General features: G+C 33.7%; 1 protein-coding gene across 2 annotated transcripts; it reads right to left on the reverse strand.

Moving 5' to 3' along the window:
- Positions 1-286: 286 nt before the first annotated feature.
- Positions 287-54,244, reverse strand: LOC119071253 (KH domain-containing, RNA-binding, signal transduction-associated protein 2). Of its 2 annotated transcripts, XM_037176097.1 has the most exons (8): positions 53,529-54,244; positions 39,457-39,509; positions 30,756-30,856; positions 26,260-26,523; positions 2,360-2,513; positions 2,054-2,302; positions 1,666-1,816; positions 287-420 (listed from the first exon to the last, which is right to left on the reverse strand). In XM_037176097.1, the coding sequence occupies exons 2-8, from the start codon at positions 39,506-39,508 to the stop codon at positions 378-380; spliced, it is 1,014 nt and encodes a 337-aa protein (XP_037031992.1). In that variant the 5' UTR covers position 39,509; positions 53,529-54,244; the 3' UTR covers positions 287-377. The 2 variants fall into 2 exon arrangements, with proteins under 2 accessions (XP_037031992.1, XP_037031991.1); XM_037176096.1 differs by having other exon boundaries at positions 2,054-2,513.
- Between the last annotated feature and the right edge of the window lie 13,849 nt (positions 54,245-68,093).

Raw genomic sequence — 68,093 nt, forward strand, 5'->3', positions numbered from 1 at the left:
CCATTGCATCGTTTAACTTAATAAGAAATGAAATTTTCATTTTAAATTGTTCATCTTGTTTTTGGTATAAGTTGTGCACAGTTTATAGAATGAAATTTTTGTTGTTTTGTTGTTTATCTATTTTTATACTTTAAAATTTCCATTTTGAAAATTTATTTTGCTATTACTTGTTTAATTGATAAATATTTTTTTTCGCTAAAAACACATCTCTGACAACCATTTTATTTGTTAATTTCATTTCGTAATTTTATAATCTTTTATTAAACGAATTATTTTTCACTTTTTGTTTTTATTTTTTTATTTTTTAAATAATATTATTGTTATAATTAGTTACCTATTTTCTTTTTACAAATTATGCCTTCCTTGGAATAGTGGGGTTATTGTAATATCAACGGTGACGTAATCATTTGATGAAGTGGTCTGCTTAATAAAAGAGACAAAAAAGAACAACAAGTTAATAAGCGTCAATGTTTTTACGGGAGAATTTTTATTGACACATCCTGCATGTCAGTCTCTCATAACGCTCTGAGTCAAATTTTTACACTACCCTCGGCTGCTAGAAATCTTGTGTTTTGGTGTATTCCGAGAATACGAAAATTTGAAAATAGGTGAGAACTCGATGTAGAGTGTTTACAGAGAAACTAAAAATTTAAAATACGCACACAGGCGTTGCCTTGAAAAGTCGTACTACTCTCCGCTGAAAATTTTGACAAAATTAGGAAATTAAAAGAAACTCAAATTGAAACTAATTTCTATTGTTCACAATTCTGTTAACACTTTGCCGGTTACTGTGACTTGTCGACTTTAGGCACCCTGGAAATCCGTAAAGGAGTCGAGGAATACCTCCAAATAAATTTCTAAAAATCAAAAATTAAATTTTAGATTTTTTAAATTTTATTTGGAGGTAACCCTCGCCTCCTTTACTACTTTCCAGGGTGTCTAAAGTTCAAGCATGCGCATTATTCTGCAATGTGTTAAGAATGTATGGAAGATATTCGGTCAAATTGCCACTTTTTGACACAATTTTTTTTTGTTATAATTTTCTTCCTAAAATTTTTCTGGTAAGATTTTTGTTAATAAAACTTTCACGTACTTTCCTCATCAGCTGCCATTTGTGACGCATATCTTTTTGCGTGTCGAATCTGTAAGCGTCACCTACACCTACACCGATATCAGTTCTTTTGTAAGTGGATAACAGGACTTGCGTCACACCTCTACTGTAAGTGGTTTTGGGCGATCTCGCATACGGAGATCTTTTGAATGTACAACTTGATCATATAATGTAGGACTAGCATAATGTAGGATGCATATAGTGATTGAAATACATCGCTCGCCGGGTATAGTGAAGTTAAAGTCGGAGTATTACAAAAAAAAGTATGAGCTCGAGATTCCTACCCTAGAATATGAATCTGGTTCGGCGAACGATTCTTCGATATGATTGAGCTTTTTTAACCCTTAAAAGTAAGAGTCGCAAAATAAATGTTTTTCTCAACAGTGTGGCATAGGTTTCGATCCTCGGCCTTATAAGAGACTTATCAGGAAAATTTTTGCATACAACAGTCGTAAACAAAAATAAAGAGAGAAGGAAGAAGAAGAGACTGATAAGCAAACAACACTTCAGTCGATTATTTTCAATAAGAAAACTCTAAATTACAAATTACTCACTCGTCAATGCCACTCGCAACGCCAGTTCGTATGCCGTGTAATGCTTGCGCATTTTTTGCTCTTGCTAGCAGCGTCATTACGGTTCTCTTAGTTGGATTCATGCTTGACCGAGGTACGCCTAGTAAAGGCCTCTTCCTTGCTAAACTTCCCGCTACAGAAAAAAGAAAAACAAATTGCGAAATGTCTTCTATAAATAAGTTAGACCACTACAACCAAGCACTAGAAATAAATTTTCTTGTCGCATTAATATAAATTTAGTTTTAAATGTTGCTGTCCACCAAGAGTTCCAATTTTATTTATTTTATGCACAGGTAGAAGTAATCTTTTTCATTGAAATATTCGGTTCTATTCCTTGGTTGTAGATGCTGTAGTCAAAGTCAACACTAACCAATATTAACAGCCTTTATTCCTCTTAACGCCGGATGCAAAATACCTCCATTAGCATCCACATAAACTGTTTCCTTGTCGCCGTCACTTTGCATGGCTACAACTGTTGCTTGTGGACACGGAGCCATTCCACCACTTACATTCGATATGCCCGTTGTGGGTATCAAGCTATTTCCACTTCCCAACAAATTGGTGGCATGGCTCAAATCCATATGCATAGCACCACTACCATTTCCCTCACTATTATGTACTAAATGCGAATTATTGTTTAAATTTAAATCACTGCCACTCTCGTTGCACATCATACCACCTGAACATTCTGTGGCCGAATCGGTTTCAGATACGATACCATTTTCTGGCGTCGAGCTGTTACTGTTATTTGTGTCGAGATTTTGATTTTGTGTCGAGCTTAGTGCTTGCATTTCCCACATTTGTTCCTGTCGAATGTCATCGTGATAATCCTGCGAAAAAAAATGGTTTGTGATTTAATGATAATGTCGAAAAATTTGTGATTAAAATTTTACGAGCTGGTCTGACTAATACAATTCCAATAATTTCACTGAGAATTTCAATAATTTTATTGAGACCACTGTTGCCATTCAATTAGCGTAATGAGAGAAATATTCCCTAAGTTTCTGAATCTAAGAAAGTTTTACGTTTCAGCATCGTTTATGGTATAATTATGTCATTCATTTCACTTTTGCTACGGTTTGGAAAAGTAATAAAAAAAAGTTGCAAAAATCGGTTGCCTTGAATGTCTTAACAAAAAATGAACGTAATCAATCAGTATGATTGAAAAAAGGGTGCGCTATGCAGACTCATACATAGCGGATAAAACATATGGTGTTCATAGCCACTTTAAAGAATACTTCTATACAACCAATGATGCAAAAAATAATATTTATCTACCTCAAAGACGTAAAATGTCTACCTCCGTACGGCTCGAGTTCGATCTGTTTTCTTTTCGGTCGTAAATGGATAAACATTTGTAACAAATTTACCGCAAGGGTGCCTGCTGCTCATTCATAACATTGCAGAACCGAATTGAAAATTTTACGATCAAAAAGTTACTTTAGTTTCCACTATGAGGAAATTTATATCGTCTCGAATCGAATGAACGACAAACTTGCAGGGATGATGTTACCTGTTGCACATTACACAAATCAATTGTATTGTCTTAAAAATAGAAATATTGAAATTAATGTCATTTCGAAACTCAACGAAATTATCACATTATAACGGTCCTGTGTTTGTTGATTGTATTCTTCCCGAATAAGTCATAATTGATAACCTGCCGATGTTAAATCATTATCCCATGAAATGATCCATACAAAATTAATAAATAATAGCCTCAGACACAATATCCACAGCGTATACACATTTACGGTCATCAATTTAGGTCGTTGCGCTTCAATTAACTATAAAACCATGGAGTTGCTGATGCTATGTAATATATTTTCGGTTTTACTTACAACTCCTGCGACTACCTTACTTACTACCTACAACTATATATTCTTAAAGACCCTTTTTAAGCACGCAGTCACGTATAAAAGGTCTAAGTAAACGTACATTTGGAGTATAGCTTTTGCGTTCGTTTAATAAACGTAATCTATGTGTGGGCATATGCACATAATTATTTTTTCATTCTGAACGGTTATTTTCGACATATAATATTCCTACCTTTCCCCCCTCAATAAAAAGGAAAATCAGACAGTGTTTTCTTTGCGGTTTGAATGATGTTTTGATAAAATATTAGAAAAGGCAAAATCATTACGTAGATCGAATGTTTCTTTTTTGTACATTTTCCAGATAACATCTTTGGGTGGAAAAATATATGTGTCGTATAATTGACACGCTGGCTAGGCAAATATAATGGGCGTTGCGAAATTTGAATCCGATAATGTTGATTTGTTGGTACATGTTGTCACTTAGTGAATTTAAAAGGATATTATACGTAAATAAGCGTACATGGCAAAATTATGTGGTACTGAATCCAAAATATAAATTGTGCTGCTAAATGATCCTCGTCCAATCAGCCAAAAATCACATCGCATTACTGATTTGAATTGAATCAGTCTACCCATTTGGAAACACAACGATCAACAGATCATCGATCTAACCCTAGGTGCTGGGAACAAAGGATCTTTGATCTGTGTTTTGCTCTCACATATTGGTAAGCCCTCCTGAATTCCAATCTAATCTAACCCTGGAAAAGTGAGGAAATATTCTTAAAGAAACATTTTAGGCTAGACAGATAGACATCTGTTATTTATAACGAAGACAAAAGCAAACGATGAGCTCAGATTACTGCTACATAGAAAAATTTTGAATGTTAAAAATAACGAAGTACAAGATTTATTGGATATCATACACTAAACGGTACTGAAAACAAAAGAAGTAACAGATTGAACGAATATGCTATTGGCACCGGGTGCCAATAGTCTCTTTATAATACTGTGGCTAATGGCACCTGGTGCCAACAGTCTCTTTATTATACTGTGGCTAATGGCACCTGGTGCCAATAGTCTCTTTATTATACTGTGGCTAATGGCACCTGGTGCCAATAGTCTCTTTATTATACTAATGCTAATCGCACCCGGTGCCATTAGCCACATTATAATAAAGAGACTATTGGCACCTGGTGCCATTAGCCACAGTATTATAAAGAGACTATTGGCACCCGGAAAAATTTAAATCTGAATAAAAAATCCGAATATTTTGAAAACTAAACTTTACACAATACTAGGGAATCCATCTTTTTACAAAATGTAACGTAAGGGTAGTTTGTTCGATCTTAGGGAATTCGTCCTTTTACGAAATTTACCGTAAAGGCGGATCGTTCGATCCTGAGGAATTCATCCTTTTACGAAATGTAACGTAAAGGTAGTTTGTTCGATCTTAGGGAATTCGTCCTTTTACGAAATTTAACGTAAAGGTAGTTTGGTCGATCTTAGGGAACTCGTCCTTTTACGAAATTTGACGTAAGGGCGGATCGTTCGATCCTGAGGAATTCATCCTTTTACGAAATGTAACGTAAAGGTAGTTTGCTTGATCTTAGGGAATTCGTCCTTTTACGAAATTTAACGTAAAGGCGGATTGTTCGATCCTATGGAATAAATCCTTTTACGAAATGTAACGTGAAGGTAGTTTGGTCGATCTTAGGTCCTTTTACGAAATTTAACGTAGAGGCGGATTGTTCGATCCTAAGGAATTAATCCTTTTACGAAATGTAACGTAAAGACGGGTTGTTCGATACTAGGGAATTAATCCCTTTACGAAATATAACGCAAATGCGTTTTGTAGAATACTAGGGAATTCATCTTTCTACGAAATTTAACGTAAAGGCGATTTGTTCAATCCTGAGGAATTATAATCCAGAGGAATTATTCCTTTTACGAAATTTAACGTAAAGGTAGTTTCATCGATCTTAGGGAATTCATCGTATTGAGATATGTAATGTAAAGGCGGATTGTTCGATACCTTTACGTGGCGTTCGGACAAAATAACCTTTCGGACAAAATAACCCCGGACAAAATAACTACGAAACACATATTTTAAAAACAAATTGTGAATAACACCCGCTAGCAGAATATATGGCGTAGGGTCAGTGTACCAATCACCGGATATCTATGAGTAGTCGTATTATAAGAAAACAAAAATTTTAGAATCTTTTTATGTTACACACACGGAATTTTGAAAACCGACACATTTTCTGTTTCTGTGTTATATTTAAGTTTCTCATTTCTCCATATAAAAATACATGCAAAATTCACAAAAAACCAGTAAACCACGAAACAGAAAATGTGTCGGTTTTCAAAATTCCGTGAGTGTATTTACTCCCACCACTAGTGTACATAACTCTTTCACAGATCTATTATATATCTCCGACCATATTCGAGTATACTGAGTATGCTCGAGTATATTTTCGAGTACGTATCGACTACATTCGAGAACATCGACTATATTCGAAAACATCGCCTACTCGAGAACATCGACTATATTCGATGACATCGACTATATTTCGAGAACATCAACTATATTCTATGACATCGACTATATTCGAGGATGCCGGATATATTTGAGGACATCGACAATATTCTTGGACATCGATAATATTCGAATACATCGACTATTTGCGAGGACGTCGACTATATTCGAGGACATCCACTATATTATATGACATCGACTATAATCGAGTATATCGCCTATATTAGAGTATGTCTGGTATATATTCGAATATATCTCGACTTTATTCGAGTATATCTCGACTATATTAGAGTGTCTCTCGACTATATTCGAGTATATCTCGACTATATTCGATGACATCGACAATATTCTAGGACATTGACAATATTCGATGCCATCGACAATATTCGAAGACATCGACAATATTCGAGGACATCGGCAATATTCGAGGACATCGGCAATATTCGATGACATCGATAATATTCGATGCCATCAACAATATTCGATGACATCGGCAATATTCGATGACATCGATAATATTCGAGGACATCAACAATATTCGATGACATCGACAATATTTGATGACTATATTCTACGACAATATTCGATGACATCGACAATATTCGAAGACATCGACTATATTCGAAGACATAACAATATTCGAAGACACCGACAATATTCGATGACTATATTCTACGACATCGACAATATTCGAGGACATCAACAATATTCGATGACATCGACAATATTCGATGACTATATTCTACGACATCGACAATATTCGATGACATCGACAATATTCGAAGACATCGACTATATTCGAAGACATCAACAATATTCGAGGACACCGACAATATTCTAGGACATCGACAATATTCGATGACATTGATAATATTCTAGGACATCGACAATATTCGAGTATATCTTGACTATATTATAAGATATCTGGACTACATTCGAGTATGTCGAGTATTTCTCGACTTTTTACGAGTATATGGACTTTTCTCAAGTATATTGAGTATATCGAGCGAATTCAGATCGACTATAATTGTGACTACATTGTACTGGAATTCAGTCAGTACACATGAGTAGAAAATCTTAAGTGAGAATACGATCATGATTTTGACATAAGTGTCAGCGCCGCAGGCCGTGAAGAATTATGAAAAATAAAAAAGCGGGGTCGAGGGGCGGCAGCCCCCGCTGAGGGGAGTCAAGGGGGGAGTATCCCCCCTTGCAAGTCAACATAAACTTTGCGGGGGGATATTTTGTCCGGGAGTTATTTTGTCCGGGTTATTTTGTCCGGAGTTATTTTGTCCTAGAGCCCTTTACGTTACATTTCGTAAAAGGATGAATTCCTCAGGATCAAACAATCCGCCTTTACGTTAAATTTCGTAAAAGGACGAATTCCTTAAGATCGAACAAACTACCTTTACCTTACATTTTGTAAAACGATGAGTTCCTCGGGATCGAACAATAAGCCTTTACCTTACATTTTGTAAAAATATGAATTCCCTAGAATTGTGTACAAAACAAGTTTAATTTTCAAAATGTCCGGATTTTTTATTCAAATTTTAATTTTTCCGGGTGCCAATAGTCTTTTTATAATACTGTGGCTAATGGCACCGGGTGCCAATAGTCTCTTTATAATACTGTGGCTAATGGCACCGGGTGCCAATAGTCTCTTTATAATACTGTGGCTAATGGCACCGGGTGCGATTAGCATTAGTATAATAAAGAGACTATTGACACCCGATGCCATTAGCCACAGTATTATAAAAAGACTATTGGCAGCCGGTGCAATTAGCCACAGTATTATAAAGAGACTATTGGCACCCGGTGCCAATAGTATCTTCCCAGATTGAATATGGCGATACGCTTGTCATTTATAAAAATCTCTACTTTACGCAGTACTGTTCAAGTAAATAGGGGTATACCTTGGGTCAAACCATTATGGTTTGTTAAGTTCGTAAGTAAATCAATTTCGTAAACTTTTGACATTTAATGTACGGGCGAAATGTCAAAGTTTACTATTACTACAGTTACTTACTTACGAACTGTATGAACTGCATGATGGTTTACCCACAATAAACAAACCAATTGTGCCAGACACTCCTACTATATTAAGTTTAGGTGCATTGATTATTATTTCCTTTGTGTAGAAACCCATAGCTTAATGGATTCGTGACCGACGCATACAATGATACGATTTGTAAATTAGTGTTTTCGGCGAACATTTGGACAATAAAGTAGCAGATCCGCAACAATATGATCGCTTGATACTGTCTTGATACTAACTATCTATTTGCGAGGTAACTCTTTTTGAGCACGATACAATTACAAAACTCAATTTCAAATCTTGCTCTACATAAAAGAAATCGAGTGGTCCAGCTTAAGCATTCGTTTCTCAAAATCCTAATCTCTAAGTTTTATTCATATCGAATAATCATTTAAAATAGCAAAGGAGATCTTAACTCCATCCACAAGATAGAATTATTTCTCATCCACCCATTCCATCATTAAATGGTATTTTATATAAGACTCTCCACTCCGCCACCAAAGTCACAACAGTAACAAAAATGAAGAAACCTTTTTTCCCTTTAACTTTACGACCATTTTCGTTTGTAGTATATAAAGAGCGTTGTGTATACGTCTACCCTTCCATTTACTTTTTTTTTAAACAATTTTCGTACAACGCACCTCAGATATATTTCGTTTTTCCATTGTTCATTTTTATGCTTATATGTTTCTCTTATTCAGCAAATACTTCAATATTCCATATCTCTCGTCTGGGAATTTTTCTGAAGGACGTTTTTCAAAAAAAGGAGTGTGCTGATAATCATTTCAGATAGGGGTGATGGTATGAAATACATTAAATGCGACGTGGGAACATTTTTATTAAATTCATGAAAATTTCGTTTTCGCGTGGTGTTAAAGGTGTTAATTTTATTGTGGTGTATTCGCTGCGTGTACGCGTTACACTGAAATAAGACTTTACCTTCAATCTCAGACGACGAGAGAGGCAATCATTTCGTTGTTTTTATGTTCAAAAATAAAGGTTTTTCTTAAACTTAAAATTTTTGTTTAATGAGTTTGAATGGAGTTTTAAGAATAAAAAGAATATAAAATCATCGTAATTTATGCCCAGTAAAAACTCAATTTAGGCATTTTAAGTAAATTGAACAAAATTAAATTGATGACAATGGGCGAAGAGAAGAAAAAAAAAACATTTTATAATAGACACGAGGGTTGAAACGTGTACCTGATTTGAATGTTAATTAAAACATTTCAATTAAAATGTCCCAGCTTTTTATTTTGCTACCATAATATATAAATGATAAATATGTCGGTTTTAAAGCGTATTCAAATCGCCTCCATAATATAGAACATAGACTCGTCCTACGCGATAACAAAAACTGGTAGAAACTGAATGAAAATCAACTTGTTTTTATCTGGAGATCGCTGAAAACATGCACCTATACACTTTCGAGCCATCAGATATACTTTTTTCCGAAAAAGCGAAAAATACACTGACCCTTTGTTGGAGCAACAATGGTTAAACTTCTTTGCAACAAAATTATTTATTTGTTAGAAGCGAAAGCAATAAATAAAGCTCAACAAGTTGGTCTTTGTTCTTGTCTAGACAACAAATTTTAAACTCTGGGCATTTATTTGAAATGCATTAATGGCGTTTCTGATTTATTTGGTAATAATTCAAATTCCATGGACGAGCATACATTGTTCGTGTTGTCTACATTTATGTATTTACATTTAGCACATGCAACAATTTTCATTCATGCATGTGTTCCACAGACGAAACATTGCAGAAATTATTTTAGTAAATTTTAAAATGAACCAAAACATTTCGTGTTGCATAGTAGAGATAGAAGTAACTTTTACCACCGTTTTACACCGTTTGCATTCAGTCTGTTACATTAGGGTTCAAATAGTTACGTTCACAATAACTCACATTGTGTGAAGTTCTGTTTATAATTTTTAACAATCTGATCAAACCACAAGCATAACGTTACATAATTATTACATCAATCTCACCTTTTGTTTAAAGTATCACAAGTTGTTGATGCAAAATCTATTACTTCATTTGTTAACACGTTGTCGAAGTTTTTTTTTTGCAATTTTTAAAAGACTTTAAGATCCATTTGTGTGATAGAGACAATAGTATCCGACGTTCTAAAGATCGGAAATTTGATTTGTAATCAACATTTGTACTCTTAAACATTTCTCCTGAAATGTCCACGAATCCGAATCCGTGTTTCATGAAAAAAGTGTCAATTAAGTCTTTATATATTTTTACTATATTTATGAGAACACAAACCAGATCTTATTTTTGTCATCGTTTGCTGTATACGTATATCCAACTTGACCGCCATTAAAGTTACATAAACCGTACGTTGAAACATCAGAGTGCAACGTTAAATATTAGAAGTGAAATAGTGTTTCATAAAAAGTTCAAACTTTTCGTAAAACATATTTTTCGTACACGAATTGAATTTGAAATTAAATAGGAAATCATTACCAGCCAAATACTGTGGTTGACGTAGACTGTGTCCATTTAAAAAAAATCTAACATGAGAAAATTCTGCTTATAATAATACCAGTTGGTTTTTGCAGTGCTATTGTCATTTAAAAAGGGAATGTTATTCTCCAACCGTGACGATTCTACAGTAGTTTCCATAAAACCCCAATTAAGGAACACCACAAAAATGTCTTTACATTTTCCCTTTCATGCGTTTTTCATATGAAATCAAAATCAACGATTGAAGAGAAAAATGTCGTTGAACAGCTCCGAATTCTAGAGTACAACCGCACAGTCTACTGTCTTATACTCGAAACAATGATGTCGGTTTCCTAGTTCTGCATCATTTTTCAGATAGGGCTGACAATATTGAAAAATATTGTAGAAGAAGGTAGGTGAAATTGCCATGATCTCGCGACTGAAACCGACTAGAAACCGACTCACGCAATGATCGACGAATCACTAGTGACTGGTTTGCAAAATATTCGAGCTGATGGTAATTATTGCAAGGCATAAGGTGGGTTCACGTTCACCCTCTTTATATTTTAATTTTATGGATTAAAAGTGGTGATGATTAGGATGCTGAGGAGAAACTCAAAATCTCCCAAGTAAAAAGACGTTAACAGTGTGTGTTGCAGTTTTCTTTGTTTGTGCAAAAAAGCTTATTGCAAGACTATCTCATCGGTGGATTTACGCTCGAAAATCACTGGAATATTGAATTCTGTCCGAAACCTTACGCCAAGTTTATTTTAGAACTAAATTAAAATGGTTGTTACTTATGTCTTCATTGGTGACGGGTATTATCGCCCAGGGAACTACGCTCCTTTTCGTTGCATTTCGTAAAAGGATGAATTCCCTAACATGTAAACTGCAGTGCTTGTAGATGCCTCTAAGTTGATGCACAATTAGTTAGACTAAATGTGCATCCGTTTAAGATGATGCACAATTTGCTAAGATTGATTGTAGATGCCTCTAAGTAGATGCACAATTAGTTAGACTAAATGTGCATCCGTTTAAGATGATGCACAATTTGCTAGACTAATTGTAGATGCCTCTAAGTTGATGCACAATTAGTTAGACTAAATGTGCATCCGTTTAAGATGATACACAATTTGCTAGACTAATTGTAGATGACTCTATGTTGATGCACAATTAGTTAGACTAAATGTGCATCCGTTTAAGATGATGCACAATTTGCTAGACTAATTGTAGGTGCTTCTAAGTTGATGCACAATTAGTTAACCTAAATGTTTCATTCAATCGATTGTGCATCGTCTTAGGTGAATCGATTGAATCAAATGTGCATTCCCCTAAGACGATGCACAATCGATTAGGTCGAATGAGATTAACACAAGAAGGTGCACAATTGATTAGATCAGACGTAAATTCGCATTAAAGTTTACACACTGAGGAAGTTATCTTTCTCTACTATAGATAATGTTTTACAAAATTAATAGGAGTAAAAGATGTGTATATCGAAAATCTGACAGATCTTTTAACATAGTTGAAAAGTTACTGCTGACTCGGTAATACTTTGAACACAAATTTCTGGGCGATAATTCCTCAATTTCAGTTAGCTGGGTGATAATTCCAAGTTCACTGGGCGATAATTCCTCAATCTCAGATAGCTGGGTGATAATTCCAAATTCACTGGGCGATAATTCCTCAATTTCAAATAGCTGGGTGATAATTCTAAATTTACTGGGCCGTAATTCCTCACCTTTAACTAGCTGGGGAATAATTACCAGATAGCTGGGTGATAATTCCTGGACGATAATTCCCCGGGTGATAATTCCCATCGAGCTGGGTGATAGTTCCTGGGCGATAATTCCCCGGGTGATAATACCAATTAATTTTTGAAAAAATCTGTCTGGGCGATAATTCTGGTCGCCTCTTCATTGGATGTTGTACAATCCTTGTTTTTCTGGATTGCACAGGAGATAGAAAGAAGCCATAGGTAAAGCGAATTAGAGAAATCAAACTGAATGAGATAACATAAGACTGGAACTAATTATGTGACCAAATTAAATGTTTTTTATACGAATAAAAAGGAGAATGAAGAGACAGCAAGAAGTGTTCCATCTAAAAGTATATGCGATATTTGCTTCACTTACATGTCGATAAACGGATAAATGTATTAAAGAAATGTGCTAATGCTTTGGGTATAAATACGACTGACTATATCCAATATTTTTTTCGTTTTGTTTCACAAAATACAATAAATCTCTGTTTTTGTCCGCAAGCGACAAACTTGTTCAAACAAAAAATCAACATTCATTAGTGATTCGAAGGATTTATATTGGATACGTTCGAAATAGGCACAAACGCATTTCGTCAATCCTCAGCCGTACATTTTATTTGAAATAACGATATTGGCACACATGTATTGGTTTTTTCCGTCTCCGTAAACATTGTGTATGAGGGAAGTTGTATTCAAAATAATTGTTCATCCGAAAATTAGATGAAACTCTCCACAATTGCAGCGAACATAAATCTGATATTTCAATATTGCATTTTGAACAGTATTTGAAAATCAAATATGGAAAACCGAACTCGTCATGGAGATGAAGCCGTGTGCGTGTATAGTGTACAAGAGGAAAACAACTATTGAAAATATTGTGACAGCGTTTAACCGATGTTCGTTCGAACTGCTTTGCTTTCAATATAATTCAAAGGTGCGTAATGAATAACGGCTCGTCATTTTCGAGAATTCAAAATTTTAACTGTGAAAAGAAATTACATGACCAACAACAATCCATCGCTAGTTATGTTACCTCGACGTCGTATTTAATTAAGTATTATTTACGATTGCTCGATTTCAACAATGTTCAACATTATTACGCTGTAGTCGTCACATTTTATGGTAGTAATTCCGACAACGGAGTCCAATACAATTTTCGATGTTATTCGATGGAAATCTCATGTTTCAAACGTTAGATTTCATTTCATAATGTGTTCGTTACAACAAAGTGGAAAAGTCAAGATACTGTGAGAAAATTAAACCGAGATGACGTTGTGGTTAAAGTCACACAAGAACGTAATTTTTCATAATTTCAAGAACATGTGCAAAAGGTGTGCTGTAAACGAAATTATCAATAATCCGTTCGGATTTTTTTTGTAATACTTATGTGCCACATCACCGCGTGTGCAATAATATTTGGGATACCGGGAAATTTTTTGACTGAATCCACCAAAAGAAGACACCGTGAAGCGGGAAGCCAGGGGAAATTGAAATTAACGGGAAATTGAAATTGACGGGAAATCGAAATTGATGAGAATTCGAACTCACCGAAAAATCGAACTCACCGGGAAATCGAACTCTCTGAAAAATCGAACTCACCGGGAAATTGAAATTGACGGGAAATCGAATTGATGAGAAATCATACTGACCGAGAAATCGAACTCACCGGGAAATCAAAATTGCCTGGAAATCGCAAGTGATGGGAAATCATACTGACCAAGTAAACGAACTCGCCTGTAAATCGAACTCAACGGGAAATTGAAATTGATTGGAAATCATACTGACCGAGAAATCGAACTCACCGGGAAATCAAACTCACCGGGAAATCGCAATAGACTGGAAATCGAAAAAACCGGAAATCGAGAAAAAACGGGACGTCGAACTCACCGGAAAATTCGAAAAGACGGGAAATCGAAAAAAAAATCGATAAAAACGAGACATCGAAAAAGACAAAAAATCAAATTTTCCGGGAAATTGAAAAAAAAAAACTGGAAATCGATTGAAACGGGAAATCGATTCGAAATGGCTGAGAAGTCAGAAATGGAAAGTTTTAAAATTATAAAATCGCAAAATTTTCTCTCTCGCTCCGCTCGCGATCATTCTCTTTCTTCTAAAATTTCACAGGCGCTGAGCCGTGACAAATATTTCGCACAGAAGTCCGAAATAGAATGTACAAAGGAGCAAATTGACAATTGAACGAGACGCTGAACGTCATAAATATAGGGTTGTTGTAGTCAGAGAATAGAATATTTTCAAAGTATAAATCGCTAAAATTTTTCACTCGCTCCGCTCACGATCATTCAGTAACTTCTCAAATGTCGCGGGCCCAGACAGCTGGAATCATTAGGCAGACACTAGAATAGCTGAGAGTATAAAACGAAAAATATTACAAATCTTACATAAAAATAAAAAAAAAACATTTGGAATGCGAGACTTTGGCTTTCAACGTTTTATAACATAATTCATGTTTGTCACGACAGTACTAGATCAAACTTAATTGAAAAACAAAATAAATATTACATTCACCGGGAAATGAGAAAATTTTTAACGGGAAATTCGGGAAATCTGATTTTGGGTACCATGAAAAAAACATTATTTGCACATCACTGCAGAATCATAGATAGTTTGAATAAGATGGCTAATTCGTACCGTAAATTTCCTCGACCGGTTAAGGGAATGCTGTTAAGAAAAGTAATTCATTCAAAAGTGTTTTGAACAAAATCCAAACTTCTGACAGAATACAGACGAAAAATTATGTTCGTTTCGTAGAGTTTTTACTAACTTAGTCATAGAACCGGAAAGTTGTAACTTAAGTTTTCTCCCTTGATCAAATTTTCAATAAAATTTCGTGTTGCTCATTCTATAAAATTGCTTGTATCTTCCTTGCGTGCTTTCATTTTAATTAATTTTTGTAAATTATTTTCCCATTTAGCAGAGAATGTAACTAATAAAGGAGACTTTTATTAAAGTGGTATTTACTATCTCGTTACAATAACCTCGCAAAAAATACATCAAACGACACATATAGTTGACAAAAAACTTGTTGTTGGTTTGGAATTTGGAAATATAATTTAGCAATGAACGATTCATGCATGGATACAGCTTTACATGGATACAGTTTTACACGGATACAGCTTTAATCATTCTTATTAGCTAAGTTTCACTTCTATCACTTATTTTTTCAGCCAAAGCTCTGTATCGATGCATCGTTCTCAAAGCTTTAGCTCAACACGAAAAAGTCGTTTTATTGTTGAACTTTCTGCAACTAGAACTTTGCATTAAGCATGAAAATAAAACCCGGTAGTAAAAAACATCCTCGTTATTTGAATAATAAAATGAAGCATTAATTTCAACGTTCTCACAACAACGGCAATCAACAATAGATTTTAATTTCACAGTCAAACACACAGAAAGGAAAGTTGTTGTTTTTTTCTTCATAATTTGTAACGCTGAGTCTAAAGTTTAGGTAAGCATACACAAAGGACATTGTGTGAGTGCTAGATTGTGGGGTTTGCTCCTTATCACTATACACTTTTCCGAAACAATACAAAGTGATGAAGCTTCGTGCTCCATTTACGATGTATCTGGAGACACGTGTTTGATATTCTTTGTTGATTTATTGCATGTTACAAGACGACTATAAAAGCAGGAACAAGTGCAAGTTATTAGGGCTTCTTAGAAAGTTTTAACGTAAAGTGACTGTTATCGTAATGATGGTGCATTTCCTATTTCCTTCTGTAGCGTGTTTTTTCTGTGTGTAATAAACAAACATTTTGAAAGTACAACAATTTTCGAGTCGTTGGTACACATTAGTTGGTTGGTTGCATAATTCGTTTTGACACGACGTGCACTAGTTAGGTCTTTTATTTGAGCATAACTTTTAATGAAAAAAAAGGAAACAGAAACTGAAGCACGGACGATATAAGTTATAGCGCAAAACTATTACAAAAAAAAAATTGGTGAGATGTTTTGCTTTAACTAACAACTTAGGATGATCATTAATGTTGCGAATTTAGAATACTTGAACAAATTGCACCGAAAGTATGTTGGAAGTTGGCACGATAATAAGTGTCAGTCGAAAAATGTTTGAGAATAGCAAGGATTATTCTACACCAGTTAAATAACTGGTGCAATATCTGAATGTTGTATATTTATCTGACAGTAAAACGAAAATCTGAATACAAATGTTTGTGAAAAGTGTTCACACCGAGAACATGTTATCACACTTTCAACAAGACTTATACTGTTAAAGTTGAGAGTAGCATTTTGAATGGTGATTTAATGGTCTCAACGAAAGTTTTCAACCCTTTATTGAAGACAAAACTTATAATTGCTTGATAGTCCACTTCCATTTTCCATTTTCAAGCTCAACAAAGCTGAGTCCATAATATAGTTGCTTAAGCAACCAATGAACAAGTGCAATTTTCCCAAAATGTAAACATGCAATACAGGTGCCCACAAAACTTTATTTTAAATTGAGATGCTTGAGTGTTTAATGTTCAAATTTAGCGGAAAATTTATGAAAATACAATAAAACCATGGATTACTGTGAAGCTTTGGACCAGAAAACTTTTTTCGCCTTCGATTTGATTCATTCAACCAGAAACTATCTACACAATAAGCAATACAATCTCGGTCACTCTTATTCGAAAATTCACGTTGAAAAGAGCTGGAAACCGCGTTTGTGAATTTACAAGTATGAAGATCGAACAACCTACAATACAACAGCAATTCCGAGAAATACCGATTATGAATATTCATAACAAATTCCCTTTAGAAAATGGCAGAGTTTTATTAGTTTAACAAGCAAATTATTCACTGGAAATAATAACGAAAAGCTCTAAGGTAACAGTTGATTAATACTCACGGAAGAATGCTCAGGAACTCGACTTATGTAAAATTTGGTTTACCTTTGACCATTAATAAGGTCAATGAACAAACATTAACGTTGGCTTGTTGCAATGAAACGGAAAATTTTGAATCTTCGTTTTCAGATAACATTTCAAAGGATAATATAGTTCGTCAAGTTTTCATACTGATTCATCCAGGTAATCTTGTATTGTTGTATGGGTTTCTTATAAAGGCAACTTTTAAGCTTGCCTTTGTTTTATGAATAGATATAAATAAAACCATTGTGAAGTTTAAAAACGAACCCGACATTCCGCAGTATATCCCTTTTTACACAGTAAAATAATTAATTGTTCTTTTGACCATTTCAGTTTGTATATCAAATGGATAAAGTTTATATACCATTTGTTACGCAACGCAACACTAATAAAATGTCTTTTTCATCAACCCATTACAGCTCCGTCCAATAAGTTATAAGATACTTTATTTTCGCTGTATTTCGTACTTTGTTATATTTTATTGCAGCTGCAGTACAGCCATTAACATTAACTGTATTTGTAATTGTGCCATTAATTTTCTTTTTTATTTCATATTCACTCAATTTTAGACCATTAACGGAATTTCATAGTTACTTTTTTGTACACATCTGCACAAATACCTTCAGTTTGTGGTTATTATTGTGTCGTTTGAGATGCAATAATAATTTTATTATAAAAAGAATAAACGGATTGTAATTCGAATTATAAAACAGTATTGATATACCGAACAAGATTACAGTTGTAAGACGAAAAAAAAAGCTGGATGAAATGGCCACTGTGTACATTTAGAAACAGATTCGTGTTTCATCATAAAAAATCAAATTTTACAAAAACGATGTACACTAAAATGAGGGCTTGGTATTATGAAACAAGGCATTAGAAGCACAGACACAACACAAAAATTATGTCAAACAGTGGTCTCAGGCCTCTATTTTTTCATACGAAAAATATTCTTGCCACAGATTACTTGAATCGCTAAGCTGGGCCACTCAGCTTTCAAACGCCAACACTCACTCCACCTTTTGATCAAAGGAAGTATTACGTGGTATGTGAGAGGTAAGTGTAAAGCACAAAACAAATCCTATTAGGATTAGGATTTTGGGTAGGCCCGAGGGGTGACGCACTTCCATTTAATCCATTAAATCCATTAAATCCATTTAATCCAAAAATTTTTTTTTAGTTTTACCGAAATAATTAGGCTCAGTACCTGAAGAATTTGTAAAGTAATTGCGAAAAATAGATTTGCACGATCCCCAGCTATAGGAAATTTTTTTTTGTTAAAAATGGTATTAAATTTATTTAATCCATTTAATCCACTTTACACCAAAAACTCCTAAAAGTGGATTTTTTCGCTCTTTAACATTGTAGTATGAGTTGCAGTACGTGATTCGATCAAAATCAACAATTTTTAAGACTTTTACAGTATTTGGTAAAATGAACTTTTTTCCTATTTAATCCATTTAATCCAATTTTTATTCCATTTAATCCATTAAATCCATTTAATCCATTAAATCCATTTAATCCATTAAATCCATTTAATCCATTAAATCCATTAAATCCATTTAATCCATTAAATCCATTTAATACCATTTAATCCATTTAATCCATTTAATCTAGAAGTGAGACACCCCTAGGGTAGGCCAGTTCAAAGAAATAATTTATGCGAATACCACACTAATTTATTCTTCATCTGTTGCCGTCTGAGCAGTTGCAGAGCATGACAAAGATCGCAGGGGTGGAAAATTCTAAGGTATCAGCAGATTTCGGGTTAGCAACCTTTTTTTTAAGTCGAGAAACTGTTCTTATACTGTTTTTAGACCATTCTTAGCAAGCCCAACAATAATCACATAAAAATTCATGAAAACAAATTTGACGGAAAAAAGTCGCCATGTAAAAGGATCCAACTTTTCGATGAAAACTGAAACTAGCTGTTACAGAAAATCAAAAAACTTTTACTTGGTCAAAAGTTTGGAAACTGGATACGGCAATACAGAAGAAAAAAAAAAGTTTTGTGACAAATTTTTAAAAAATATTTAATTTTAACCTAAAATTTAAAACTTTATATCTAAGAAACGTCGGAAAAACTACGAGAAAAACGGAAAATTCTGCAAATGTTGGTTGCACTAAAAAAGCTTTGAACCTTCAGATTTCATTTTTTAAAGTCTCCAAATCGTTTTGGAATCCCCAAATGAATATTTATCCATGGTGAGAAATTCACGCTTTTATACCAAAATTCACGAAAATACATCTAGTGAACTTCATGAATCTTATAGAAAATTTGATAACCGCTCTTCAGTAATATATTAACGAGAACATCTGTTATCAGCAGCGACGATAAAAAAGCGATAATGTGTATGTGATGCGGTGTTTTATAGAAAACTTATGTTTTAAAAAAATGAAGTAAAAGAGTTGGAATCAATCTGACAGATTCGAAAAAGGTTGCCGACTGTGTAAGATCAATTCGGTATTTTCCACATTATTGCGCTCAGAATATATTGACATTATTCCCAAAAAATCCCGATCACAGAAATTTCCCATTCACAAAATAATTTTCGGTTACATGCAGTCAGAAAACATACATCATTGTTCTGGACCGACTCGTCTTATGTACTATCCAGACTGTCATTCAGACTGAAAACGTCCCAGGCGTCGGATTAATTAATTCCCAAGCAAGTCAGAACTATGTTGTTTCACAACGCTACATTAATATCAAATATATCCTAACCACAAAAATTAGACTTTTGCCTTTGGCACATGTTGAGATATTCTCAGAAGTCTGAATTTATTTTACTTTTCACCAATGTAATTCGAACATATTGTCATTCTTCGAACGAAAAGTTCTTAACTCTACTATTAGTGTTAAAAATCACATTCCATGGAATTAAACTTCTTCATGCAAAAGTTAATAATACTTTGGAACTGCAACGATACGCCTGTCAAATAAAATTTAAATAAAACTTCAAAATAAACACGAAACTACCATCATGAGACAAGCCATTTTTCCGAGTCTGTGAACATAGCAGAAAAATTTACTTCCTATTTTGAGGTCAATGTATAACTGAAAGATTAAAAGGAACTCCAAGAATTTGGATGAGGGACGGTCGTCTTCCTAACAATGCAAAATGCGTAACTATTCCAAAGATTCGCATTAGAACCGGAAATAAGTTACCTTCACTTGTGCTTTCGACTGTATTTAACATTTGATGATTGTGGGAATGAGTTTTACATTAAAATTGAAACACTTAACATTTAGTGGTAATATTGTTAAGACTGTTATAGTGCCGTAATGCTATCGCTAAGCTCATCATAAAGTTTTATTGATATTTCTTGTAACGTTTAACATCACCTTCCCTGATGCGGATCCTCAGCATGATTTTTATTTTATTCATTAAATTTCTTGTTGATTATTCGTATTATAGTATCATCTTACCGTATTATAACACTTGAAAAGCCCCGGTTCTACATAAAAACCAATTAACAAGAAATTCAATGAGAACATTATCTTAGATGTGAAACAATTGGTGTACAAACAAAAGCCTTTTAAAGCTTCGCTAATGTATAATTTCTATTAACACCTTTTTATTCAAATATATAGTCTCACCCCCTCTTTAAACGAAGATAATAGCACAAAATACGAAGCATAAATCTTTTTTGCAACATACTAGCACACACATTGCCAGGAGAGATGAATGTCTTCGGAAAACAGAAAGCTCTTTGTGAAAACAAACACCAAAGCACATGTTTTTGTAAATTTGTCTAAGCATAATAATCCATCACATCGAAATAGGCGTAATATAATAATAAATTTTTGAATCTGTGCTCCGAACCACATGGCTTATATGCCATCTTTTATCGATCCCCAAAATATTAATCGTATAACCTTTCGTCTCTTTGACATCGTCAAATACAGCTGAAGGCGATGCGACACACTATATTATAGTGAAGCAATGAAATTATTATGCACATCATTCAATTATAATTTAAAGAGGATTTTGGTTGCTGTTTGATGGTAAACGATGTATTAGATTTCACTTGGAACATTATTCCTTTATGTAAATATGGCTCAAGCGATCGTTTATAAGCGTATTTCAATAGGTTTAAATCATAACCAATAAAAGATTATGCATTTAATTAAATGAGATTGTGTTTGAATAAGATAAAAAGTATTGATGGTTCGACTTAGAAAGTTACACAGTTCCAATGAACAACTGATAGATGAAGTATTATATATGTATTACCTTCAACCAGGACTGTGTAAAATTGGAATTAGAAAATACCAAGTCGTTTTCATAATTTATCATTAAAAGCTTGATAAAATTTCTGTTGCGGCAATGGGAAATGGTTCGCTTATAGGGCTTCAGCATTTAAAGGTTTTCATTTTCTATTACTTATCAAATTAATAAAATTTAATCGATTGACTATTTACTGATATTAAATGGAACATTACCATTAAATGAGTCCACAAAATTGAGCATAAAATAAAGCTTTAAATCAGGGGGTATTTTCTAGAAAACGTTTTCTAAAAATTTCTACAATGTCAAGATTGTCAAACAATTTTTTGAAGTTTCTATAAATTTTCGTATTTAAAGAAATTTTTAGAATTAGTGAGAAAAGATTTTTAAAATTTCTACAAATCAACAAAATTCTGAAATTTCTGGAAAGTTCAGAGGATTTTATGAAAATGTCTTTAAAATAAACCCTGCTTGAAATACATAAAGCCACCTGAAAAAGATACGCAGCAAACGCGTACGTGAGAGATATTAAATGTTAAATGCAAAGCTGAATGTCATATTCCTATGATTTATATGTAAAAATTTAAATTGAGATTTGCCTGAACTTTGGTAATATCCGGATCTCTTTGTTAGACTCTGAGTGACTATCATATTCGCAATATTTATTTAATGAGTAAAAATTGACGACTACTTTTCGCGTGTTGTACCCGAATAAAATGCGAAAAATTCCAGACAGCGAGTGAAAATTTTCAGAAAACACCCCGTTTTCGGTCCACATGAAACATCACTATTTAATTATTTTGGATTCACATACGAAATGTGACATTTGTACATCATCACGCTGAAATTACTACATGCGCGTTTTTAAAACTTCAATTTATAGAATCGATAAGACAAACTTTCCCAAACGGCAGGCGCAACGCTATTGTAATAATCAAATTTGTTTAGTGCAACATTAATATTTAAGCATCGACTAATTTATATGCCAAAATCTTTTACTTCATTAGTTTGAACTATTTTTATTTTTGATGTCGGTTACGATAGCAGAGGACCAGACTAGAATTTGCATCTTTAATTACTGGCCGTTCTAGTAGATCTTTTCTTTATTATGTTTTGTGGTCGTCGAAGTTCTTTTACTTCAATGGTTTGAACATACATTTTGCTATATAAGAGCTACCAGCCAGAAAACTTTTATTTATTTTTGATGTTGTTTGCGATAATAAATGACCAGCCGTTTCTAGAATCTATAAATGATGAATTGTCTATTTGTTCAAAATGCTCTCAATTAATGGATCTATTCAATTTAAAGTCTATTTATATTTTTTTAAACAGAGAATAAGCGACGATAATTTGCATACTTAGAATCAACTTTTATTGCAATGCTGCAATGGAAAAATATCTTCATCCTAACCAATTTCCGAAAGCACCCATCAACTCGTTATTATAATTGTTAAAAGTTTTTCTTGTGTATGAAAGCGGAAATTGAAAATTAAATTTTAAAATGAAATTAAATTTGTATATTAGTTGGAGAAAGAACCAAAAGTAGCAATTTGATTTCCACAAGGGTGTTGAGTTTAACTTATCATAATTGCAAATTATTTTATTGCAATTTTCTACATTTTCGAATATTATTTCTTTAATTCGTTGTTTTTTAAATGCTTTCGAAAAACAGCCATATGACCATCTCTAGAGATCAAAGACGAAGATTGAAGTCAATTTTTCATTTTTTCTGTTGTAAGAACGGGAAGTATAAAATTAGGAATTGAAATCTTTGTACATTCGAAGGAAAAGACTGTGAAATTGTTCGTCTCTTCAAAAGTGGTCTTAAGACCAGGTAATCGCAAAATATGTTAACATCTTCACCTGGCCTTAACACAAGGTTTCTTAGAACTTTTTTGTTATGAAGTACGATAAGTCCGTTTTACCTCAAGTTCCATACTGTTTCAATGTGATATTTAGCTTCATAAGTTAAACTGTCCTCAACATCCCCAACAGAGCAGATAAGATTCGCTCGATTTAGTAGCCAGCATCAAAGAAAATTTCTTGGATTGTTAGCTACAGAGCCATATATACTTTCCATAATACATGAACTGAAATTTGTTATTCATTCCGAGTTTCATCTGATATAAGAGCTTTTCACTCAACGAAAAATGCTTGTCATGCTAACAACCTTTATATATATGTTTAACCTGTGTAACCTGGTCTCTGTGCGGAATATAAAGACACATCAAAGTTAAGGTTACACTCTTCCAATGACACTTTTTTTATGAAATATAAAACCTTTGATGCATAGACACAGAGTCTCAGCGAGCCGACACATAAGGCTGATTTGTTACGGTTTAGCCTCTTGAACATTTTTTTTATGTATCAAACAGTTTATTTATTATTCAAACATGACAAAATATTAAGCAAACAAAAACATAAATAAACTAATAAGAAAAGAAAAAAGTTGGAAAAAAGACACACTTACGAAAATGCGAAAACAAACGGAAATGAAAGGAAGCGAGGAAAAAAAAGGGGTGCTAAAAGATAATTGATGCGTCAAAGGGAACGTGTAGCAACCTATAATATGAATGTCACACTGTACATATATAAATTGTACATATTATATAAACGTCGTACATTATAGATGGTTTTTATACAGCGTAGCGACGTAACAACCAAAGGATATATTACCTGAGCTACATTTTCTCCCATAAACGTATTTAGAGGAAAAATAGCAGAAAGGGGTCTTCCATTTTCATTTATGAAATGTTATTTTCCGCAATTTAAAAATGCTTTTGAATTAATATAATTTTAATGAAAGTGATTTAGCATGATAGGTACGATAAGCATTACTTAGCACGAAAATCTATTCAAATGGTTGGGAAAAGGAACGCGGCACGAATGCCATCCGTGTACACATAATACATAGATATGCACAACCTTTTTGAATGTTTCAAGAGTGGAAAAAAATATGAAATATTTTCAAACGAATGAGAGAAAAAGAATGTTGAATGATACTTGGGGAAAAATTTTTTTCGTGCCTTCAAAATACATTCTCAGATTTTGCTACGAGTGGAGAAGGAACGACCTAAAAAATAAAAACCCAGCTAGAGCAAAACTAAGAATTTCGAAATGTTGTATCCAAAACGAACTTGTCATGGATAAAATATTTATTTCGAATATATCCTTGAATATAACCACTTATTCTGTATAAAATTGGAAAGCCCGTAACACCGAGCAAAGTAGTTCGTGTGATACATAAGAATTTTAAACAGACACGTTCAAGTTATCCGTACATGTATCACGTCGAAAATTAAATACAAGTGGGTCAAACTTAAGCTTAACGTTAAAATTTTGATACGAAGACGAACAGAGCAGAAAAAAAACAGACTCTACATCACATTTTATCGTTTCACAATGACTTTTCCTCTTTCTTACACCATTTGGATGGGGCGAATAGTTAGTGTCGGACAGATGTTTTATTAGAAAAGGTTTTGTGGTAAAGTTTTCAAAATCTATTCAAACTCTCAACACAATAACCCTTATATAGATAAATGAAGCCTGGGTATTTCTGAAAAATCATCTTGGTCATTCATGTATCCGATATTCGAAGCCAAAGGTCATCTTTGTGTAACACTTCCATATTATACATAACAATGCGTAATTAGTGTAAACAGATGTCTTCTATAATCGTGACTCATGAATATGACCATGCGGAAGACTCACTCCAAGTATTTAGATCTATCTGTAAGAGTGTAGAGCCGAGCGAATATTTTTAATTGGCTAAAGGCTCAGCTAGGACTTTAGATGACGTTGTAGAACTAAAGTGCCTGCAGCAAACAATTAGATATTTATCAGAGGAATCATGTTTAGATGGTGTTAGCTATCGGCTTCATGCAAAATTAAAAGTTATAGGTCGGCCGTTTTTTGAGAAAACGTGAAAAAATGGCTCAAGACGAGCTATAACTTTGAAAGTTTGTATGCAGCCCAATGTTGACACCTTTAAAAGATGGTTCATCTAATTGTTTACTGAACACAACGTCATCGAACCCCATGCCGAGGCTTTAGCCGATTAGAAAAAAAAATCGCTCGGCTGTTCACTCTGCCGTCTGCATCAAGTAACGTTGAACACTAAAGAATAATCTGCTTTATGGTATAATATAGATGCATAATTTGGAACAGCTCCAGTTTTCAAAGGACGCGTTCTCGATCGTTAATTATTAAAAATATTTTTACCACCATAATCTGTGTAGTTGCAACTTAATTGGCAACAAAGAGCTAAACAGTTTAGCAAAAAAATAAATTTTGATAGCGGAGAAGTGTAAAGAGTTCAAGTATGTAGCTTTTAGCATTAAATTAATTTTTAACAAAAAAATTTGGATAATTCTATGGGAAATTTTAACGTTGAAAAATCGTCGAAAACAGACGCTTTGATGAGAATTCTAATTACCTCATTGCTTTCTTATAAATTTTTAATATTTTTTATTTGTTTTTGTTGTTGGATTTTATACCATCTTTCGTTGCATGGTTATACAGTGTGCAGCACTTAAAGAAGAAGGAAAGGCAAAGTTTCTCAAATAATTAAAAAGTTTTTTTTTCTGGAATTTATTGTTGGATAAGATCTTTGCCAATATTGTTACCCGAAAGTTTTCGGTTTATTGCCCCTTTTATATCTCATAAGAAACTTTCCGTTTCAAACATTCAAAAATCAATTGATAAAATACCCAGTTTTTCAACAAAGAACTCTAAACATTTTGCATAGTTTGTCGTTGTCTACTTTGCTTACGAAACATTCCAGAAAATAAATAAAATAACAAATTTCCAGAAACATTTTTTTTTGTATAGAAATATTTGAACACTCACCGGTACTAGAAATCGTCGAACTTCGGCCAAACTATATGCAATCCGGGCATATGCCTCAGCTGGTGCGGCAAACGTTGATATTTCTACATGCAAATCTTCGAATAAATGTGTATAGCGTGGATCACCACTTAAACGTAATTCCTCTTCCTTTTTTCGGTCCTTCATTGAACCTCGTCCAAGCACAGCCATTTTGCACATTGTGTCTTCTTGTAATCGTTTCATTGAATTACCCTTTGGTCCCAAGAGTTTTCCGACGAAATTAAACTGAATTTTTGAATGGGGGGGAAAAAGGGAAAAAATCCATTATCTCTTGTGTCAATAAAGTAATTTTCGAAATAAATTGAAATCCGTTTATCAAAGAGGACTTGCTTTTTTTGTAAACTTAAATTTCTCAATTTCTTTTTTTTTGTTAATCAACAACAAACCTTTCACACATGAACTATCTAAAGCACTCATTTAGAGAATGTGTGGAGTGTACATGTCATGAAAGCATTTTTTTTTTGTACACACCTCGGGCGGAAAAACAAATGTTGTGCAGACAAAAGAAATCGGTATTTGTACAGCATCGAATTACTCACACGCTGTGTGTACAGTGGTACAGTACACTGTGCATACATTTGTTCAAATATTTGTTGACAAACATTACGGAGTTTCTTTATGTCGCTCTCAAAAACACTTAACGTGGTTTTAAGGAGATATAGATTCTTACAATCACTCTATGAAACCAATCCCTTACAATGTCCTAACCAACCATCTCAATAATGCTAAAACTTAATTGGGATAATGCATTCATAAGACTCTCTATGTATGCACTATGTTCCAAATATCATTAGTAAGTTTGCATGTACTACATGCATGTACACGTACTACAAATTGTGGAACATAATCGAAGTATATTTGAAATTGTTGACAATTATTTACATGGTTTAACCAAACTTATGTTGTAATCCAAACAGCAACATACACCAGTTCAGAGTGCTATGCATAAAAGTGACAAAATTTTACTTTGTACAAACTTGAAGCAGCCCCATTATCATATCGTGTTAACAAAGAGCTTCATTCGTAGTATGCCAGCGGATTTACAAGTAAATTTTAAAGCAAATTTATTGCTACATGATGCCGTTGTCATCCGGCGAGAAATCATATTTTAATAACTAAAAGGTTAGAGGTGTTTGAAGACATATGTTGCTCAGCTTTTTATGTATATGATTCTACTGAATCGAGCTTATTTTATACACACACATTTAGTATGGATGGAAGCTGTGGAAGCTGGTAAATGAGGTCTGTGTAGTTCTGCATTATTAAATACGTGCACTATAAAATAGCACGCACAGAACATTAGGGTAATGTTAGCAGAAGAGTCAAATTACTCAAAGCTAAGCTAAGCACTCAAACTCATTGAACATAAGTATCCGTAAACGAATGCGTCTTTCTTTCATATAAATTTAACACACAAGATTTTCCTGTCCCTATTTAACTACCTTATTTATAACCTACTTCATAATCCATGTTCTACATGATTTTATTCCTTCTTTATATCTTTTAATGCTCGACGAATCCTGTTATCTCAATGTCCCAGATGATTTTAGTATATGGACCAGTGAACGAAATGAAAGCAGAGGAAGAAAAAAACGTATCTTAAAATACGACTCTTGCCACTGCCACACACGAATCTATTCATAGCATCTTACTCAGCTTCGTATATATGTATATAGCCAGCTCAAAATGCTTACATATATCCATAAAGTTTAATGGCGTTTTCTCATTATTATGTTATGTTCTCATGCAAGGCATCCGTGGCCATAATAAGCACGTCATATAACATTTCAGTGCACACTTTGGGTAAATAAATCCAAACTAAACAAATCATCGAATGGAAATACCGTCTACTACACCAAGATCTACAATGGCGTACTGTTACCCGTCGTTTACTTAATTTTTTTTTTATATCTGATGATAGCGCTATAGGGTTTCAGAGTTCGCTATTGCCATCACTTATAAATATACAAACAAAATAAACATTTGAAGATATGAGTATACAATAGATGATTTTGTACGTGTGGCAGGCGTTGTTCATACTAGTCCATTGAGATTTCATGAAATCATTGTAAATATAAAGCGTTTTTTTGTTCTGTAACAAATACCCATCTCTTGTATGATATGAGGATCGAACGTAGAAAATTCTTTTCGGTCAAATAGAAGAAAAGGCAAACACCGAAAATAGATGGCTATGAGCACAAAAAAAGCAAACAATTTTTTTCCCCTCTTGATGAGTATAAATATGTGAACACATTAAATAACACGATTTAATGGGAAATTGGACTAAGGTATCAGTAGTTACATCAGTTACAATACTTTTTCGTAAATGCCAACTGAATAATTTCTTTATTCTTTTTACCACAACATAGCTATTAGCTCAATATACAAAGTAGGTTCATATTTTTAGATTCTAGAGAATTTTAGGAGGTGAATACTCAGAATCGGTTCGCGATTCTAGAACTTGAAATGATGATGTGCCGGACACTAAGAAAGTAAAGTTGAATATAAAGGTAAATAAAGGACTAAACATTATTACTAGGGTGTAGCGGTTTTTACGAAATGTCTTATTTCTTTTAAGGCTCAGCCGGAAATCCACTCAGCTGGTCCATCTGATCATTTTATGGAAGAATAAAAAAATTCAAACTTCAATTTTGTGCTGCCGCCAGATCGATTTTTGAATATTTCGTCGGTTTCGGTTCACGTCACATATATGGATTCTTTACGTTCGGATCAGTGCAACTGTGGTTTGTCGTCAACAATACAACTAAAGAGAGTCTCATATGAGTCGAATGTATCACTAACATTGTGCGAACGTCTTTAGATTAGTTAGAAACTAAAATCATTTTAGACGTAGAGTATAGTCTTATTAAAATAATTTAGATGCTGAGACTGTTGCATAGAAAAATCTACGAGTAGGTGAATTCCAAAATTCAAAAACTTTCTGTTTCAATGCCTAAATCTGTGTTATGAAACATGAAACAAATGCTCTCCAAAACTTTTGACCACCACGAGTTGTTTAATCATCGGAATTCGTAGGAAAAGTAAGAACCAATGAGAAGTTTGATGACATGAATGCCATGGACATAAAGAGACTAGAGGGTAGATTCAAATAAAAGAATTTAATGCTAATATAACACTTTATGAAGTTCAATAAATTAGAAAATGGGCTGTCCACTCAAAATATGTTTTCCATGCGAAACATGTTTTCCATGCGCAACATACTTTCCATGCTAAACATGTCTTCCTCTTCCATACGAAATAGGCTTTCCATATTAAACATGCCACATTACCTACCCTGAACCAAATTTTATCAAAAATTTTTGCACCTCTGATTTTTCTTCTTATTTCTCGTTTTTGGGTCATAACAAATAACTTTTGGTCGAGAGGGGTGGCGCAGCGGGCGCTTTTCGAAAAAATTGGGAAAACTTCAACGGAAGTCCATTATTTGGCCTTTCCTAGCACTGTTGTGGGCTATATGACTTATTATATAACTATAGTAAGTCATCTGATAATTGAAAGTGATCAAGAATACTCTCAACTAGTTATAAGAACTTAATGTGCCAGTAAATGTTACAGTTATGATGATATTCTTGAATGTATGTAAGTAGCGCTCCAAAAGTAGCCGTACGTAACAGCATTGTAGGACCAATCAGAGTTCAATATGACAACAGTTTCCTAATGTTAGTATCTTTTCGATGTCTTTGAGGTATATAAGAGCGATTCTCCATTTAAATTTTATATTTTTCGCTGAGAAAGTGTCTGTTTTGGTGGGTGAGGTTTCACGGAGGTCCTTATCCTTTGCTAAAATCTTTCTTTAGAGATGCACTATTGGACACAAAGACGCGTATAGAACATCACAAAATGCTTCAATATATTCGGACTGGCTAGAAGAATGTATGATAAAAAAGTGTCAATCAAATCTTCAAAAAATATAGGGGGTACTAGCTTACTATTTACAAATTTAGCGACGCATCGACGTTATTTTTTATTCTTTTATGTTCAAAACAAACGAGACATTGAAAACTTGTTATTCCTAGTTTTCATTGACAGATGCAGCAGTCGCGATTTTGAATAGAAAAAGTTCTAACTTCATTTGACACGTTTTCAATACCTCTTTTGTTTTGAGCATTATGTATTTGAGCATGTGGCATGAAATGTCAACCGACGCATTCCTTTGCATTAAAAAACAACGAATACACTCTCTTTAGTTTTATTGTTAGCAAAGCACTGTTGCCATTTTTATCTAACTCCTGATTAGAAAGCTGGTCAAACAGCTGAATCAAAATAGTGCACAAAATTGAAAGTCGGCCACTGTATGATCATATAATCATGAAATATTGAAGAAAATTTTGTAATTGGTGAGATGCTTGGAAGTGTTATAGTGGGTTTTAGAATGGATACCTGTACCCAATGCATCAAAATATAATAAATAATCATTAAATATATAACCATATAACCTTGGGATGATCACGAACAGGTACCGCAACTCGAACGGCCACTTTTATCGGTTTATCGCGTGTAATGTCCAGCATTTTACTTTTTTCCGACGAAATTGAACCTGCAAAAAGGGAAGAAAGAGTGTACAGATAAAAGTTAGTGTTATTACTTTGGATACAAATAATAAAAATGTACAGCTTTGTTTGTTCGCTCGTTTATATTACCACGAATTTATTCTCGTTTGATATGCGGCGTTTGTAGTGCCTATTAGAAGCAAAACGGTCGGATGGAAGCGATAAATATATATGTATATGTTCTGGTGGTGCTATTCAGACAGATAGCAGCAGAAACATTTTTGCTTCAATGTATAAGAGTGGATTTTGAATGGTGGATTATAGTGGCTTTATTCAAACATTGAAATGAATGTAAGGACGATATCATTGCTTGACATATTTTTACTGTAATTGAGATATAACAGTCGGTTACAGCACACAGTTTGTCATGATTTTGTAAACTATAAAAACTTTATGCTTTACATTTTTATCGACAAATTCTGATGGTGTTTGTTTTGGTACTCACAAAACCATATGACACTATGGAAGAGCAGATAAGCGTATGTTTGTTAAAAACTTTTTACCACATTTGAATTTGTCATATATGCGAAATATTTGCGAAATATGGTAATTTTGAAGAACACTAGCGAAACGTATCAATCCAACCGCAATCTAGATCTAACTCCATAATTATCTATCATGGAAGATTTTTAATGAATCCGTACCATATTAGTCATTCTTATTGAACCTAATTGACCTTACTAGTTTAACTAGTACTAGTTAAGGGTCTGATATCTTCTCGAAAATTTAGAGGCAAAAGCGATTACTTTAATGATTCAAGATTAACATTGTTAGCATCCTCTAGCACTAGCCACCTTTTGTTTTTACACAAATGTTTTCGATTCGAAATCCAGACCTTCGCTTACAGCAGTTTTATGATGATGCTTAATTCACCAGATAAAGGAGCATTCTAGTTGCGGAAACACTAACTCTGAGTTGCGTCTGAAGATCCCAACAAAAAAATGTCAGTCAAAAATAGGGAAACCCCATACAGCGCATAAACAACTTACAAACCAGTTTGTAAGTTTTCAATGTGTTGTTGTAGGGCAGCAGTAATGTGGAATTTTCAGATCAAAATATTACCATCCTTGTTGATTCTTGTTGATTCACGATTTGTGACTCACGTGACACAAATCTAAGGATGTTGGTAATATCCTCAGACCTTTAAAGCGTAATTCACTACAGTCATGACACTATAGTCCTTGAGAAAAATAATTTTCATTCCATCGCCTTTTCATTCTAAAAAGCTGAAAAACTTACAACGAACAACACCAGCAATGTCCAAGTCTCAGTACACTACAAAAACACGAAAATCACACTCGAAATCGTAATCGAATTGTGCGGGGCATGTAATCCCTAAAGTACCTAAAGTCATCGTTTCGTGACGAAAGTTTCGTCTAAGGTCATTTGTCATCGATTAAAATAAAGGATTTTGTATGAACTACTTTGCACCACTTTAAACAAATGATGTAACAGATTTACTAAATATGTTGCGTTTGTAATATCACAATTGTACAGGATAGTAGTGCTATTTAAATTGCTTAGATTTGTATGGAATATATTCAATTTATATATTGAATCGCCGCAACCATCATGCCCTCGTTTCGGATTTCATCAGACAGATATCCAACAAAATATATTGTAACAGTCTGAATAAAACATAACGATATGCTAATGATTTCAACTAGCAAAAATTATGTAAATTGTGGAAAAATAAAATATACAAATAATTTTCACGCTTTGCGATGACATACATCCAGCTCCCCGTAATCTTATTTTGGTGTTAAATAAACAAAGAAAAAAATTACACGAAATTTACGAGTATGCTGAAGCGATATAGCGCCGAAATGTATAATGCCGAGACTTGCTAAAAGAATTGTTTAGATTTTGAATGGTGTGTCTTTGGTTGAAAATTAAATTCCGAAAATGGGTTCGAAACCCGGTAATTTGGTTTTGTTTTTTGTCATTTTATTGTACGATTCATAGATATTTCTTATTACAACTGAATGCAGATGGGTTGAACATTATTATTTATTTTCCGTGCGTGCGGTGTGATTAAATTTATTTTCGCCTCTCCGTGAGCCATGAGAAAATCGAGTCTTCTTTACGGCTCTCTCTCTATTCATTCATTTTATCTCAAATTCATGTACCTTCCCGCGTAATTCACTTACTAGCTCGCATAATTCACTTCGTTACCCGCATAAACTCGTATAATTCAAAATCCAGTGAAATAGCGGCCCTCGGTTTTCTCCAGCCGCGAACATCGCTCTTGTTGTAATTTCCTGTTTTCTCCCCTCGGTGAACAAATAACTATTTTTATCTTAAATGTCGATTGAGAGACAAGATTATACAATTCTCTTCTTGTGTCGGGTATCTGTTTCTATTGCCGGAAACGTATATAAACTGGCATGAATAAAGAAAGTAAAAAATTCCCCGAAACATTTTCATTTTATATAAAAAAAATTCAATAAAATCGCTCGTGCAAAACACTTTTTGAAACAGTTAAATGTGATTTGTGTTTCTGAAATTGACATAAATAAGACAAAATATTTGGTGGATACATTACTATCGATTTCTGTCATAAAATTTAAAAGTTAACGTTTCGTGCAACTGGTTTATACTCAATGGCATACTGGGTAAGCATTATTTGATCACCGAAAGTATATATATTGTTTTACTGAGTTAATGGACGTTAACATTGTCTTCTTAGATGGCATTTCTAACTTTTTTTTTACTGTTTAGCCCCCAAACCTTGAAATTTTCTGAGTTTCGATTTTATTCAATTTCCTGCGATCTAATAGTTTTTGTCTACTTTTTACCTAGTATGAAGCTGAATTTCAGAATTTTAAATCATTCTTTCTTAGCGTAGTGCATCCCTAGTCGGTGTCAGAGCTAAAAATGTAGGCACCTGATGTATCTGATGCCAATGCTGTGATCATAATAAAGGGATTTTTTTTGGGAAAATGTTTTCCATATTTTGTTGAAATTTTCCAAATTTTCCGATATTAATAAATATTTTTGGGAAAATTTGGAAGAGGTTAGAATTTGAACTAATAATTCTAAAATATGAAATGAAATATGAATAATATTCATTGAATATCACGGTGTGCCTGAACCAAAAATCAAAAATTTTGCACCTCTGATTTCTCTTCGTATTTCCCTTTTTTGGGTCATAACAAACAACTTTTATTCGACGGGGGCAAAAAAAATTGTTTATTAAATTTGGTGCAGGCACACCGTGCCACAGGAAATGAAGAATTGACAAAAATAAAGAATTGTTCGCCTGGAAATACAAAAAGTGATCGCTAAAGCAATTGAAAAAATGTAGGAAAATAGACCCTGTCTTAACGGTTACAATTAGATCGCTAAACCACTTATTCTTAACGTTTTTGGAATTTATACAAAGATTTAACCGAAAAATTTCTATATAATCGCCAAATGATTTTCTTTTTACTTTCTAACATCGTTTTCAATTCAGTCATTATCGTTCTCTTTCTTATCTTTCAACAGAAAATACAGACCGGAAATGTACCTAAATCATACATAATAACTGCCTTCAAAGAAATGGTTGAAAATATTAGGGAAGTAAAAGTCTGGCCGCTGTAAAACGTTGAATGATTTCAAAACGTAGGTTCAGTTTGACTAGGTCCCACCTGTTGGGTGGGTCAGATCCCTTGACTGTTTGTCTGAGCTTCTCAATAGTATTTTTATTGGCAATGATTTATTGATTTATTGCAATGAAATGTAATTTTGTATTTTGAGGGCCAGAAAAGAAGAACTACTAGAACGGTCTAATAAATCTCTCATTGATAATTTAAATTGATATAAAATGCACCAGTAAAAAATGACGTATGTTTTGAATTGCGCTTTTACTTTTGGTTCTGTTTATTCGGTTTTGTTTACAAGGCAATATCAAAGACTCCCGATCGTTTTAGAAAGAAAAATACTTCTTTTGAGAACTACTTCCAGATGGTTAAACCGATACCACCCATTTTCGCAAGGTTATGAAAAAACAGGTTAAGACGCTTCTGAGTTGATCACACGCAGATGCTTTTTATTGAACAGACTCATTACAGATTGTTTGAATTGTCAACCTGAAAAAAACTTTTTTTTTCTATTGACATTTCCAACAAACTGTAATGAATGTGTTCAACAAAATGTATCTATTTGTCAAAATGACACATGTTTTCAATGAAACTTAAACTCGTGTGATTTGCGGCCAAACTTCACACTCGTTAATTTTGGCTCTATTTATTCGGTTTTGTTTACAAGGCAAAGTCGTATAACAAGAAAAATAATATTGAGATACAAAAATTCTGTTATCAACATCAGCTAGTTCGTTAGACCAACATAATCTGTCTTAGAACCTAACCTCAGGAATTACTTCCATTCTCCACAAAACATCTTTGTAAAAATCGGTTGAGAATTACTCCAGTTATCGTGTTAACAAAGAGCAGAAAAAGCTTCTTTCGAGAACTACTACTAGATGGTTGAACCGATATCACCCATTTTCGAACTTGACCTGAGGATTTCAATACTTCGTCGAATAAAAAAAAGTTTTTGAAAATCTGTTGAACTTTTCTCCAGTTATCGTGTTAAAAAGCAGAATCGGCTTCTTTCGAGAACTACCACCAGATGGTTGAACCGATACCACCCATTTTCGAACTTGACCTGAGGATTTCAATATTTCGTCGAATAAAAAAAAGTTTTTGAAAATCGGTTGAGATTTACTCATACTATCGTGTTAACAAAGGGTTACAAGGGTTAACAAAATTTTAACATTTAACGTTTTTTCATCACATTTCCATTTTTAATCATAGTGAACGTGTTACGTACGGTGTATTTTCTTTTGTAAAACCCATGACTTACAGTCAAGGAAATAATATATTTTTTAGAAATAATTGACAATTAATGGCCTGTCCCTAACAGTAAGTTGACCCTCAATTTTTGCTGCTGAAAAATCGATCGTTCAACTTAAAAATTTTGTATTTTGAAGAAAAAAATGTTATTAATATTTGTCTACTTGAAAAAGAAAACCAAGGAAAAATATCCACTTCTTCTTGTACAATGTGTATAAAATGTAAACGATGTGAATAATTTCGCATTAGCGACATGCATAACATTAGAATCTCATTTCCTGAATATCAACAGCTCTTCGTTCGTTCCTTTGTTTCGGTATTTAACCGTTTTTGTATGTAATCATTTATTAAATATGTTAATCTTGCTTCCTTCAGCCATTTATAAAAAAGTCAGATTAAAAACTCATCTGCTCATTTAATCCAAAATATTCTAAATAGAAAAAAAAGATTTTTTTTTTAAATAAAACAACAAAATGCCTTGTCTGCAAACACTGCCTGCACACTCCAAGTTCTTATAAATTTTAGGATTATTTTTAGATCCGGATGTTAAATTTATTCCAATATAAAATCGTTTATGCGAAAGGGTGTGGGCCTCACATTACATTTTTTTTAAACCCATCATACTTTGTTTTCGAAAGGATTTACTTTTTTTTTCGTTGTGTGAAGATTTAATGGTTTAATTTATAGTCAACGAAATTGAAGTACATCAATGTATACAGAAACACAAAGCACTTTTCGCATTTATTGGTGATTGCTATTGGTTTCCACATATAAATCTAAATTAGAAATTTAATGCTTTTCAAATACACAATCTGCAATGTATTGGGACATTCGAGTTATTTCGTCAATAAATTTTAGAATTTAGTACTCAAAGAGCCTATGACGAATGTATATTACAGCACCGAAAAGATTATGTGGTACATAATACTATGATTTGGGCTATGAACTCGGGGCTATCATTCACATTTACGCACCTACGTTTATTACTAACCTTTTAAGTGTCGTAACGCACTTATCGGGTTTACCACTCCGTTGAGAATTTCTACCAGTACGAATCGCTAGCGGAGTGCACAACGGAGTCAAATGATGACCTTCGTCTTTTTACATCGTATGTTTTGCAAGAGATTTGGCCATTCTGTGCGGAATAGTAAGTACCTTGTGTGTCAAGTTTTGAAATGTTGATGTTTTCAGTGCTAGTGATGAAATAGTTATTTTCGCAACAAGTGACGAAGAGTAGGACTTTCCTTTGCCTTTATTGCGAAAAACGTTGCAACTCGATGATAAATGCTTTTTTAGGTGTGTATTGTCACAGGGGTAGGGTAATCTCGCACACCACACAAATTCACCGAATCTCGCACAGTCATGACTTTTCGTTACATGTCGTAAAAGGACGCATACTATGATCGCGTGTGCGAGATTCCCCGACACCTTGTCACACTCGGCCTGCGGCCTCGCCACATGTGCCTAAATAGCTATATTGCTAACTACTTAGTAAATACTTAGTAGGATTGTTTTGCGCACTAGATGTGAGTGCGCAAAACCCCATTTACTAACGTGTAGCAACAAGATTTTATGTTAGTATTCATAATTTTCAAGCAAAGCACATCAACACAAAATCCTACTTCACATGATCGTAGTAGGATTCTGTCAATTGCGTGCGCATAAGTTTCTATATTGGTTATAGATCATTTTCATTATACGGTACTTGTCAACGTAACCCCACTAAATGTTTCGTCCAGTAGTCCTTAACCTCAATTAATTGACGTTGACTGCGTTCAATTTACATGAAAATCGTTCGTTCTATTCATTCGATATTTTTCGACATGTCTGAGGAGAGCTGGGATCGTGTCTGACGTTAACAAGGTCATGAAAATGATCTATATGCATAAGGCATATAACTAATATAGAAACTTATGCGCACGGAAATTTTCGTGTGTGAATTGACTGTCTTTGCTAACTAGATTCATGCTGAAAATTACGAATATTTTCAACTTACAGTAGATAAAAGCATTTATCACTCGTTTGTATAAATAACTATTATGCAATTGAGTGATAAAGGATTTTTCAGGCAATAGATGCGTAGATTGTCATTCGAGGCCGCAGCATATGTATTTGCGAAGACAGGACATTTGTTAATTTTGTTGACAAAGGATTTTCAGACAGAGGATTTTCGAAGATTTTCAAGGATTTCACTGATTCAGGATGAATTTTAATTTCTTTTTTTCAATTTTCAATTTGATTTGGTTTTTTGAGCTTTGTGAAGGATCTTCACTATGATTTTGCGGACTTTCTTGACGATTTTCTATTATTTTTAAGCATTAAATCTTGAAGATTTTCTGTCCTAGAATTTTGAATTATTTTCCTTTGACTGGCAAAGGATTTTCTATGAAAAGTTGGCTAGCATAAAAACAAAAACAAACCGAATAACGCCGCACCGTTTATTTCCTATAAGCTGAGGTTTACTTGTAACAACAATTTTTATAAAAGACCCACGGTTCTAGAAATAAGTTTCTCTGTGAGGCTCTAAAGCGTTTAAGTTTTGTGTTTTCACAAGTGTGCCTTATAAGTGATTTTCATTTACTTTTTGATACGATGCAAACTTAAAGAGTTTGTTAGATAAGTGGCGCTGCTAAAATGACGAGCAAACTAATCCTTGTTAGTAAAATTTGTAGTTGAAGTAAACGAGAACAATGACGATAGGGTTCACCATCAATTAAAACTTAAATTTTAAGATTTCTAAACAACTGACTGGAGGTATGTGCAAAACTTAATTTTCAAAGGAAATAACTTTGCCGAATTTATATGTGACTGTGAGAACACATTCTCAAACTTAGTTACACCACATCTTGTAAGGTATGTGCATCAATTATACATCAGTAATAGTTAATACTACAACCCACCGAATTTAATCGAGGGATTTGAGGGATATCAATAAGGATAACATAATTTATGTACATAGCTAAGATATATCCACACGACGTCATGTTTGTTGAACGGGATAAATGTGATATATAAGCCCTAACAATGTTATAATTTTCCCAAATTATGTATATTAATCTTTGCAACGGTGTACATATGTTACACGTTGCTAATGGAGACGAAAATGAAACACATAAACTGGAAAATGTGCTGAATTGTACTGAAATGCTTATAACATTTGATTAGTTGGAAAGACCCGCACGACGATTTTCGTGCTAAGAAATTTTATGAGGCTCGGTAGTTCTGTTGAAACTGTAGAAATAGGAATGATACATCTGTTTTTCTCCGACTCACTATGCTCGACTATGCCACATTATAATAGTAGATTACATCGTTGTTTGGAAGTTTTTATTTTTCCAAGTGTGGCGTTTGCAGTTCGAGCCGAAGGCGAGGAATGGAACCACTCAAGGCAAAATACAAAGTTCCAAACAATTACGTAAGGTATTTTACTCACTGAGCCATCGGTAAATGGTTTTTAACGCTCATGTCAATGAAGTAATGATTCATTTCCCGGTGGATTGTTGTGTTACCATCGTTGGGAAATCACACTGATTCGCAATGTTTTCGTCGAAATATAACTATAACCCACCAGCACAATCGCTTAAATACATTCATTTTATCATCCGTTTACAACGGCTTAGCCTACGCATTTTCTTTGATTCCAAAATATAATGCTCATATATAATATACAATTGGTGTGTGTGTATAATACCGGTATTTTGTATTTAAAGCGGATATTGGGGCTTAAAAATAATGATAAATATACATACCTCCAGTGCTACCGTTTTCCTGTACTAGACAACATTTTCCTATCAGATCCATTCTGTAAAAGAAAACAAACCGAAATTGTTATTAGAAAATTAAAGATAAATACATTTTTGCATGAACTTTTGGTATGATACTCTAAACTCGTCCAATTGAAAATTGTTACACTTTTGCTTTTACGTGCCTTACTTTTCCTTTCTTACGCAACACAATTCTTGTAAGTACGAAAATTAAAAATTTACTCGCATGACACGTGTACTGAGAGTAATGTAAGTGTAGTACTTCAAGGTACTTCAATGAATAAAGGAATATTATGTAGGAAGTAAACCAAAAGTGTACCAACTTATAAGTGGATGAGTTTGTCAAGTTCAATTCTGGAAATAATGTAAAAAAACATTTCAAGGATTTCAATTAAACTTTGTGTGCGTGTGTGATGTTTTTTCATATAAGAAATTCGCAAACGTAACGTAAATTCAATTGAGTTTTGAATAACCAACAGGTCCTTTCTTAAAAAGAGGGTTGCAATAGGTATTTTTGATTGACTGTATACGGTTTCCCTTAACCACTTTTCAACAACTTTAATATTTTACATTTCATTAAATTTAATCGGTTCTTATGGGTAAAATCATGAGAAATGGTGGTAGCATTTTGTAAATAAGCGCAGAAAATTACCCATTTAAAACCTATAGCAGAAAAATCTAGTCCCAAATGTAGGACAAAAGCCAAATAACACATAAGGAGACATCTGTAAAAGAACTGTAAGTAACATTCGTTTTCTTTTTCCATAGTTCAACCATTCCAACTATTTGTCCCGTATCTCATTTTCTGAAGAATTGTCGGAAAAATTAGTAGTAGAAAATGATTCTTTAGATAACAATAATTTTTCCTAGCTAGTGTTGACTTTGTTGTCTATTTCCCACGTCGTTTAGGAAAAACGTTGTTCCTAACTCATGCTAAAAGACTTTTTTTAGCGAATTCGATTCTCATTCCCTTAAAAATCATTTTAGCATGCGTTAGGAAAATCACTATTACATGCTTCTGCACCGAAAACGCTCATTTCATCAATGCAAACTACTTGAAAAAAAATCTTCAAAGCAGTACGAATTCTGGTTGCACATAACTCGGACGAAAAATGAAAAATTCCTTTTTGGCGTGAAGATTGTTCATCCGAGGCGAAGCCGACTTTTCAAATTTTCCGTCCTTGTGGTATGAAATCCAATCGATTTGAGATTTCCAATACATGTCACAAGAAATTTGACATGGTGTGTGCAGTACACCATTTCGATACGTGTTACATCTCACAATGATCAAAATTGGGAGTAGAAATTTTCCCCTCTCTTTGCTACATGCTATATATGAATACTTCCCAACATAAATTGTGTTTGTTTTCACTTTTCTCCGATTCTAATTGATTCGAAAGTTAAATTCTTAGATACCACATCTCAAGTAAAAGTATTATTTTCTCAAATCCCATCTAATTGGTATGAGCTATATACGCATTGATAATGTTACCGAACTTTGTTCCTTAATATAATTAAATGCCACCGAAAAATCACATTAAATTCTAATTAAATTGGAATAGCTAAAATGCTCGAATCTGAATTATATTCAACCGAAATAACATAAATTATTCATGAAAATCATGACCAATATATATCTCTACGTAGAGGGACTTGAATAATTTGCTTTTAGATTAAATAGAAAATAATATTCAGTCGCTTCAAAATCCAATATAACATAAAAACCAAAGCCAAAGCGTTTGGGTGATACTTGATTTATACACACACACATACACACAAAATTGACGCTTTCAATGATTGACATTTTATGAAAAGAAAAGCTTAATTTAATTACAAGAATTGAATGTAAATTTGGGAAATGTGCGGAAAATACTGTCTATGGTGATGATGAGAGCTACGGTTAAATTCGTTTGCCAAATTAAAATTAGATTCCTTTGCAAGACATTTCTCACGGAAATTTTCCTTTCTTACACATGAATGCGATTACACAGCGGGCAGATAAATTATACAGAAGGCATCTAATTTCACCCACAATACGGCCAGATCAACCAATCAATCAGCAATTAATTTCAATTTATAAAAATAGTTTTCGTCTGCGGCATATGTTTTTATTTGGATATACGAACTGTGAATTGGTTCTTATTCATTTTCATCGATTTTTATTGATTTTCTTGGGTGAGTTTCGACATATAAACGTAATAATCAGATTTATAAAAAAACCAACATTTTTCTCAGTTTTCAACGACCAAAGCTATTAACGAACATTTTTATTGTGCTGACCATTATACAGCGAAGAACAATAAAAACAAATCTCAAACAAAATATTATTTTTGGCTGGCTGTATAATATCCACACATTTTAGTCCGTTGAATACATTTACAATTCTAATTACCTTCAAGTCAACCGGTGTGGAAATATTGTTTTTCGTAAACGACTATACGAAATAAAATCGAACTAAAATTCTCTATACTGAAATTCTCCGCTTCTTTCAGTAGAAAACAATGAAAGATTTGTTTATTTTAGCGAATCATACATGTAATTTTAGCGTTCAGTTCAGAGTTACATGCAAATTAGATAGTATACATGAGCAAATAAACAAACCGTCCAAAACGTCAAGCTACAAGGTAAGATGTAAGATTACAATACATGAGGATTATAGGGGCAACATGTCAAGATGGATAAGCGAGGAACGAAGCATGTATTTATATACATATATAAGATGTTTTCATGTTGTTGCCAATGGAGTATTCCCAGATGGGAGCTGAGTAAGAAAGTCATTTACTGTATACGTTACGTTGTTTTTTTATGTGTCATATTTAATTTCATAGAAAATGAAATAAAATAAAGTAAAATGGAAGAAATTTAAAAATTAAATCCAACAGCAAGAAATTCCATCATTATTGCATTGCAAAATGCTATCGTACCGACAATAAATAATAACAGAAGCGTGCATATGCTCGACATCATCCATGAAATATTTTTTTTTATTACAGTTTGAGACGTGGAAATAATTTTAAAATATTCACATTAAAATTCATTTTGCTGTAAATGTACATTGAAAATATATGTTTGTTCGGTAGAAAATGGCAAACGCAGGCAAACGTGTGTGTATGACATGAAATTAGTGCACATGCAGAACTGACACAGTTGAATAATATGGTTGGTAATTTCTAACCCCGGGCAACTATTCGAGTATCGTTCACTCAAGCTTTGTAATTAAATGTATTTGCTTTGTTGTTTCTAGTTGCTAAAGTTATATATGATTTGACCAATGACCTTTAACATTTTTATTATTGTTGTTATATGGCTGTAAGGTAATACGTCCTCATTGACAAAAACAAACAAATTGTCGTAGATCGTGGCTTCAAATCTCTTCCAGATGACCCACAGGGAGAGAAAAATGAAATTCGCAATGTTTCCTGATTTTGGAGTTGTTGTGGTTGGTAATTAATTCCACAAGAATTCCGTTGAATAAATGAAAATCTAGATTATTATTTTCAAAATTTTGTGACTGCATGACAAGAATGAAATACATAATAATGAAAATCTAGATTTTCGTTTGCTAAACAAATTTTGTGTGGAAGCAGTTACAGACCACTACAATTCGCAAATCAGAAAACATGTTGAAATTCCTCTACCTGTACTTCTTTATTTTTTAAACATCAGTAGGGTGTGAAAATCGCCACAATTGATTCTTTTACTTCAATTCAGAGCCTAATATTTGACAAAGTTTCACAAATGTTTCACCAAAATTGTATAAACATTCGTGAAACTTTGTCAAATATGAAGCCCTGCTTTAACTTTAACTCATTTAACATGCTTTTTGCTATATAAGCTCGTATATAAGATCAAATATTTAATATAAGTCAATAACAGATGCATAATACTATAGTACAAAGGGACGTGGACATCCTCTATTGACTTGAACCTAAACCTAGGCTGCGATTGGCCTGTTGTGCTTCAGGTCACACAACACTATAACGATTCCTTAATTTATTGCGGTCTTGGGTAGTGGAGTGGGGTACAGTAAATACAGTAAATCAAAGGAATTCCTTTTAATACTCCATCGGGTTTTGGGAGTAGCGATTTGTTAAGACGAAATTCAAATTTTAGAAAAAGCTAATTTTTTAAAGTTTTATGGACAACAACAAGGACAGATGAGCTTAACGTCTCTTAACTTTTCACAAACGGCATGGCAATTAACAATTAAATCTGTTACTATTTTCGTATTGTGTTTGATATCATTTCTTTTACTTCTTTGGTTTAACAGTGCATTTTGCATTGGTCGGAAGCAACAGCTGAAAATCATATTAACCGTTCCTTAGAATATGGAACTTTGTAAAATTGCAAAGCGGGGTCTTTTGTTCGATTTACAGCCCGGCACAAAACAATTTCGTTTACTCATTTTTAATAAAACATTGTTTAGGAAACATTTGAAAAATCTTTGAAAAGGTTTTCGAAATTCTTTCACACGATGATACGTCAAAAAGTAGGTTATATTCATGGGGATTTATGAGCGTGTGTTGAAATTTTTGGAATGATACTCGTGAGCTCAGAATTGAATTGAATTAGTTTTAGTAAAAAGGTATGTCCAACAAGTAACGATAGTGTTAACATTGTGATAATTAGTAGATCTAAATGTAATGTTTTTCTATGTAGCCATTGAAAATGCCAACGAAGTGCTGGCGAAATATTTGGTGAAAATATAAACAAAACAACTGAGCTCACGAGTATCATTCCAAAAATAGGTTATATCTTAGAGTAATTATAAGTGCAATTTGGATGAATTCAATTTGGATGGATGTGGCTTGGATGAATGCAGTTTGTTTGAAAAATGGTGAGATTCTTTCGTACTTTTTGTTAGTTTGATTTTCTTCTGGTTACGTTTTTGCTTTTACTTGATTTTTTGCTGCGTCTGGGTTTTGAATTTCTTAGCAGCGTTCCAAATTTACTCGTATTTCCATCAGTTGATGAATAATTCTCTAAGTAAATTTTCAAACACTTGTTCAATCGAAAGTTTTACTGTCGCTGTCTTGGGAAGGGATCAGTGGATCAGTGGAAACAACATTTCAGCTGGGGGTATTTCTAGTGATCCCAAACGTCCTGTATAAGGATGCAACGCTTGATCTACACAGGATATTCACTCAACGATTGAATGAAATGTCTGTCCCCCTTAGTACAAATAACAAAGAATGAAAAATACAAATTGACCCGTGTTGTTTTATGCAGCAAATTAGTTGTGCAATTGTTTGTTCAGTTAATTGGAAAATTTTCTCCAGCCAATATCGGATTTAAGTCTCATTTGAAGGAAAATTACGAATCAACAAACAGATGCAACTCGAGCAATTTTTTATTATGCTCTTAAAATTACCGAAAAAATGAACAGGCATTGCCCTTGACGTCTTTACTTTGGCATCCCGTAATGAATCACATTTGCACCATATTCAATTAATAATTATTATTATTGCGAATGATTTTAAACAAAATTCCAAAATAGTGGTACGCGATTTGGAAAATACAAAACTGACAACTATCAAAATTTTCAACGCCTACATGTGTTAGTGAGAAGCTCTACGCAAAATTGTACGAAATGTGAATCTTATACAAACTGATGTCGGGACCACATTTTATCGTACGAAATACCTCTCTAGGTATAATTACTCTAAGGGTTATATTCAATTGTCAAAAATAGAATTTAAATCGTTTATGTTGAAGTTTGCTTCAAATAAATCGAAAATATTTCGCTCAACGTTGGTGGTATTTTTGAATTACTAATTTTTAGCGGAAACAGATGACTAGGAAATGCAGACGTTTCCGGTATTTTTTATTTTTTATTTTTCAGAAATTATATTTGGTGTAGTACATAACGCCATCATTAGTCAACAGGGCCCGACATGGTCTATTGTCGATAAAAGGTGCTAAGTTTCTAAAAGGATGAATAATCCATGTAAAACGTATAGTCTTTAACATCTTACTTTTATTCTTAATAGATTAGTGTTTGTATACCCGTCTAAAGAGCTGCATGACCTTAAGTTAAAGAAAATTTATAATACTTTTCTGATTAACTCTCGTCTTAGTTTTCTTTTTTTAAATAAAGTTCAATAATCGTCACACCTAGTGCTAAGTAATTGATAACAACAGAAAGGCCTGTCATCGCTAATCTACGAAAACAGATTTCCATTATAAGATATCCAATATTCCATTCTAAAATGTTGATTTGATTTAATAAAAAAAAATGTTTTAAACCGTAAATTGAAAACTGTTCACCGCGTAGATCAGTATACACATAAAGTACCGATGCATAACACTCTCTATTCAAATTGGTGTTTATTTTGAACATTGGATGATTTTGATTGAAAGCTGTCCATATCGTCAGTGCTTCGTAATCAAAAATAATTACAATTTCATCATCATGTTCGCGAGGTGTACGCTTGATTTTTTAATTAAAATCATACTATTGACGCAACGAAATTGGAGAGAAAAAAAACCACATCACCGCGACAGGCAGATCTTACAAAAAGGCTTTTTCGATTAATATTACGATTGATTTTGATCCGTCAACATCCAAATCCTGTCATATGCACAAAAAATATCCTTTCCTCCCAGCTACACAAACAAAATCAAAGAAAATTTATTTTTACTTATACAAAATCAAAAAGAAAAATTCCAGCTTGACCGATAAATTTCATTAAACTTCTAAATTATTAGGGGAAAGAAAATATATCCAACCTGCTATATAATACATCTTACACTTTTATTTGGGTTCAGAAAGGGCTCAATATCTGACCTAACAACCTTTGTGGAGAAGAAGAAAAAAAAAATCATCCATATCGGTATTCAACAGAAAAAATATTACATAATTTTCGTTTTTGTAATAACACAGACGATCGGTGAATCGTGTGGTATTGCTGAGGTATAATCATAATGACAGCCATAAAAGACATGCATTATATATACAACATTTTCACGTAATATTCCTCATATATACATTCATTCATAAAGCAGCTTGGTATCTGGACTTACTCAGAGTTTTCCTCCAGTAACATTATGTGAGACGACAAGAAATAAACTTGATAGTCTTGCCACACATCTTGTGAAAAGACGCACGTGTGACCATATAGACGAGGTATTATTAAAGATGAGGAAGGAACGAAAAAAAAAGATTTTTCTTCTTTCATATAATAACATTACGTAAGGTGGCAAGGTGGGTTATAAACTCGTAAAATATATGAATTTATGTCAACTTTTTCATATACTTGAGAGGGTAAAACCTTTTTGGTTTAGTAGATGAAATCGATATATTGCTCCATCGACTATTATTTATTTTTTGAAAAAGTATTGCTCACGTCTCGCTCGATTGATACATTAGATTGGTAAATGGTGAAGTGGAACATAAATTATGAGCTTTTGATGAAGAATTCGAGGAACACTTTTATCTACTTTTATAACAGTGACAAACTAGTGCAATTTTCTCAGCTTGATTTTTCATATAACGTTGATTATTTTCAACAAAAAAAAAGCTCTTTGATGAACACCCCATCATCATAGTTAATACCGGATAATACCTCTATTGTGTCTTCAATGCGAATCTTTCTGTATTCTACATTATAGCAATTACATTATGTGGAACACAGCTTAATTTATAATAATGCAAGCCATGCAAAAGAACTGAATTGCAATTGATATAATTGGATGGTAGCAGTTGTGGTGAAGTTTGCATCATTATTTTATCGGTTCAGATGTTACACGTCAAAGAAGAAATACGGGTCAACGGTAAACAATATCCACAAACACAAAGTGACACTTCATAACATTTTGTGAATTTTCCGTACCGGACTTTTTGGCCAATTAAAAAAAAGGATGTTCCAACTGAATTATAGGATTATACTTAACAAGATAAATTAAATCAGGACCGAAGTTAGGGGCGGAAGCAGATGCAATCTCTGTTGTCAATTTTATATAGGAGACTGTCGACCTTGGCGTCTTGGAATGAATTAGGTCAAGGTAGAAGCTACGGGCCTGAATGGAATGGTCTTACTTAAAATAATATCTTACATACTTTTGTCTGTAGGACAGATTTAAACTAAACAAAGCATTAAATCGGTCCAAGTCAAGTAAAGTTAAGTGCTGTTCGTATGGCCTACAAACACTCCCAATATTGGGATTTGAGTCGAATAATTCGACTTCTACTAGTTTGACTCCTAGTACATCATAAATGGCACTAGTTCTGTCTCTCGTCTTACCCCTGTCGTAGAAAAATATTTCGGTAATGTGGGGGTCTGAAACTTCTCCAAACTTCTCGTGTGTTGTTAAGGCCGATTATCATTATTTACTTGAGTATTTGGGACGGAAACATATTAGTCTAGACATTTTGCCATGAAAAATCTATTTCGGAAACGATCTAACCCAGTTGTTTTCTATTTAAAAATCATACGAAAAACAAGATTAGGCTTTCAATTATGGATCAGACGGAAACTAATTGACAAAACAATTTGTTTTATTTATTGCTTTGTCCTTTCCAATCAGTCAATTAACATTTACCAAAATATCTATTTCTAATAATTCGAACATTTTTACATTCATTTTAAAGCGATATCGTTGTTTTTACTAGTCGAAATGTAGTATTTTAGTACTTATATATGTCGTGTATATATATATATATATATGGTTGTTAATATGTACCTCATTGAAGACTTTTTTGTTGCCTGACCTGAATCTGATATGATCAATATTGACCTGGCCAGACTAACATAATACAAATCAGGCCTGACCTGAAAAATGTGTATGAAAATTTCAGATTTTTTCATAAATTTAGTTGACCTAAACCGAAAGTTCTTTTTTTGTCTTTGGAAGACTTTTAGTTTCGTAAGTGGTTCACAAAAGCTTGAGATCGTTTTTTTTTCTATTAAGAAGATAAATTTTTACTCTTTGTGGGGTTTGTTTGTTTTATTCGTTCCACATTCACATTCCACAGACGTATTTTTTTTACTCTTCACGTTTATTTGTTGAGGTGTTTCAGTTCAATAACAGCTATAAACTATAAATCGCTTGACTGTACGTATCACAAATCAACATAAAAATTGAATAAATCAAATAGTTTGATAAATGGTTTGTCTGCTATGTTGTCAAATTTACCAGACTTGGACTGGCTACTCAAAGGACTATCGGAGAATATGCAGCACACTGAAATCGAACGGCGAATTAAATTCTACATTAATCATGTACATAACGAAAACAAAATTATTAGAAGAATTTGCTTCAGCTGTTTTTCAGCCGATCCACAAACACAATCAAAACGGTTTGTACTTGTTTATACGGTTGGAGCTGATACACGCACGCGCGTGATAGTAGTAAAACCGCATAAAGATGTACAAACAGTTTTCATTGTGTGGATCAGTTGAAAAACAGCTGAAGCAAATTCGTACAGAAATTTCGCTGCCTCTTACTGTAGTTTCACCTATTATTCGCATAAAACATCGTACCCTACAGTCGCTGTTTCATATTTGTTGCAGTCTTTATGAATTTGCATGTGGAAAACTAATTTGAACTTAGCTTAACGCACTTACCTTTCTAGGGAAAAAACTGAAGCTTTTGTTAGCGACCTCACTCATATGTTTCTACCGACCGAAGTACTAATTTATTTTGATCTATCCGGGTCTCAGTACCAGTAGGACGAGAATTCACAGTAATTCCAATGAAATAGCTCATAGCATTACTGGCTAAGTCGCCCACATAACAACATAAATTCAAAATCGGAAGTAATTCGCAGCATTATATGACTCCTACTCCTATAGGATCATTTTATCGCCCTGTTTTTTAACGTTTATATAATGTCAGCTGTATATTGTATTTCAGTCAGTTGAAAATATTTGAATTTTTAGCGTATTTTACGGAGTGAGTTCTAAAACCTATCGACTTTTGTATTTTTCTATTGTGTAGGGAAGGTTTACGTATGGATGGTAACTTATTTTTATCGTAAAATATGCCCTTATATTATAACGAATTTTTTATGAATAGATGTGATATCTACCATGGTTTTCCCTGGTTTTCCATCTGAGTTATGTGTAGAAAAAAGGCATTTAATTCAGATTATCCTTTTTGTGTTTATGTTAATCTGAATTGTGCTCTTTTTTTTGAACGAATAAACACGAATGTGCACTTTTTTTTGTTTATTCGTTAAATAAATATTTCCATCTGTACCGTTAACGATTATTTTTCACCGTTTAATTATTGATTTAACAAAACAAAAACAAAAACTTTAAAATATTACCGCTGACCAGGGCATTTTATTTTTAGCTATTGAAAACGTTTATCAAACTATTTGATTTATTCCATTTTTATGTTGATGTGTGAACTTGTGCATAAAGTTTTTTATGCAAACTAAAATTTAAATTGATTCTTTTTTGAAATGTTCTTGTATAGAAGTGATTTGAGCGTCCTGCTTTTTCATAATATAGAAATTCGCAGAATTTTAATAAAACATTTTCTGTAGATTTTTAATGGAAAAGTGAAACAAAGTGTGAAAGACCTAATTTTCTGTCGGGAAGCATTGTTAATTGTAATTGTTCTCTAAAAATTTCTCATATCTAAACTTTTCATTCCACCTGCACTGCCGGAAACTTCTACAGAATTTTCCAGTTGACTGAACTGATACTTGCTAGAAACTTTTTCAAAAAAATCCTTCACCTTCACGGAGCGTAAATTAAACTTTCATTTCGTTGCGAATGTGTAACGTTTAAAAGAATAATACAATAAGACGACAAATACAATCAATAAGAGATACATTGGCGCCTTCATACATTAATGAATCTAGCAAGAAACAGCGGTCGATTGCGGACAACGCAGAAAGATTTAAACACAATCATTATAAGCGTTTAAAAGAAAATTATTTGTTTACTCCTCTAGCTTTCGAGACTTTAGGCTGTATGGGACCTGAAACAAAGAAATTCATTGAGAAATTAGGAAAAATTATAAAGGCCACTTCAGGGGAACCGCGATCAATGGATTATTTATTGCAGAAAATTTCAATTGCGATACAAAGAGGCAACGCTGCGTGTATTTTGGGGACTTTGGAAACGGATAGAGTAGATGATTTTTATGTTTTGTAACCTTTGATTTTTGAAAAGATCGTTTTTTTACGGGCTGCATCATTGTGAGCAGCCTTTTTTTTCGCATATTTAAATAAAGAGAACAAAATCAGCAGTCTATGATGCAAAATCTATTACCACATTTCGTTAAACATGTATTTTGTTGTATATTTTAACAAATTTTGAAGAGAGTAGTAAGCCGTGAAATTGAATGGTCGCGAAAAATTTAGCTCCGAAAAATTAATTAAAATATTTAATAAAAATCAGTGAATTCTTAATAATAAATGACGCGAATCGCTCGAAAATATGTTACGTGTACGCGCGATACATTGCAGGGCATCCAAGAATCGAATTTAGAGAAAAACGGGTGAAAATGATAAATCGTACTGCTGTCACACTGTACGGCCGCAATGCATACAAGGAATGTGATGAAACAAGACAAATAATGAAGAACCAATGTTATGAACAAGCTGCAGGGTTTGTATGTGAAGGATTTGTAAAACAAGGTTTGGTGTAGAAATGATTTTGTTTTCTGAGCTGTGCTGTGCTCGAGTGACATGTGCGCTGACGAGACATGACGCAGAGGAACGGCAGTGGTTTTTTGAAAGACTCGCAAGGAACGTTCGCTTTTCTCTTTCCCAAATTTATTACGAAGAGAATTCCGTTGTCTGAAGTGCTAAAGGTTTCAAGTGGACGGTTGTTATGCGTGAGGTTAAGATTTTCCGATAAATAGTGTAATTTCAAGAACTTCTGGTGGCGGAAGCGACAGATGACCAGAACTTTTCACATGCTGGAATAATTTTTTGTCTGAAACGGTCATTATTGACATGGAAATCTTTATATACAAACATATTACCCATGATATACAAGACACACTTAATAAATCAGCGATTTTTGTAGACAAAGTATATGGGCTGGATCAGTGTCTATGGGCATTTCAGTTGTGGGCAATGGGCTCTTTTTTTTCAAATGATGGGCATAGTGGGCCAGTGGGCACAAAAATTTGCTATGCCCACTCATCTCTAAAGCAAGTTCACCTTTCACATAGGTAGTTCAAAAATGTGTTTTGTCCCGTGGGATTGGAGTCAAAATATGTATAACAGCCCGTAACCCGTAAGATAAATTCATGCGACATTTGAACGTATGCTTAGTGAAATAATTGAACACCAGCAGAAATATGCCCATTCCATTCAAGTTAGCAAAGTTATAAAATTTACAAATTTCTTTTTTAAAGAGTTAAGAGACCTATCTGCATTTCAAAGGCAAGCACATAACTAATTGGTGTTCGAATGACACGTAACTGGTATCTATACGACACTATGCATTAGCACGATTTTCTTCGAAACAAATACACATCAAGCGCATTTTACTGCTCATCTGTCGGAAAATTGGAAAGAAAATGAAATTAGTTTTAAGTCGACAGAAGGTTCATCATCAGCAAACTGTGAACTTTAAAATTTTATTGTGTGCACTTTGCACGTTCATTTCAAAAAAAAAAAATAATTGCCGGATTTGGAAAATGTTTTCAAATTTTCCGTTACATTGCAATTTCACGAGAGTTCCGAAGAGAATTCTACGTAAAGTAGAAAAAATTAACCAATGGAAAACGGAAAATAACGAAACTGAATTGTACAAATTTAATAGGATTGTGCTGGAATATTGAATAAAGCTTATGATTTCATTTCATTTCTATTTACGTGCTTTCAGTATGCTATTAGTGTTCTGTGAACATGCATCGAACAAAATAACTTATGAACAAAATGCGCCATTAACGTAAAAGCTTTTAATTTAAGAGTCATTATTGCATTATACCGGAAATGAAAATTTTCTATTGTAGAATTTGATAAGCTCCAATGGTTGGTATAGTTAAAAATCATGAGCTAATCTCGAGAAAAAAAATGAGTTTTCAAGTGAAACATAGGACAATACGTAATGTAACAGAGGATTATTACGAAATTAATTCTTCTTATTTGAAATAATAACTGAACAGTATTACAACAATTTTCATCACGTAATCTGTCTTTTTTCGTTGAACATTATGCATAATTTGGTAACACATTTCTCGGAATTTTTTTTCGATCAAAATAAAAACCATAGTCAAAGTACACAAGAACTTAATTAATTCAAAAATTTATATTTTATGTTATCAGACCCTTCATTGTGTACCCTTCAAGTTTTCTAACGTTTGATGGCATTACGAATATTAAAGGAAACTTTGCTGTAAGCATTTCATTTGTGTATATGGGATAAAAGTATATTCAAAGTTGTTGGTAAATAAACGAGGAACAAAAAAGAATTACGGAAAGCATTCACTTTGCGTTACATTTTGGCATCGTTCATTATGTCTACAATTACATTATCCATAGAACTAATGTAAAATCGTAAATCACAATTAGTGAACATCATCGGTAATGTTTCCTCGAAATTTTTTGATATTGTCACAATATCAGTAACTTTAGTAGCTCAGTTCGCAGTTTTTGGAAAAAATGACTATAATGATTCTACGAATTCAACAGAGAAATGAAAGTATATTGGTTTGTCAATAATATTTCAGAAGAAATATTAAATTCGAATATCATAGGTAAAACGCTGTCACTACTCCATACGGGAAATAGTTTACAGGGATGGTATTTGCAAATGAAATCGACAAACTATTCATATATGATGGGAAATGCAAAGATTCTTGGAAATGTGCAAATTCTGGTATATATTGCTGGTTTCAAATATGAATTTTTTGGAATTTTATAGGCATGACTTTGACAACGTAACTTTAAATTGTCATACCTATTCGAATGATAAATTGAATAAAATTGCTTTCATGTGATCCTGCTCACGATATTTCGGTTAACGAAATATATGAATCGAATACCGTGTGTAAATATTAACAAATCATTTCCGTTTGAACGTTTTCCTATACAAACTGATTCATCTGATGGATCGTAAACAAACAAAAAAAAGAAATACACCAACCTGAAAATGCGTTCCTTTAATTATGAAAATGAAATTTATCTTCAAACAGTTGTTTAAAATCTCCGCAAATATAATCCAAAGAAATTCAAGTCAATAAAATCGATTTGTTATTAACGACTTTGTTGAAAGAGAAGATTTTTCCTATTTTTCGTGTTTTTTTTCTTCGTTTCTTTCTTCTCTGCTTTGATTAACAATGTGTTTTTTCTTTCATTCACCTCACCGCATATAAACAATCACTTTTGATTTCCATCAAAAAACGGCACCAGTAACACGCAAATACCAACCGAAGAACAGATAATCCTCATCTCTGTGCGTCGGTTTTGTAGAACATTCATTTATAAACTCCCAAAAATAAATATTGCAATTGAGGAATAAATTTATGTACTATTTATGTATAGCCCCCCAAGCATTAAAATCAACACACGGAAAAACCGCACACAATTTTACACTATACAGTCGTTTACACACTTCTAACTACGTATATATTATATATCTCATCCGACAGGTACACTACATAAACACCAAATTTATGTTGCTTTTTAAATGTGAACGCAAGAAAAAAATATCTGTTTGATGTGAGTGAATTCTCTTTTCGTTTTTTTTATTATTTGCTTTAATATTGGTTCTACTTCCAATTTTTCAGAAAACGCACAATAACATTTTCCTCACTGTAAACATGTGGTCTGAACACCATGAAACACGACGATCAACTGACGAACACATCCACTTCATCAAAAGTTGCCGTGTATTTCTACTGAGTGTTCGAACATCGGGGAACGCTTTAGTTTCGAAAGACAAGACAAGTGAGCAATGTGCAGCTTTCAGGGGTTGTATACCATGCATTGAGTGGAAAGCATGAAATGTTGTGAATGAAAAGCTTTGTGGACGTAATTGGGGAAATATTTTCCGTATTTTGTATGTACACGTTGGGTGACATCGCTTCCACAGCCCCTACGATTCGTTACAATTCCCATACATTGGGTGAACGTTCGTTATTTGCTCGTTATCGCGAAAATATGCAACTGGCTTTAATACGATTGAGAAAAAGGATTCTTTTTGTTCATTGAATTGGGTATCCCAATTTTGATGATCATATTATTTTCAACAATCTCTCCGTTGTATTTATAATGAGTTGAGATAGGTTCGTATGGAATTTTAAATTTAATTTCTTTATATACAAAACAGCGAGCTGTTATACTGCTTATAACCGAATTCGGTAATTAGATTGTAATTTTGTTAGAGGAACGCTATGTGGATTTCTAGTTGGATAAAGTGCAGTGGAGAAGGAGATACATGGATGTAGATGTGAAGTACATACTGATGTGAAGTTGATGTTATACTGTCCAGTGACTAATTTGTTTAATTGTAATTCAGAGTAAGAGTTTGTACCACATTTGTTAATTGGATCACGAACTATATGGCATAATAGCAGCGACAGAAACGTGCAATGGTGGAGATAATTTAATATTTGAAAAAAAAAATGTTTAAAGGATGGAGTCTGCATTGAATCCGCATTATATACAAGTTATTGTTTGTATTGTAAGTACATCTTGAATTATGAAGTACAGTGTGAGTTGAAAGTTTGGAAACATAGGAGAACTAATAAATAGAAGAACAATAGACATGAAGACAAAAGAACAATAAAAGTTTCATCGTACATGCTTCTATTGTTCTATTGTTATCATGTATATAGTTCTTGTTTACATTGTCATTACATGTTTCCAAACTTTTTAGGCACACTGTACATAATTTGTGTGACAGGATTTAAGAGGTATATTGAAAGAGAACATAGAGACACCATCGCTTTTGCAGCATAAGTTATGCTTCAAATTTTGTTAATGACAATGTGAAAGTAATGTTGTCATTAGATGATTCTCCAGTAATTCATAAAATGGAATGACATAAGTGTCACTCTATTTATGTCCAGCAACTATTGCTGTCGGAGAAAAGTAAGAATTCTTGTTCATTCCAATGTTTTGACGTTTCCGTTGATATCGTATGTGCAATGAATAAAGAGAATTGGATTGTAATTTTTGTAAAGGTGCTTTCAGTCTAAAAAAAAATTCATCCGTTTACAACAAATGTTCATTCGTTTACGTAAACTGCGCCTACATTCTATTGTTTGAACACATCTGTCAAGTACACGGATGAACTAAACGGACGACTCTGAATTGGGCCTAATGCTTGATTTCCTCTTACCAAAAAAGCACTCCGTGTCCCCGGTGAAAAAAAAAACGTATTTGAGACCCTTTTTGAGACCGAAACTTTTGTATGGCCGTGAGACTACGTATTTCGAGCCTTTGAGAATATTTGAGACCGAGAATTTATCGAAATAGTTCATCGGAGTTCATCCAAAATTCATGAGACGTCTCTCTTTAGACTCATTTGAGGATGTTCTAGTCTGACTGAGTGGTCTGGTTTCGGATTTCCTAGACGTAGTGAGACTGACTGAGTGGTCTACTTTCGGATTTGCTAGACGTAGTGAGACTGGATGAGTGGTCTGCTTTCGGATTTGCTAGACGTAGTGAGACTGACTGAGTGGTCTGCTTTCGGATTTGCTAGACGTAGTGAGACTGGATGAGTGGTCTGGTTTCGGATTTGCTAGACGTAGTGAGACTGGATGAGTGGTCTGGTTTCGGATTTGCTAGACGTAGTGAGACTGGATGAGTGGTCTGGTTTCGGATTTGCTAGACGTAGTGAGACTGACTGAGTGGTCTCATTTTGGATTTGTTAGACCTTGTGAGACTGGATGAGTGGTCTCATTTTGGATTTGTTAGACCTTGTGAGACTGGATGAGTGGTCTCCTTTTGGGTTTGTTAGACGTTGTGAGAATGGATGAGTGGTCTCATTTTGGATTTGTTAGACCTTGTGAGACTGGATGAGGATAAATGAGTGTCATAAAAAAAAAAAACTTTTTCAGACTTCTAATTTTTGAGTTTTTTCTAGACCGTTTGAGACTTCTCTTTTTTCAGTTTTTTCTAGACCGTTTGAGACTTTTCATATTTGATTTCTTTTTAGAACTTTTTTCTTCGTTCGTTATTTATCGGAAGATTTTTTTTGTACTTCTATGTTGAGTTCACAGATGGCCACTACCCTTTACTTTTTTTATAATTCGCTAGACCAAACTGACTGAAATTGTAGAATCGTTAGTAATATTTGAATTTTTTTATTTTACCTTTTTTTATTTGTAATGTTTTTTCCGGTCACCCATCCAAGTACTAACCGCGACGAATGATGCTTAACTTTCAATTTGGACGGCCGTCGACGTTCACGTGCTGCTAAATCAGATATATCTATTTGGAGTTCTAATTTTGAACCGTTGTTACAATTTCCGAGGTCGGATGAGCAGTCTCATTGGCAGGCGGCTTGAGACCGAGTGAGTGGTCTTTTTTGAAGAAAATAATTTCTTCAATTACTGAGACCGGTTCAGTGGTCTCATTTGAAGAAAATATTTTCTTCGATATCTGAGACCGAGTGAGTGGTCTTTTTGGAAGAAAATATTTTTTTCAATTACTGAGACCGGTTGAGTGGTCTCATTTGAAGAAAATATTTTCTTTGATATCTGAGACCGGTTGAGTGGTCTCATTTGAAGAAAATATTTTCTTTGATATCTGAGACCGGTTTAGTGGTCTCATTTGAAGAAATAATTTTTTCGATTACTGAGACCGGTTCAGTGGTCTCATTTGAAGAAAATATTATCTTCGATTACTGAGACCGGTTCAGTGGTCTCATTTGAAGAAATCATTTTTTCGATTTCTGAGACCGGTTGAGTGGTCTCATTTGAAGAAATAATTTTGTCGATTTCTGAGACCGGTTCAGTGGTCTCATTTGAAGAAAATATTATCTTCGATTACTGAGACCGGTTCAGTGGTCTCATTTGAAGAAAATATTTTCTTTGATATCTGAGACCGGTTGAGTGGTCTCACTTGAAGAAAATATTTTTTTTGATATCTGAGACCGGTTCAGTGGTCTCATTTGAAGAAAATATTATCTTCGATTACTGAGACCGGTTCAGTGGTCTCATTTGAAGAAAATATTTTCTTCGATATCTGAGACCGGTTGAAACGTCTCTTTTGCAGAAAATATTTTCTTGCATTACTGTCTACACCCTCAAGATCAACAACACCAAAAAGAAATGAAACTCATTATAATGAACAGTGTGATATGAAAAACTAAAACAGCTGAAATTGAATTTTCGATGGAAAATGTAATACCGCTCGGTTGCCAGAGCCTTTATGTTTTAAATCTCTAAACCATCCCAACACAATCATTAAATCTGGTACATACTTTTTTCAAAATCCAAAATCTATCACTTGAATATTTTCGTCATTTATGTTTCGCTATATAAGGAGAGAGCTGAGACACAAACACATTTATTTCATCAATTGAAATTTCCCGTCAAACTCCGATTTGAGAAACGGGTGCGTTTTGTCATTTGTTTCCGAGCTAATACCGCTCCTTCAATCTTTTATTGTGTAAACCCAAACGCAAATATTTTTTCAAATTTTCAAGAAACGAGCGACAAAGATCCTGAATAGAAATTGTTACCTCTTTGTCTCTTACCTTTGGTGTACATTTGCATGAATCTTTTTTGACGCAAAAAACGTCATTTTCGTACCTTTAGTGTACATTCGCATTTATCTTTTTTCGTTTTGTTGACGCAAAAAGCGTCGTGTTCATACCTTTAGTGTACATTCGCATTTATCTTTTTTCGTTTTGTTGACGCAAAAAACGTCATTTTCGTACCTTTAGTGTACATTCGCATTTATCTTTTTTCATTTTGTTGACGCAAAAAGCGTCGTTTTCATACTTTTTTCGTTGTTTTGACCAATTCAATTTCCTTTGTTAATAAAACGTTTGATTTAATTTAAAACAGTTGTCTCACTGGATCTGCAGAACGAACCAAAAGAACGCAAAACCTCAACTATTCGGTTGCATTTATTTTTAAAATTAGCATTTTCTTCGAAAGAGACCACTCGACCGGTCTCAAAGAATTGAAAAAATATTTTCTTCGAAAGAGACCACTCGACCGGTCTCAAAGAATTGAAAAAATATTTTCTTCAAAAGAGACCACTCGACCGGTCTCAAAGAATTGAAAAAATATTTTCTTCAAAAGAGACCACTCGACCGGTCTCAAAGAATTGCCAAAAATATTTTCTTCAAAAGAGACCACTCGACCGGTCTCAAAGAATTGCCAAAAATAGTTATTTTCTTCAACAGAGACCACTCGACCGGTCTCAAAGCATTGAAAAAATATTTTCTTCAAAAGAGACCACTCGACCGGTCTCAAAGAATTGAAAAAATATTTTCTTCAAAAGAGAACACTCAACCGGTCTCAGAAATCGGAAAAATTATTTCTTCAAATGAGACCACTCAACCGGTCTCAGATATCAAAGAAAATATTTTCTTCAAATGAGACCACTCAACCGGTCTCAGATATCAAAGAAAATATTTTCTTCAAATGAGACCACTCAACCGGTCTCAGATATCAAAGAAAATATTTTCTTCAAATGAGACCACTCAACCGGTCTCAGTAATTGAAGAAAATATTTTCTTCCAAAAAGACCACTCACTCGGTCTCAGATATCAAAGAAAATATTTTCTTCAAACAAGACCACTCAACCGGTCTCAGATATCAAAGAAAATATTTTCTTCAAACAAGACCACTCAACCGGTCTCAGATATCGAAGAAAATATTTTCTTCAAACGAGACCACTCATCCAGTTTCGCACAGTTCACCAATAAATGTTAGCAAAGAGACTACTTGTTCCGTCTCAAGCGATCTGGACATATAACTGCAACGAGACCACTCATCCAGTCTCGCACAGTTCACCAATAAATGTTAGCAAAGAGACTACTTGTTTCGTCTCAAGCGATCTGAGTATATTACTGCAACGAGACGACTCATCCAGTCTCGCACAGTCTGGCGAAATAATATTCGAAAAGAGACTACTCGTTTGGTCTACGGTATTCTCATTTGTTCATCCGAAATGATTTTAGCAAAAACAAAAATATTTTGAGACCTAATTGAGAATTCCAGCAATTTTGAGACTGGAATTAGACCGTTGAGAATACGTATTTCATGGTCTCGTGAGACCGATATTTTCACTGGGGGTGAGAGACAAAATTGGATTTTTGTCAATTTTTGATTGCTATTTCACGGAGTAGTTTTTGCTGAATGTAGTGGAGTGAGTGTAGTCGAACTGGCGTGGAATAACCTTGTTGAACACGATAAACAAAATCATTTCAATTATCATGCACAGACGTCTTTCGGCCGCCTTAGGAGATGCCATAAGGAATAACCAAGCTGCCTGTCTTTATTGATTTCAAATAGGCCTTTCACAGTATCGATCGGAAAACGACGTGGCAAATATTATCGAGTTATCGAATAACTCGTAGACTCCTGAACATAATAATGGGACTCTACAGAGAAACGAAATGCAGAATAATTCATCCTGGAAAGCTTGGAAAATGGTTCACCATTCGAACGGGCGTTAAACAAGGATGCGTCCTCTCACCTCTTTTGTTTCTTCTCGTTTTGGACTGGTTGATAAGAAAGGCTAATGCTCAATCAAACGGCATCGAGTGGAGTATCACAACCCGGTTGGACGATTTGGATTTTGCTGACGATATTTGTATGCATAATGGAAGGGACATGGAGGCAAAATGTAACTGATTCATTATGGAAAACAAGTTGGTTTAAACCTGAACTCCGAAAAAACGAAGACACTTCGTGTATGTACGTCAAGCAACTGTACCCTTTCCGTCGATGGCACGCAAATAACGGATATTGATAGCTTCAAATACCTGGGAAGCACAATATCAAAAGATGGTGGCGCCGTTGCAGATGTTCAATCCCGAATTCGAAAAGTGCGACAGTCATTTTGAGCGTTAAACAACATTTGGAGATCATCAGAAATTTCAAGGAACCTGAATTTCAAGACAAATTGCCTCTCAGTGCTATTATATGGTTGCGAAACATGGAAGGTGACGGGTTCAATAGAATCGCAGATCCAAGTTTTCGTGAACAAGACGCATTTTAAAAATATTTTGGCCGAACGTTATCTCAAACGAAAATTTGTGGAGCATCGCCGAAGTTGAAGATATGGCAACGATGATTAGGAGAAGAAAATGGAACTGGATCGGACACACTCTACGTAGACCCAGCGACGATATAGCGAAGGCTGCGCTAGATTGGAACCCGCAGGGTAACAGAAAGAGAGGACGTCCAAAAATTACGTGGAAAAGGACGATCGTTGAAGAAGCCAGCAACCAAGGAAAAAACCTGGAATGAAGTCAAAGCCTTGGCGCAGAATCGTGTTCGTTGGCGACAATATGTCGTATTTCGGTTTATTGAATTTCTAACTTCAGTCTATTGCGAAAGTATCTAATGTAATCTGTATTGAAATATCATCGATATAGTAACGCTTAAAATGCTGCAGGGAAATGAAATTGTCGTTTCGTTTGCAGTGTGCAATAGCTTAAATGCGTTAAGTTGACATTCGTAAATTTACAACACAACTTGGGATACACTAAATAATTTGAAAGAAAAGTTTTGTCGAGATTTATTTGGTTTTTGAATAAACTTGTAAAGCTTAAACGTCTCACTTAGAATTCTCTGCAATTTCATCTTTCACAGTTTTCGAATTACTTTTAATTGATCTTAATTTTATCGAAGCAAATTGGCCTTTTAAACAACTAAGAAGGTAATTCCCTTCTAATAAATTATGTATCTGAAACGGCACCAGCGTTTTTCAAAGAAGTCTTTAAAGTACTTAACATGAAAGTTGAGATTATCGCGATACGTGATATCATTTCAAATTTTAACATGTCCCTGGTTGAACAAAGTTTTTTTTTTCGTACAACAGAAAAGCGGCAAGCACATCACCAGTATAATTTTAGAGTCTTTTGCTTGTAAGCAAAATTGATGGAAAATCTTTTTCTTCGTTCTCGTCGCTAATATGCTAACGATTCAGGAAGTGGTGTTTCATAAATTCCTATTTGATTTTAACTGTTGCAGTTGAATTTGAAGATTTGAATTTGATTGAATTTTAGTCAAGGTAACATTTCAATATCAGACAAAGGAAAGCAAAATTTTCTTAACCATCGACAACAGCCGATGATGCCATGGAAAATTATTCATATTAAACAAATTGAACAGTCGTAGAATGAATATATTCACGTCAGGAAACACAATTTTTGTTTATGGTCAATCAGTATAATTAAATTAAGCCTGACACAGCCATTCATACTATTAGCATACATTTTCTGTATTCCCTATTTTAGGCTCACACTCCCTACACCTACGTGGTGTTTTTATATTTGTGTTTGATATGAATCCCGGCTAAAAGTACACATGTAGGTGGGTACGAAATAAAAATATGTTCTAATGTTTCAAATCCACACTGAAAGAAGATTTATTGTAATGGAAAATTAATGACGGTTGAAGCAAAGCAGAGAAGGAAAAAAATGTTGAGAGTAATCCATTTTTTGTTGGTTTGATGTGAAGAGGAAAATGTACATAAATCTGTAATATTTAGCCTTCGGTAAATTTTGGCGGTTTAATCACACGTTTTGAAACGTTTTTAAATAAACATTGATATGATGGTGTGTAACGGTTAAATATTAGCCAAAATTAAAACAGATAAAGCAAACAATAAATCATTTTTTTACTGATACCACGCGGAACAGAAAAATGGTGGGAGTTTTCTCGTTCGGCTGGAAAATGAATACCAACTAATTTTGTGAAAGTGTTTCACTGGTGGATGACTATGCGGATTTATTACAGGCTAGATTACCGTTTGAATTATGTAAGTAATATCAAATCAAACTACAACCCAGTGCATTTAGTGTACTTTTCAACAGGTGGGTGATGATAAATATGTGTGGTACATAACACACCATTCATTAACATTCCGCACCTAGTGGCATGCATTTATTTTAAACGTTTATCGCTGCTATTCACAATTATTCTTTGAAATAAAACCCCTCTACCTACATGACCAGACATTCCTTTATCCTTTGTATAGTTACATCGATTAATTTGCGAATAATATTCCATTAATTCTAAATGACTGTACGCTAAGACTGCTTTGGATAGGTAATTCCCAATTCCCACATTTTACCCGACTGACTGGATACCATAGAAATATTAATATTCGATTACGTTTTGACGTTATATCTTGTTGCTAATTATTTATTTAACAAATGTGAATACACACAACAACCAAAGCGGAACGGAACAACAAAGTTTGTCGGTTAAGAAAACTTTCCAAGATTAAATTGAGAATGATGTGGAGTTGGGGGTGGATAATGTTAAAGTTTAGTTTTAGAATATTCTTATACATGAGGTCCCATTTTAAATAAAACCCTAAAACACTTTATGAATATGCATTACCTGCTTCAGTTTAAGTTTGTAAGATTTTATATACTCAACTTGTTGACGTTATTTCGAAAACTATTGGTGCTGACGACACCCAAGTGAACAGCCACATCTATTATTCGGTTATATTTGCAAAAGATCAAACACAACATTAATGTATAGCAAACAGAGCAAAGGCCAACTCCATGTTTACCGTGCTGTATTGTTTCTTTAAGTATTAAGTACTTATTCTCAGATCAATCATTCAATGCATCAAACAATATACTAGGAAAACATCTTGATAAATGCATCTATTCGAACGCTTATGTTCGTACACTCGAGTGGAGTGCATTCCACAAAAATTTTGTAATAAAAATGTGTGGGACAAGACCATTCCAATTATTAATTTCGAAAATGCGTACTTACATTTTCGTGTAAGCTGAAGTTAGAAAGACCCCTAACAAATGAAGACATTCCATATTTACCGTAGAGAGATCCTTTAGTATTATTTTGTTGAATTCGGAATATCCACAGTCCATGACCACGGCAGAGTAAAATAACTTTACGTGTTACGGCATGTTTCATTTTCATTTACATTGCCTAATCACGTAAAGCATTGTACTTACGAGGTTCCAAGTTGGAGCCTCGGAAGTAATATACTATTACTATGTCGTGTCCATGACATTAACAGTTAACAATCCATTATTTATACACAGGCCTCTTACTCTAAATTTGGACTCCTTATTAAGGAATTGAGGTGGTTTTAGCACAAAAATGAGGAGAAATAAGGAGGGATTCTTTTGAAAAACAGCCTACCGAAATCGGACGCATTTTCCAGTGGACTTTTTTACATGTTCCTAGAAAGGACTTCGACCCTAGAACCCAAAACCACTTTCAAAAAAATTCTTCGAAGCTTTTGTGACTGGTGAAAGATGATCAAAAACCGAAAACTTGCACTTTTCTTACCAAAATTTCTCCGGGTACACGAGCCGTACATGGTCTTGTGGGGTGTCATTAGAAAGGTAATCACATGTACTATTGAGCCGAATAGAGACTCATTGGTTTTAAAATTAATCCACACTGAAATATGTGCAGTTGAAGTTTTCAACAGAAAGCTTGCACTTTTCTTACCAATATTTCTCCAGTTACACGAGCCGTACATGGTGGTGTGGGGTATTATTTGAAAGGTAATTTTATGTGTTTTTGGGCCAAATAGGGTCTTATGGGGTTTGGATGCATATGCGATGATATATGGGCACTTAAACATTTCAACTTCTCATATTTCATCGCATATGCATCCAAACCCCATAAGACCCTATTTGGCCCAAAAGCACATAAAATTACCTTTCAAATGATACCCCACACCACCATGTACGGCTCGTGTAACTGGAGAAATATTGGTAAGAAAAGTGCAAGTTTTCGGTTGAAAACTTCAACTGCACATATTTCAGTGTGGATTAATTTTAAAACCAATTAGTCTCTATTCGGCTCAATAGTAAATGTGATTTCCTTTCTAATGACGCCTCACAAGACCCTGTACGGCTCGTGTACCCGGAGAAATTTTGGTAAGAAAAGTGCAAGTTTTCGGTTTTTGATCACCTTTCACCAGTCACAAAAGCTTCGAAGAATTTTTTTGAAAGTGGTTTTGGGTTCTAGGGTCGAAGTCCTTTCTAGGCACATATAAAAAAGTCCACTGGAAAATGCGTCCGATTTCGGTAGGCTGTTTTTCAAAAGAATCCCTCAAGGTAATTGTTAGTTGAAATTAAGGAAAAATGAGGAGCAATTTTTCGATAAAATTCGAAATTATTCTAAGATACAGCAATTAACATCGGAAGTCCGCCTAAACTTTAAAATAAAACGCATGATTGTTTATTTTGACGTATCGGTTTTGTAAAGTTGTATCGTAAAATTCACTTTTATCACGATGAAAATTTGAATATCTTGGCCTTGGGCGTGTTTAAGGCTTGAATTAGATTCTTAGCAAAGCTTAGCTTTACCAATTATCACTGTAAGTGCGCTTCAAAATTCAAAATAAAACGCATCACTATTTATTTTGACGTACCTATCGTTTTTGTAGTTTTCAATCAGTTTTCGATGCGACAAAATTTTTGAAATTTAAGCTGTACTTACGGCGTGAATTCTTACTTGACCCGACCCTCAAGTTTAAAAACTTGCTCGATTAGATTTTGACCTCGTTAACTGCAAAAGCTGTTGTTTGTTGCAACGATCATGAGCTACGACACCACCTTTTTATTAGAGTTCTTTGTGTTAAATAATAAAAATTGTTATTTTTGCCGCGCAGCGAATTTTTTTTGTTAATTTTTATCAAGAGCCCTTTCAATAGAAGAAACTGATAAATTAAAATGAAAAATCATAATATTTAAATGTGTGTGTGACAGCTCCGTGTACATACAGTTAAAAGGGAAAATAAGGATTTTTTAATAAAATAAGGAGGAATAAGGAGGTTTTTATAAAAATAAGGAAATAAGGAGGTGTGAGAGGCCTGTTCGTACATTATAGATCCAGAAAGTGTTATTTGATCTACATCTTTATCGACTCAGTTTACTCGGGTTATAGAGCTTTCACGTTTCTTATAAATACGAATATATTTGATTCAAAATTGAAAATGATGACTCATAAAACACAATTTTGCGTCTTTGTCAAAAAGTAGGTACAATCGAATAGGAGAAAGAATTTCTTATCTCAATTTATTACTAAATTCTACAACCAACAACTCTTAGGTTTGAGTTCTCAATAGTACATACGCAATAACGTAAATAATGCCTAATAAACCTTTCTCTTTACTTTGGAGTAAAGATCTGAAACTCCAGAAATATTTGTTATGTTCCAACAATGGAAACAATTAATTTCAATTCAGGAGTGTGTCAACGCACCAGCTTTAAATATGATTTGAAGCCTGTATTGCAATAATTCGTCTTTATTTTCTTTGAAACTTTTGAAGCCTTACACCGAATCTCATATATTATTTTCACAACTGTGTGCCGTTTTTAAAAAACATTTTTTTTCTCCCTTCAACAATATTGGCCTAATAAATAAAGGAGAAAAAAGAAATTGTGAAAACTTTTCTCATCTTTATAAAAATGTGGCTCGGAACTGATGTATGAAGTTGTCATCGTGTTATTCGAAATTTATGCAAACAATTCAAATGATTCTCGGAATGAAAATAACAGAAAAAAAAACTTCGCACTTTGAATCCTTGATATAAGTCTTGAATGTATGTATACGAGCTGGAAAGTTTTCTACGTTCGTTCGTTTTTATTCATTTTTGCTCGACCTATAGAAATTTAAGAGATTTTTCTGTTGAAAGAAGTTTATACAATTTTTTACGGCTTGACAAAATTGGTTTATGTTACGTTCTGAAGTCGTGTCCTATAGCTAAACGACTACGAGTGCTTTATAATAAAATAAAATAAAATACAAAATTAGAGCTTTGAGAAATGGGACCCAGCAACTTTTGAATAAAATTACACTTCAACGAACAGAACGTCGCTGACAAATAATGTTGTGTCACTCTAATTGATCCAATTATGTATTCGAGTCTCATGAATATTAAAACACATTGGTTGTTATGCCAATCTTAATACAACACTTCTTTATCTGTGAAAAGCTTTTTTCCAGCCAGAAGATAAACACAGCAGAACGCTGCTGTAAGACGTATGACCTTCTCGTATATTTCGGCTGCGTGTGGTCTATTAGTATAATACAGAGAATACTAATTCCATGTCGTTTCGAACATGAAACACACAATCGAAATGACACGGCATTTAGGTGTTTCAGATGGAACGTAAATATTTCAACAATATTTCCACACAGAAAATCCTTAATTTGATTCCCTAATTAGCTGTAAGATATGGACGCAATTTTTCATCCGTAACGTAATCTTAATTGAAAGCCACGACGACATTGGAAAATTACCTAGCCGATTAAAGACGCTTGAAGACGGTTGCTTTGTTGTCGTAATTTTGGAGATCGACTAAAAAATATATCAAAATGTTACGCACCACTTACCTTTATGTAACACAGACAGGAGCATAAAAAAAACAATGTTTTCGCAATGTTTGTCAAGCTCGTTCATTTTATGACATAATTTATGTTTTGTCGACATGCCAATAATGCATAGACGCGGTAAATTGACCATAATATTTGCTTTTCTCTATGTCTTGGAAATAAACTTACAAATCTTCGGTTACAACAATAATAAATCAATGTTGTTTGTCGTAGAAAAAAAATCAAGCCGAATCCAACGTAATTTTTTCTGTCGTTTCTTATTTGCTGAACTGAAAGCCTCCAGTTAATCATTAAACTATTGAAGGAAAAGCTAAATAAGACTTTTCCTTTCTTGTAAAATTTCCGGATTCAATCTTAATTAATTAAAGATTATCGAATGTGGATACATGACAAGAAAGTTTCTTTAGGTTTTTGTTCGCCTAAGGATAAAAATATTTTTATATTTTCGAACTGGCTCAACTGACTGAATTATCGTTGCTACGAAATGTTATCAACATTTTTCCAATACGATGCTTTGGCACCGGTCCTAAGGAATTGCAACTTTTCCCAACGTAAACAATCTCCAAGCATAAATATTTATTATTTGCTTGTTGGTCAAATAATATGTTATTTACGGAAATAACATAATTCCACATAATGTTTTACTAATATTGTCAACATAAATATCGTATACCATTGTCGATATATTTTTGTTCCGAGACTTAATAAAGGATGTACCACAAAATTATGAGGAGCTTTCGAGTATCTATGGTTTGAGTTTTAACTTTCAATATTTTTCAAGTCACACTGAGATTTGCACCTTCAAGCTTATGGAATATTTCTGATAAAACTAGTCTAGGATCATCCTATAATAAAAAAATCCATTGAAAAGAAACTCACAGTTTAGTAGATGCTTACCTCAAAAATTCTACACTGATTTTACAGAATTTTACTGTTTCTCAGGGTTCGAAGACGGACTGATAATCTGACAGTAGAAAGAAGTTTTTATTGACGTACACCGCAGAAATATCAATTTTTTGACGTTATTTGAATCTGTTACTTGATTTGTTCTAGGTAATTTAGGTAATTTACAAGAGGAACTAATAGTAGATTACGTTGGATGCTGCGAAAGTAATTCATTGCACGAGGACACAATTTTGTGATACGAGCAAACTCACGAGTAAGTTGTTGAGCAA

The sequence above is a fragment of the Bradysia coprophila genome (genome assembly GCF_014529535.1).
Source record: "Bradysia coprophila strain Holo2 chromosome IV unlocalized genomic scaffold, BU_Bcop_v1 contig_144, whole genome shotgun sequence".
NCBI lineage: Eukaryota > Metazoa > Arthropoda > Insecta > Diptera > Sciaridae > Bradysia > Bradysia coprophila.

Excerpts from the sequence above, each read along its gene's own strand:
- LOC119071253 (XM_037176096.1), bottom strand. The coding sequence starts at position 39,508 with ATGGATCTGATAGGAAAATGTTGTCTAGTACAGGAAAACGGTAGCACT. Across the intron at positions 30,857-39,456 it reads GGAAAACGGTAGCACTGGAG|GTTCAATTTCGTCGGAAAAA; the intron begins GTATGTATATTT and ends CCCTTTTTGCAG. Across the intron at positions 2,514-26,259 it reads TTCGACGATTTCTAGTACCG|GATTATCACGATGACATTCG; the intron begins GTGAGTGTTCAA and ends TTTTTTTCGCAG.